The sequence below is a fragment of the Cinclus cinclus genome, chromosome 20 (genome assembly GCF_963662255.1).
Source record: "Cinclus cinclus chromosome 20, bCinCin1.1, whole genome shotgun sequence".
Taxonomy (NCBI): domain Eukaryota; kingdom Metazoa; phylum Chordata; class Aves; order Passeriformes; family Cinclidae; genus Cinclus; species Cinclus cinclus.
In genome coordinates, this window is record NC_085065.1 from 786,340 (window position 1) to 858,428 (window position 72,089).

The 72,089-nt window shown below is 46.5% G+C and overlaps 1 protein-coding gene and 1 pseudogene across 1 annotated transcript; one reads left to right on the forward strand and one right to left on the reverse strand.

The window, feature by feature from the left end:
• The first annotated feature begins 30,867 nt into the window (after positions 1-30,867).
• Positions 30,868-35,841, forward strand: LOC134052203 (olfactory receptor 14J1-like). Its single transcript, XM_062506544.1, has 3 exons — positions 30,868-31,150; positions 33,997-34,616; positions 35,164-35,841. The coding sequence occupies exons 1-3, from the start codon at positions 30,868-30,870 to the stop codon at positions 35,497-35,499; spliced, it is 1,239 nt and encodes a 412-aa protein (XP_062362528.1). The 3' UTR covers positions 35,500-35,841.
• A 13,745-nt stretch (positions 35,842-49,586) lies between these two features.
• LOC134052204 (olfactory receptor 14A16-like) lies at positions 49,587-52,455 on the reverse strand (annotated as a pseudogene).
• Between the last annotated feature and the right edge of the window lie 19,634 nt (positions 52,456-72,089).

Below are 72,089 nucleotides of genomic sequence, written 5' to 3' on the forward strand. Positions count from 1 at the left end.
AAAAGGGATTCTTAGATTGTTAGCCTCCATTGGGTCACAATGGTACCTTGCTTCTCTTAACCTCTGTGGTGTCACAATGCATCCCATGCCATTTTAGGCCACTTGATGTCACAATGAATCATTTGATTCTTGGCCTCCATGGTGGCGTAATTGTACCAGGTTTTAATTGGGCCCCATGCTTTCACAATACATCCCTGCCCCTTTTAGGCCCATTAGTGTCAAAAGGGATCATTAGATTGTTAGCCTCCATTGGGTCAAAATTGTTCCTTGTTTCTCTTAACCTCTGTGGTGTCACAATGCATCCCATGCCCTTTTGGGCCACTTGATGTCACAATGAATCATTTGATTCTTGGCCTCCATGGTGTCATAATGGTTCCTTGTTTCTATTGGGCCCCATGCTGTCACAATTCATCCCTGGCCCTTTTACGCCCCCTGGTGTCAAATGGGATCCTGGGATTATTAGCATCCATTGGGTCACAATGGATCCTTGCTTCTCTTAACCCCTGTGCTGTCACAATGCATCCCATGCCCTTTTAGGCCACTTGATGTCACAATGAATCATTTGATTCTTGGCCTCCACGGTGGCATAATAGATCCTTGCTTCTATTGGTCCCCGTGCAGTAACAATCCATCCCTGGCCCTTTTTATACCCCCTGGTGCCACAATGGATCATTAGATTGTTAGCCTGCATTGGGTCACAATGGTTCCTTGCTTCTCTTAACCCCTGTGGTGTCACAATGCATCCCATGCCCTTTTAGGCCACTTGATGTCACAATGAATCATTTGATTCTTGGCCTCCATGGTGGCGTAATTGTACCAGGTTTTAATTGGGCCCCATCCTTTCACAATACATCCCTGCCCCTTTTAGGCCCATTGGTGTCAAAAGGGAGCATTAGATTGTTAGCCTGCATTGGGTCACAATGGATCCTTGCTTCTCTTAACCCCTGTGCTGTCACAATGCAACCCATGCCTTTTTAGGCCACTTGATGTCACAATGAATCATTTGATTCTTGGCCTCCATGGTGGCATAATAGATCCTTGCTTCTATTGGTCCCCGTGCTGTAACAATCCATCCCTGGCCCTTTTTATACCCCCTGGTGCCACAAGGGATCATTAGATTGTTAGCCTGCATTGGGTCACAATGGTTCCTTGCTTGTCTTAACCCCTGTGGTGTCACAATGCATCCCATGCCCTTTTAGGCCACTTGATGTCACAATGAATCATTTGATTCTTGGCCTCCATGGTGGCATAATTGTACCAGGTTTTAATTGGGCCCCATGCTTTCACAATACATCCCTGCCCCTTTTAGGCCCATTGGTGTCAAAAGGGATCATTAGATTGTTAGCCTGCATTGGGTCACAATGGATCCTTGCTTCTCTTAACCTCTGTGGTGTCACAATGCATGCCATGGCCTTTTAGGCCACATGATGTCACAATGAATTATTTGATTCTTGGCCTCCATGGTGGTATAATAGATCCTTGATTCTATTGGTCCCCATGCTGTCACAAGTCATCCCTGGCCCTTTTACGCCCCCTGGTGTCAAATGGGATCCTGGGATTATTAGCATCCATTGGGTCACAATGGATCCTTGCTTCTCTTAACCCCTGTGCTGTCACAATGCATCCCATGCCCTTTTAGGCCACTTGATGTCACAATGAATCCTTTGATTTTTGGCCTCCATGGTGCCATAATTGTACCAGGTTTTAATTGGGCCCCATGCTTTCACAATTAATCCCTGCCCCTTTTAGGCCCATTGGTTTCAAAAGGGATCATTAGATTGTTAGCCTGCATTGGGTCACAATGGTTCCTTGCTTCTCTTAACCTCTATGGTGTCACAATGCATCCCATGCCCTTTTAGGCCACATGATGTCACAATGAATCATTTGATTCTTGGCCTCCATGGTGTCATAATGGTTCCTTGTTTCTATTGGGCCCCATGCTGTCACAATTCATGCCTGGCCCTTTTACGCCCCCTGGTGTGAAATGGGATCATTAGATTGTTAGCCTCCATTGGGTCACAATGGATCCTTGCTTCCCTTAACCCCTGTGGTGTCACAATGCATCCCATGCCCTTTTAGGCCACTTGATGTCACAATGAATCATTTGATTCTTGGCCTCCACGGTGGCATAATAGATCCTTGCTTCTATTGGTCCCCGTGCTGTAACAATCCATCCCTGGCCCTTTTTATAGACCCTGGTGCCACAAGGGATCATTAGATTGTTAGCCTGCATTGGGTCACAATGGTTCCTTGCTTCCCTTAACCCCTGTGCTGTCACAATGCATTCTAAGACCTTTTAGGCCACTTGGTCTTACAATGAACCATTTGATTCTTGGCCTTCATGGTGTCATAATGGTTCCTTGCTTCTATAGGTCCCCATGCTGTCAGAGTTCATCCGTGGTCCTTTTGCGCCCCCTGGTGTCAAAATGGATTTTTAGATTGTTAGCCTGCATTGGGTCACAATGGTTCCTTGCTTCCCTTAACCCCTGTGCTGTCACAATGCATCCCATGCCCTTTTAGACCACATGATGTCACAATGAATTATTTGATTCTTGGCCAACATGGTGGCATAATAGATCCTTGCTTCCATTAGTCCCCGTGCTGTAACAATTCATCCCTGGCCCTTTTAGGCCCATTGGTGTCACAAGGGATCATTAGATTGTTAGCCTGCATTGGGTCACAATGGTTCCCTACTTCCCTTAACCCCTGTGGTGTCACAATGCATCCCATGCCCTTTTAGGCCACTTGATGTCACAATGAATCATTTGATTCTTTGCCTCCATGGTGGCATAATTGTACCAGGTTTTACTTGGGCCCCATGCTTTCACAATTCATCCCTGCCCCTTTTAGGCCCATTGGTGCCGCAAGGGATCATAAGATTGTTAGCCTGCATTGGGTCACAATGGTTCCTTGCTTCTCTTAACCCCTGTGCTGTCACAATGCATCCCATGCCCTTTTAGGCCACTTGATGTCACAATGAATCATTTGATTCTTGGCCTCCACGGTGGCATAATAGGTCCTTCCTTTTATTGGTCCCCGTGCTGTAACAATCCATCCCTGGCCCTTTTTATACCCCTGGTGCCACAAGGGATCATTAGATTGTTAGCCTTCATTGGGTCACAATGGTTCCTTGCTACTCTTAACCTCTGTGGTGTCACAATGCATCCCATGCCCTTTTAGGCCACTTGATGTCACAATGAATCATTTGATTCTTGGCCTCCATGGTGGCGTAATTGTACCAGGTTTTAATCGGGCACCATGCTTTCACAATACATCCCTGCCCCTTTTAGGCCCATTGGTGTCAAAAGGGATCATTAAATTGTTAGCCTGCATTGGGTCACAATGGATCCTTGCTTCTCTTAACCTCTGTGCTGTCACAATGAATCCCATGCCCTTTTAGGCCTCATGATGTCACAATGAATCATTTGATTCTTGGCCTCCACGGTGGCATAATAGATCCTTGCTTCTATTGGTCCCCGTGCTGTAACAATTCATCCCTGGGCCTTTTTATACCCCCTGGTGCCACAAGGGATCATTAGATTGTTAGCCTGCATTGGGTCACAATGGTTCCTTGCTTCTCTTAACCTCTGTGGTGTCACAATGCATTCCAAGCCCTTTTAGGCCACTTGGTCTTACAATGAACCATTTGATTCTTGGCCTTCATGGTGTCATAATGGTTCCTAACTTCTATAGGTCCCCATGCTGTCAGAGTTCATCCGTGGTCCTTTTGCGCCCCCTGGTGTCAAAAGGGACTCTTTGATTGTTAGCCTGCATTGGGTCACAATGGTTCCTTGCTTCTCTTAACCTCTGTGCTGTCACAATGCATCCCATGCCCTTTTAGGCCACTTGATGTCACAATGAATCATTTGATTCTTGGCCTCCATGGTGGCATAATTGTACCAGGTTTTATTTGGGCCCCATGCTTTCACAATACATCCCTGCCCCTTTTAGGCCCATTGGTGTCACAAAGGATCATTAGATTGTTAGCCTGCATTGGGTCACAATGGATCCTTGCTTCTCTTAACCCCTGTGCTGTCACAATGCATCCCATGCCCTTTTAGGCCACTTGGTCTTACAATGAATCACTTGATTCTTGGCCTCCACGGTGGCATAATAAATCCTTGCTTCTATTGGTCCCCGTGCTGTAACAATCCATCCCTGGCCCTTTTTATACCCCCTGGTGCCACAAGGGATCATTAGATTGTTAGCCTGCATTGGGTCACAATGGATCCTTGCTTGTCTTAACTTCTGTGGTGTCACAATGCATTCCATGCCCTTTTAGGCCACTTGATGTCACAATGAATCATTTGATTCTTGGCGTTCATGGTGGCATAATAGATCCTTGCTTCTATTGGTCCCCCTGCTGTAACAATCCATCCCAGGCCCTTTTTATACCCCCTGGTGCCACAAGCGATCATTAGATTGTTAGCCTGCATTGGGTCACAATGGTTCCTTGCTTCTCTTAACCTCTGTGGTGTCACAATGCATTCCAAGCCCTTTTAGGCCACTTGGTCTTACAATGAACCATTTGATTCTTGGCCTTCATGTTGTCATAATGGTTCCTTGCTTCTATAGGTCCCCATGCTGTCATAGTTCATTCCTGGTCCTTTTGAGCTCCCTGGTATCAAAAGGGATTCTTAGATTGTTAGCCTGCATTGGGTCACAATGGTTCCTTGCTTCTTTTAGCCCCTGTGGTGTCACAATGCATCCCATGCCCTTTTAGGCCACTTGGTGTTACAATGAATCATTTGAGTCTTGGCCTCTATGGTGTCATAATATTTCCATGTTTTTATTGTGCCCCATGCTTTCACAATTCATCCCTGGCCCTATTACAACCTCTGCTGTCACAATGGATCATTAGATTGTTAGCTTGCCTTGGGTCACAATGGTTCCTTGCTTCTCTTAACCTCTGTGGTGTCACAATGCATCCCATGCCCTTTTAGGCCACTTGGTGTTACAATGAATCATTTGATTCTTGGCATCTATGGTGTCATAATATTTCCATGTTTTATTGTGCCTCATGCTTTCACAATTCATCCCTGGCTCTTTTACAAACCCTGGTGTCACAAGGGATTCTTAGATGGTTAGCCTGCATTGGGTCACAATGGTTCCTTGCTTCTCTTAACCCCTGTGCTGTCACAATGCATCCCCTGTCCTTTTAGGCCACTTGATGTCACAATGAATCATTTGATTCTTGGACTCCATGGTTGCATAATTGTACCAGGTTTTTCTTGGGCCCCATGCTTTCACAATTCCTCCCTGCCCCTTTTAGGCCCATTGATGTCACAAGGGATCATTAGATTGTTAGCCTGCATTGGGTCACAATGGTTCCTTGCTTCTCTTAACCTCTGTGGTGTCACAATGCATCCCATGCTCTTTTAGGCCACTTGATGTCACAATGAATCATTTGATTCTTTGCCTCTACGTTGGCATAATAGATCCTTGCTTCTATTGCTCCCCGTGCTTTCACAATTCATCCCTGGCCCTTTTACAACCCCTGGTGTCACAAGGGATCATTAGATTGTTAGCCTGCATTGGGTCACAATGGTTCCTTGCTTCTCTTTACCCCTGTGCTGTCACAATGCATCCCATGCCCTTTTAGGCCACATGATGTCACAATGAATCATTTGATTCTTGGCCTCCATGGTGGCAGAATAGATCCTTGCTTCTATTGGTCCCCGTGCTGTAACAATCCATCCCTGCCACTTTTACAACCCCTGGTGTCACAAGGGATCATTAGATTGTTAGCCTGCATTGGGTCACAATGGTTCCTTGCTTCTCTTAACCCCTGTGGTGTCACAATGCATCCCATGTCCTTTTAGGCCACTTGGTGTTACAATGAATCATTTATGTCTTGGCCTCTATGGAGTTATAATGTTTCTGTGATAAGAAACAGAAGTCCCTTTTTGTTCACTGTCCGTATAATGTTAAGAACAGTGTAAATCAGTAACCGCAGCTATGCTTAAAGAAATGGTTTACGTAAGTGAAACTAGTTATAAGGAACAAATAGTGTTGCAATCAGTACTTATAAGGTTGCGTAAGAACTTTTTGCAGCCCAAGTCAAGAAGAGGACACTGAGGAAGGCTCGTGAGGGCCTTTATCAATGACCACCAGAAGGTAGAAAACGAACCCCTATCAACTGCCGGAGCATGCGCAATAAGCAGCAAGAGGATGACTCAACAAGAAGAGCGGGTGCTTAAAAAGAGAACTGAAAACCCCAGTCGGTGCGGCAGTTGGTGGAGCGGTGACTCCCCTGTCGCCCAGCGCTGCATTTTGTTTTCTTTCTAATAAATTGCTATTTTAATTGGCTAAAATGGCCCGTTGTGCTCATTGATAACAATTTGGTGCTGTGACTCGGATCGGTGATAGGGGTGATTTTTTACCCGTGAGGGGCGCGCCCCACCATTTTGGTGGCCCTCGGGGTTAGGAGGTCGCCCTACTCCCGACCGACAAACCTAAAATTAAGGAAAGGAAAGCAAAGGGAATTGAGGGCCCAGGGAACCCCTTAAAAGCTTTGTGCACAAGGTCCTGACGAAGACGCAGGACGCGTAAATATACGGGATCCGTTCGGGCGGGGTCGGGATCCCGGAGTACGGTGACTCGATGTGTGTGTGAGAGGGGAACTGGCAGCTGGATTCCCCAAGCGAGTGCGGACCCTTAGTAGTGCGGTTCCCACTGACCCGCGAGGGCTTGGGCCACGAAACAGGGGAAGCGAAAGCGATATTTTGTGTGCGAGTGAAGGTACTCCGGAAGAAATGGGGCAGGGGAAGAGTAAGCCTCCTGCAAAGATTAAACTTCCACCCATACCAAGAGATAGTCCCTTAGGGTTTTTATTAGATAATTGGGAACATTTTCCAAATACGGAAGGAAAAGATAAGGTTAGGATGATACATTATTGTGTGGAGGTGTGGGGTGGAAAGGAAATTTCAAAAAAATGTGTTTTGGCCAATATTTGGGTCCTCTGAGGACTGGGTGAAACAAAAACTAAATATTTGGGTGAATATAAAGAAACCTTTTTGTATAGAGGAGAGTGAGTAAGCAAAGGTGTGGGTAGGCCGCCCAGAAGTATTTATTTTTAAGCTGACTGAGAAATCCAAAAAAAAAAAAAAAAAAAAAAAATTAAGAAAAGAGAAAGGGAAGTCAGGCCGAGGAGACGATTATAGCCCCTCCCCCGTATGTGCCTCCTCCCCAAGCGCAGGAAGCAGCGGGTCCTAATGCACCCCCAGGGGAGGAATCTGATTCAGACCAATCAGACTACACCGGGCCGACAACTCGGAGCGGGGCTCGGAAAGGGTTGTATCCTCTGAGGGAGATGCCAATGGGGGGTCCACAGGCAGGAATAGGATTTATATCAGTACCCCTTAGTTCGGGAGATGTTAGAGACTTTAAAAAGGAGATGGGACACTTATTAGAGGATCCACTGGGAGTGGCTGAGAGAGTGGATCAGTTTTTAGGCCCAAACACGTACACATGGGAAGAGTTACAGCCCATTCTAAACATTTTATTTACCGCAGAGGAAAAGAATATGATTAGGAGGGAGGGAATGCGTATTTGGGACATTACTTACAAAAAAAAAAAAAGGAGAAAAGAAAATAGACCCTGAAAGGATCCAAGCAATTGTGTCACTACCAATACCAAAGAATAAGAGACAAATTCGTCAGATTTTGGGACTCACTGGATACTGTAGGCAGTGGATTGAAAATTACAGTAGCAAAGCCAGATTCCTGTATCAGAAATTAGCACAGGAAGGGCTGATGAAATGGAACCCAGAAGACACGGACAAGTTCCAAGAATTAAAGGAAAATTTGATCCATGCCCCAGTCCTGAGCCTTCCGGATCTAAAAAGACCATTCTCTTTGTTTGTGAATATAGAAGAAGGGGTTGCCTTCAGGGTACTTACACAGGATTGGGCAGGGAAAAAGAAACCAGTAGCATATTTGTCCAAAATTTTGGATCCCGTGAGTAGAGGCTGGCCCACATGTTTGCAAATATTAGCTGGATGTGCATTATTAGTGGAAGAGGCTAGGAAAATTACCTTTAACGGCAACTTAAAAGTATTATCTCCCCATAACATTCAGGGCATAATGCAACAAAAAGCAGAAAAGTGGATATTGAATGCTAGACTTTTGAAATATGAAGGAATATTACTGGAAGCACCAGGATTTACCTTAGAAACTACCAGCCTACAAAATCCAGCTGCTTTCCTATATGGAGAGCCGGACCAGAAGCCCCTGATTCATGATTGTTTAGCAACAATAGAAGAACAGACTAAAATTAGACCTGATTTAGAAGAGGAGGAACTACCAGAAGGGGAAAAATTATTTGTGGAAGGATCCTCTCGGGTAGTGGACAGAGAAAGGAAATCAGGATATACTATAATAGAGGGAGCAGACTTACGGGTAATTGAATCTGAAGCGTTGGATAAATCTTGGTCAGCTCAGGCATGTGAATTATACGCAATACTTCGGGCTTTGATACTTTTGAAGAGAAAAGAAGGGACAATTTATACTGACTCTAAATATGGGTTTGGAGTAGTGCATACCTTTGGAAAACTATGGGAAGAAAGGGGACTAATAAATTCCCAGGGAAAAGGATTAATACATCAGAAACTTATAGTAAAAGTACTACAGGCACTCAGAGGACCAAAGAAAATTGCTGTAGTACATTTGAAGGGACACCAATCAGGGATAGACTTTAAAAGTAGAGGGAATAATGCTGCCAATCAGGAAGCAAAGCAAGTAGCAATAAAAGAGATGACTTTAAAAGAAAAGCCACAGATTAAGGAAACACTCGGGAATGAGATAGTTGAAGTGGAGTTGGTATTTACTAATGAAGAAAAAGAGAAATTAAAAAAAAAAAAATGGGAATAAAGGAAAAAGAGGGGAGATGGGTGATGGAAGATGGGCGAGAAGTATTACCTAAGGCAGTGGCCCAACGAATGCTGTATAGACTACACCAAGGGACACACACACGACCAGGAACACACTGGGGGGCCCAAGGATTAGTTGATCATTTTGCAACCAAATTTATGAGCATTGGAGTACAAAATTTGGCTAAACACATTACCAAAAACTGTCCCACCTGCCTTCGAGTCAATTGTAGCAACCTAAGAAAACTACTTCCAGGGGGACGACCGGTGTCAAAAAGGCCATTTGCAAATTTACAAATAGATTTTACAGAACTACCCAAAGTAGGAAGAACCAGATATCTTCTGGTAATAGTGGACCACTTAACACATTATGTAGAAGCATTCCCAACAACAAGGGAAACTGCCAAAACAGTTGTGAAGAAATAGTGCCCAGATATAGGGTACCTGAAACCATCGACTCAGATAAGGGTCCACATTTTACATCCAAAATAACACAGGAATTAGCTGAAGTGTTAGGAATTAGATGGGAGCAACATACACCTTACCATCCTCAAAGTTCAGGAAGGGTAGAAAGAATGAATGGGGAAATAAAGAAGCAATTAACAAAATTGGTATTGGAAACCAAATTGTCATGGGTGAAATGTATTCCGCTGGCCCTATTAAATATTCGGACTCAGCCACGGGCTGATATCAGATTGTCACCTTTTGAAATGTTATATGGAATGCCATACAATTTAGAAAAGGTACAAAATAATCCTAACATTGATGATCAACATTTAAACAAGTACCTTACTGTATTAATGAAATACAGAAAACAATTGTGGGAGAAAGGAATATGGGTCCAAAGACCACCTTTAGATCTTATGTTACACCAGGTGCAGCCGGGAGATTGGGTCCTGGTCCGGAGCTGGAAAGAGAACCCGTTAACCCCAAAGTGGGAGGGACCGTATTTAGTACTACTCACCACTGATACGGCAGTACGAACAGCAGAGAAAGGATGGACTCATGCTAGTCGAATAAAAGGACCCATAAATCCATCAGAATTCTCCAAAAACAAGGATCCTCAGTGGAATATCAAAGGAACACCTGGCGATTTGAAGTTTACTTTAACAAGGACTTCATCCTAAATGGACGCTGGGGACATTTGGGTAGGGGATAATTGGGTGTTGCAGAAAGAACTGATTGGAACTTCAGAACTACCTGGATATTGTGAATATTTAGAAAAACTTACCCAACAACCCTACTATTGAGAAATAAGATTAATAAATAAAGATAAGTTATATAATGGGGAAGAAAATGTTGATCACAATAATATAAGAATAGCTTGTAGTTGGTTAGATTGTAATTGTTATCCATTTATATGTTTTTGTTGTAAAATCTGTAAAGAGTTGTGGTAGGTTCATTGCCGAAGAGGGCAGGCTCCTAGAAGTGTGTGTCAACACTGTTGGGGGGAACAGTGCGAGCTGACTGCCCTGGCCCTAAGTCAGAAAGTAGCAGCTCGAGAGCTTAAAGTGGGATCCCCACCCTGGTGGCAAATATTTTCTAAAAGTATAAACCCCGAACTTTGTTGTTATCACCCTAACGAGCCTGTGGGACCGTATAACACGGATATTGTGAAGGCGGAGTGCCGAAAACAAGTAAAAGGATTGAGGTGTGACACCCCACCAGTAAAGGACAAAAATTGGCATGCCACAAGAAGAAAGTGGAGGAGGGGAGCAAGCTCTACCCCTGAAGAACATCCTTGCTGCCGTGAAGATGAGTTACCCCGCAACTAGCCGCAATCTAGTTGGTGGGCGAGGCAGAAGGGTGAACAGTGGGGAAAAAGAGCCTCCCAATTTAGTTACCACTAAGGTACTCACCCACGTGCAAACCCCAGGCCAAAAAAAGGGTAACAAGGGAAATAAGACAAAAAGAATTTACAAACAACAAATTAGTTTCGGCCATAAGCAACCCACAACTCTAAAGGTATGTGTAATGGGAATATTTTTAGGATTTATTATAAAACCAATAGCAGCTGACCATGAACCTTTTAAGTGGACCTTAAGTAGATGGGAAAGTCATGATACAAAGCATGAGCTCCAGTCTGTCATCTCCTCTGAAGCCCCAAGTTTTACAGCAGGAGTTTGTAATTTAACTAAAGTACAGCACTGTGGTCCCCTAAATCATACAAGCTTTTATATGTGCCCTGCCTCAAACCCCGGGAGGTCCTATTGTAATTATCCGGGAGAATATTATTGTAGATAATGGGGTTGTGAGACCATTGCATTTGGATAGAAACCGGGAGCTGGGCCTGACAAATTTCTTAAAGTAAGTTGGGGTCCTAAAGGTTGTAAAACCCCATGGTCATGGAATTCTGGCTGGTGTAATTACCCTAGTTGTCGAGGAAATTGTACAATTATATTTTTAAATGCTTCTCAACCAGAAGACGCAGAATGGCTGATAGGCCGGACGTGGGGAATTAGGCACTGAAAAGATGGGCATGATTTTGGAAATTTGATCCAGATAAAAAAGGAACCTATGCCATATGATTTGGAGCCGATAGGGCCAAATCCAGTTATAGGGGGTGAGAGTACAGAAAATCAAACTAAAATCTTAGTTCCAGGGAAAAATGAGACAGAAAATAAGACAGAAGTTGAAATTGAAAACTATCAATCTTTTAGAGGATACAATACGCTGTGGAAAGCATTACAAGCTACCTTCACGGTATTAAACCATACGTACCCGAATTTGACAGAGGGGTGCTGGCTATGTTATATGATGAGACCTCCCCTATATGAGGCCTTGGGCTCCACAGCAAAATCTAAACGAATCAATGGAACAAATCCCAGGGAATGTTTATGAAAAAAAAAAGAAGAGAGGACACCCCCGGATTATCACTGACTCAAGTGATAGGGAAGGGAAGGTGCGTAGGAAATGTACCCCCAGAAAAAGACCATCTCTGTCAAGTAAGAATGTCTATTCATGACATCCAGAAACCTGCTCAATGGCTTATTCCTGCAGCAAATACTAAATAGATCTGCAACAATTTAGGAATTACTCCCTGTTTAAGCATCCAACACTTTAATGAAACATCAGAATACTGTGTTCAGGTTCTTATTATCCCTTGTATATCATATCATACGAGGGACTACGTACCGAAACACCAAATTACCCCTGAACATCACCTAGCAAAAAGGGAACCCTTTACAGCACTTACAGTAGCAGTATTATTAAGTGTTGGGGGAGTTGGGATTGGTACTGGAGCAGCTTCATTAATACAACAACAGCAAGGGATGAGAGCTTTAAGGGTATCAGTAGATGAAGACTTGAACAGAATTGAAAAGGCAATTGATGGCTTAGTAAAATCATTAAGGTCTTTATCTGAAGTAGTGCTGCAGAATCGCAGAGGGTTAGACTTATTATTATTGCAACAAGGAGGATTATGTGTGGCTTTAAGGGAAGAATGTTGCACATATGCAGACCATACCGGCATAGTTATAGACACCATGGCTGAACTTCGAAAGCAGCTGGAACAGAAGAAGGAACGAGAGACTCAGCAAAGTTGGTATGAGTCATGGTTTAATCATTCTCCCTGGTTAACTACCTTGTTGTCTACCATAGCAGGACCCTTGATATTGTTTATTTTGACCCTGACGTTTGGACCATTTATTTTTAATAAGCTCATTAACATAGTTAAGAGAAGATTGGAAGCTGCTGATTTAATGCTAATTAGAGCTAAATATGAACCCCTGTCTGGAATAGAGACAGAAGAGCATTTGGAACTTAGTAAAAAGGAATTAGCTAGATATAGTGAACAAAAAGAATTAAAAAAAAAAGGGGGGGATTGTGATAAGAAACAGAAGTCCCTTTTTGTTCACTGTCCGTATAAGGTTAAGAACAGTGTAAATCAGTAACCGCAGCTATGCTTAAAGAAATGGTTTACGTAAGTGAAACTAGTTATAAGGAACAAATAGTGTTGCAATCAGTACTTATAAGGTTGCGTAAGAACTTTTTGCAGCCCAAGTCAAGAAGAGGACACTGAGGAAGGCTCGTGAGGGCCTTTATCAACGACCACCAGAAGGTAGAAAACGAACCCCTATCAACTGCCGGAGCATGCGCAATAAGCAGCAAGAGGATGACTCAACAAGAAGAGCGGGTGCTTAAAAAGAGAACTGAAAACCCCGGTCGGTGCGGCAGTTGGTGGAGCGGTGACTCCCCTGTCGCCCAGCGCTGCATTTTGTTTTCTTTCTAATAAATTGCTATTTTAATTGGCTAAAATGGCCCGTTGTGCTCATTGATAACAGTTTCCATGTTTTTATTGTTCCCCATGCTGTAACAATCCATCCCTGGCCCTTTTACGCCCCCTGGTGTCACAAGGGATCATTAGATTGTTACCCTCCCTTGGGTCACAATGGTTCCTTGCTTCTCTTAAACCCTGTGCTGTCACAATGCATCCCATGCCCTTTTAGGCCACTTGGTGTTACAATGAATCATTTGATCCTTGGCCTCAATGGTGTCATAATATTTTCATGTTTTTATTGTGCACCATGATTTCACGATTCATCCCTGGCCCTTTTACAACCCCTGGTGTCACAATGGATCATTAGATTGTTACCCTCCCTTGGGTCACAATGGTTCCTTGCTTCTCTTAACCTCTGTGGTGACACAATGCATTCAATGCCCTTTTAGGCCAATTGATGTCACAATGAATCATTTGATTCTTGGCCTCCATGGTGGCATAATCGTTCCTTGTTTCTATTGGGCCCCATGCTGTCACAATTCATCCCTGGCCCTTTTACTCCCCCTGGTGACAAAAGGGATCATTAGATTGTTAGTCTGCATTGGGTCACAATGGATCCTTGTTTCTCTTAACCCCTGTGGTGCCACAATGCATCCCATGCCCTTTTAGGCCACTTGGTGTTACATTGAATCATTTGATTTTTGGCCTCTATGGTGTCATGATATTTCCATGTTTTTATTGTGCCCCATGCTGTCACAATTCATCCCTGGCCCTTTTACAACCCCTGGTGTCACAAGGGATCATTAGATTGTTAGCCTGCATTGGGTCACAATGGATCCTTGCTTGTCTTAACTTCTGTGGTGTCACAATGCATTCCATGCCCTTTTCGGCCACTTGATGTCACAATGAATCATTTGATTCTTGGCCTCCATGGTGTTATAATAGTTCATTATATCGATTGGCCCCCATGCTGTCACAATTCATTCCTGGCCCTTTTACGCACCCTGGTGTCTAAAGGGATTCTTAGATTGTTAGCCTGCATTGGGTCACAATGGATTCTTGCTTCTCTTAACCCCTGTGCTGTCACAATGCATCCCATGCCCTTTTAGGCCACTTGATGTCACAATGAACCATTTGATTCTTGGCCTCCATGGTGGCATAATAGATCCTTGATTCTATTGTTCCCCGTGCTGTAACAATCCATCACTGGGCCTTTTACGACCCCTGGTGTCACAAGGGGTCATTAGATTGTTAGCCTGCATTGGGTCACAATGGTTCCTTGCTTCTTTTAGCCCCTGTGGTGTCACAATGCATCCCATGCCCTTTTAGGCCACTTGGTGTTACAATGAATCATTTGAGTCTTGGCCTCTATGGTGTCATAATATTTCCATGTTTTTATTGTGCCCCATGCTTTCACAATTCATCCCTGGCCCTACTACAACCTCTGGTGTCACAATGGATCATTAGATTGTTAGCCTGCATTGGGTCACAATGGTTCCTTGCTTCTCTTAACCCTTGTGGTGTCACAATGCATCCCATGCCCTTTTAGGCCACTTGATGTCACAATGAATCATTTGATTCTTGGCCTCCATGGTGGCATAATAGTTCCTTGCTTCTATTGGTCCCCATGCTGTAACAATCCATCCCTGGCCATTTTAGGCCCCCTGGTGCCACAAGGGATCATTAGATTGTTAGGCTGCATTGGGCCACAATATTTCCTTGTTTCTCTTAAACACTGTGGAGTCACAATGCATCCCATGCCCTTTTAGGCCACTTGGTGTTACAATGAATCATTTGAGTCTTGGCCTCCATGGTGTCATAATATTTCCATGTTTTTATTGTGCCCCATGCTTTCACAATTCTTCCCTGGCCCTATTACAACACCTGGTGTCACAGTGGATCATTAGATTGTTAGCCTGCATTGGGTCACAATGGTTCCTTGCTTCTCTTAACCCCTGTGGTGTCACAATGCATTCCATGCCCTTTTGGGCCACATGATGTCACAATGAATTATTTGATTCTTGGCCTCCACGGTGGCATAATAGATACTTGCTTCTATTGGTCCCTGTGTTGTAACAATTCATCCCTGGCCCTTTTAGGCCCATTGGTGTCACAAGGGATCATTAGATTGTTAGCCCGCCTTGGGACACAATGGTTCCTTGCTTCTCTTACCCTCTGTGGTGTCACAATGAATCCCATGCCCTTTTAGGCCACTTGATGTCACAATGAATCATTTGATTCTTGGCCTCCATGATGTCATAATGGTTCTTTGTTTCTATTGGGCCCCATGCTGTCACAATTCATCCCTGGCCCTTTTACGCCCCCTGGTGTCAAAAGGGATCCTGGGATTACTAGCCTCCATTGGGTCACAATGGATCCTTGCTTCTCTTAATCCCTGTGGTGTCACAATGCATCCCATGCCCTTTTAGGCCACTAGATGTCACAATGAATCATTTGATTCTTGGCCTCCATGGTGGCATAATAGATCTTTGCTTCTATTGGTCCCCGTGCTGTAACAATCCATCCCTGGCCCTTTTTATACCCCCTGGTGCCACAAGGGATCATTAGATTGTTAGCCTGCATTGGGTCACAATGGTTCCTTGCTTCTCTTAACCTCTGTGGTGTCACAATGCATCCCATTCCCTTTTAGGCCACTTGGTGTTACAATGAATCATTTGAGTCTTGGCCTCTATGGTGTCATAATATTTCCATGTTTTTATTGTGCCCCATGCTTTCACAATTCATCCCTGGCCCTTATACAACACCTTGTGTGACAATGGATCACTAGATTATTAGCCTGCTTTGGGTCACAATGGTTCCTTGCTTCTCTTAACCCCTGTGGTGTCACAATGCATTCCAAGCCCTTCTAGGCCACTTGGTCTTACAATGAACCATTTGATTCTTGGCCTTCATGGTGTCATAACGGTTCCTTCCTTCTATGGGTCCCCATGCTGTCAGAGTTGATCCGTGGTCCTTTTGCGCCCCCTGGTGTCAAAAGGGATTCTTAGATTGTTAGCCTGCATTGGGTCACAATGGTTCCTTGCTTCTCTTAACCCCTGTGGTGTCACAATGCATCCCATGCCCTTTTAGGCCACTTGATGTCACAATGAATCATTTGATTCTTGGACTCCACGGTGTCATAATACTTCCTTGCTTCTATTGGGCCCCATGGGGTCACAAATCATCCCTGGCCCTTTAGGCCACTGGATGTCACAATGAATCATTTCATTCTAGGCCTCCATGGTGTCATAATATTTCCTAGCTTCTATAGGGCCCTATGGTGTCACAATTGATCCCTGGCCCTTTTAGGCCCATTGGTGTCACAATGGATCATTAGATTGTTAGCCTCCATTGGGTCACAATGGTTGCTTGCTTCTCTTAACCCCTGTTGTGTCACAATGCATCCCATGCCCTTTTAGGCCACTTGAGGTCACAATGAATCATTTCATTCTAGGCCTCCATGGTGTCATAATAATTCCTTGTTCTATTGGGCCCCATGGGGTCACAAATCATCCCAGGCCCTTTTAGGCCACTTGATGTCACAATGAATCATTTGATTCTAGGCCTCCATGGTGTCATAATAGTTCCTTGATTCTATTGATCCCCATGCTGTTACTTTTTCATCCCTGGCCCTTCTCCGCCCCCTGGTGACACAATGGATCATTAGATTGTTAGCCTCCATTGGGTCACAATGGTTCCTTGCTTCTCTTAGACCCTTTTGTTTCACTATGTATCCCATGCCCTTTTAGGCCACTTGATGTCGCAATGAATCATTTGATTGTTGACCTCCATGGTGTCATAATCGCTCGTTGCTTCTATTGAGCCCCATGGTGTCACATGTCATTGTTTCTTTTGTTTGGCCACATGATGTCATAATGGCCCCTTGATTCTTTTAGAGCCCATGGTATCACACTGGATCCTTGATTCTCTTAAGGTCCATTGTGTCACAACTTATCCTTGCTTCTATGAAGAGCCAGGAGGTCACTATTGCCCCTTGCTTTTGTTAGGCCCTTTGGTGTCATAATGGATTATTTGTTCTCTTATCCTCCATGGTGTCACAATGTTTCCTTGCTTCTCTTTGCCCCTGTGGTGTCACAATGGATCCCTGTCTCTTTTAGGCCACTTGGTGTCACAATGGATCATTTGATTGTTAGTCTCCATTGGGTTACAATCCTTCCTTGGTTCCGTTGGTCCCTATGGTGTCACAATGCATCATTATTTGTATTAGTCCCCATGGTGTCCCAATGCATCATTTTTTGTGTTTAGCCCCATGGCTTCATAATAATTCCCTGGTTCTGTTACCCCCTGTGCTTTCACTATGCATCCCTGGCTCTTTTTGGCCGCATGGTTTTACAATGGATCATTTGTTCTGTTAGTCTCCATGGTGTCACAATGGTCCCTTGCTTTTGTTAGGCCCACTGGCTTCATAATTGATCATTTGTTCTGTTAGTTTCCATGGCGTCATAATAGTTCCTTGGTTCTGTACCTCTTATGGCGTCACTATGCATCCCTGGCACTTTTAGGCCCCATGGTGTCACAGTGGATGATTTGTTCTGTTAGCCTCCTTGGTGTCACATTGGTTCCTTGCTTCTCTTCGCCCCTGTGGTGTCACAATATATCCCTGGCCCTTTTAGGCCACTTGGTGTCACAATGGATCATTTTTCTGTTAGCCGTCATTGTGTCATAATATTTCCTTGGTTTTTTTGGTGTTGCCATGGTTCCATGATGTTGGCCAGTGTCACAATTTGTCTTTGGTTCCATGGGACCCTTGGTGTCAGAAAGTCCCTTTGATTCTTGGGCCTCGGTCTGTCACAATGACACCTTTGTCTGTAATAGGCCCTGCAGCGTCACAGCAGACGCTTGGTTCTATGCACTGTCGCAGTGCGGAATGCTGTCCTTGTTTCCACAGTGTCACAATGGCCTCTTGGTTCCACAAGGCCCTGCAGTGTCACAGTGGCCTCTGTGGTTCCATGAGGCCCCAGGCTGTCTCCATGGACTCCCTGCTTCCATTTATCCTCACAGTGTTACAATGGCCCCTTGGCTCTATGGTGCCATGTAGTACACATTGTCACTATTGTCCTCTAAATTCCATGGGACCCTGCAGTGTCACAATGGCCCCTTGCTGCCCCAGGGCCCTGCAGTGTCAAAATCATCACAGAATCACCCAGGCTCAGAAAGAACATTGAGAGCATCAAGTCCAACCTGAGACCCAACACCACCGTGCCACCCAGACCGTGGCACTCAGTGCCACAGCCAGTCTTTCCTGAAACACCTCCAGGTACGGGGACTCACCCACCTCCCTGGGCAGCCCATTCCAATGCTCAATCAACATTTTTGAGAAGAATATTTCCTCATGTCCAGCCTAATTGTCTCCTGGCGCAGCTTAAGATTGTGTCCTCTTGTCCTGTCACTGCTCCCTCGGAGAACAGCTCGACCCCAACCTGGCTGCACCCTCCCGACAGGGAGTTGTAGAGAGTGATGAGGTGTCCCCTGAGCCTCCTCTTCTACACGATAAACCTCAGCTCCCTAAGCTGCACCTCACAACACTTGTGTTCCAGACCCCTCACCAGCTCTGTTCCCTTCTCTAAACACGCTCCAGTCTCTCCATGTCCTTCCTCAGTTGGGAGGCCCAGAACTGGACACGGCACTCGAGGTGCTGCCTGATCAGTGCTGGGTACATGGGAAGAATCACTGCCCTGGTCCTGCTGGCCACACCGTTCCTGACACATAAGAGTTCCTGGGGTTGGATGAGGGAAATGGTGGGGAGGGGGTGGGTGCAAAGACTGATTGACTGTCACCCACTAAGGGTTTGATTATCACATCTATAGAGACTGCATTAGAAGGTGCTGGAGTTCAATATCAATTGGACATTGCTGATATCATTCTATAAACAGAAAAATTATCAGGAAAAATTAGTTCACTCTGCATTGTTTTCAACAAAGTATATTAACTTTTAATTCACTTCTGAAATCTGTGTTATTAACCACAGAAGAATTGAAAACTTAAATTATTTCCAAGAGGGTTTCTTCTTTGGGTGTTTTCAACAATTGTTTACTAGTCTATGTCACTGAATTTTCCAACCAAAGACCTCAGGAAATAAGAGGCCTCTGCAGTAGTAAAACTCATCAGCAACCTCCAAGTGCCTGAGGAGCCATCCTCATCAGAGCAGGAATGACTAGAAATGGGCACAGCTTTGTGGCTGCCCCAGCTTTGGGATGGGCCCTGGGCCTGGAGCAGGAGCAGCTCTGGAGGGCCCCAAGGCCGGGGCTGTTGTGCTGGCCTGGGCAGATGGGATGGCAGGAGGGGCTGCAGAGCTCTCAGGAGCTCAGGGAGAGGGCAGCAGGGCACACAGGGAGCCTCCTTTGGCCTTGGCCAAGCACCTTCCCCCATGGCTGGGGCTCAGTCCTCTCTGAGCTCCAGCTGCTGCTGTGCCCTTGCCAGGGGTTGAGGCCGTGGGGCTGCTGAGCCCAGGTTTACCCTGGGCTGAGTTGGGCCGTGGGCCAGCTCCATCCTCCTGCGGGGCTCAGGGCCTGTTCCTGGCCATGGCCAGCCCTGCCTGGCCTCTCTGCTGGCCCAGAGCCCGGCAGAGCCCAGGGCAGGGCTGTCAGTGCAGGCCCACAGGTGCCAGGGGCTCTGCAGGAGCTGGCAGAGGCTGCCCAGCAGAGAGGCCATGGGGCACAGAGCCCCAGGGCTGCTCTGGGCACCACAGCAGAGGGGCTGTTCCCACCCGCAGTGCTCCTGTCCTGGGCTGGGCTGCACAGGGGCTGGGCCACCATGGCTGGAGCAGCAAGCCAAGAACAGAGGTCAGGGTGGCAAATCCCCCATCAGAACCTTGTGGAAGAGGTAGTTTTGAGTGTCTCTACAACTCGGGAATCCAACAGGGAGGAGAAGCCACAGAGATCCTGAAAACTGAGGGAGATTTAAACCCTTTTGCCTAGGCCCTTTCCAGGCTCCTTCTAGGGGACGTGTAGTTCTACAGACATGTCCTAAGTAGGAAATTGCTTTCTCTTGGTACCAAGCCTGGCCCTCATGATGTGTTAAAAATCGATCCTTGGTTCCCAGTGATTCCATTGCATCACAGTGGTCTCCTTGGTTCCGTCAGGCTCAGGTTTGTCAGAACAGAGCCTTGGATCCATGTGTTTCCAGTGCACCACAATGGTCTCTTGGATTCTGTGAGGCCCTACCGGGTCACAGTGGAGCCTTTTGTGCCATGCGTTTCCATTGCGTCACAATGATCTCCAGCATTCCATGAGGCCACACTGTAAAACAGTGAGCACTTGAATCCAGGAGTTTCCATTCCATCACAGTGATCTCTTTCATTCCATGAGGCCCTGCTGTGTCACTAGGGAGCCTTTGTTCCACATTTTTCCATTATGTCACAACAGTCTCCAGCACTCTGTGAGGCCGCAATGTGAAACTGTGGACATTTGCTTACACGTGATTCCACGATGTCACACTGTTCTCCTGGCTTCCATAAGTCCCCGCAGTGTTTACAACTGACACTTGGTTCCCCAGGATTCCATGGTGTCACTGTACTCTCCTGCAATTCATGAGGCTGTGATGCGTCACAATGGACACTTGCTTCCTCTAAGGCTGGAGATGTCCCAGTGGCACTGGGTTTCCATGAGGCCGCGCTTTGTCACAATGGAGCCTTGATTCTATCAGAATCTACTGTGCCACAATGGTCTCCTGGGTGCCATGAGGATGTTCTTTGTCACAGTGGAACCTTGCTTGCACAAGCCTTGGCAATGTCGCAGTGCCACATGAGTTCCATGAGGCCCTGCTGTGTCACAATGGACACTTGCTTCCATGAGATTCCATTGTGTCACAGTGCTCTCCCAGATGCTATGAGGCCTTGTTCTGCCACAGTGGTGTTTTGTACCTACTAGACCTGAGAATATTTCTGTGGTCCTTGTGTTCCACATGGCTTCTCTCTGTCAGAATTGACCCTTGGTTCCATTGCGTCACAATGCTCCCTGTTTCCATGACCTGCCCTGTGTCTCAATGGACACTGGATTACACAAGAGCTGGCAATGTACCAATGGCACCTGTGTCCCATTTGGCCCCACTTTGTCAAAATAAAGCCTTGGTTCCATGAGATTCCACTGTGTCACAATGTTCTCCTTAGTTTTCTGAGAACCTGATGTGTTCCCAATTGACCCTTGGTTCCTTTAGATTCAATGGCATCACAGTCGTCTCTTTGGTTTCATAAAGCCCACGTTTGTCACAACTGTTTCAGGATATTCCATTGCAACACAGTGGTCTCCACTGCTCTATAAAGCTTCACCGTGATACAGTGGACACTTGGTTCCATGAAATTCCATGGGGTAACAATGTTCCATTGTGTTCCATGAGCCCCAGCTCTGTCACAATGGACACTTGCTTGCACCAGCCTTGGAAACATCCCATTGGCACCTGGGTTCCACCAGGCTCTGCTGTCTTGAATATTTACCTGTTGTTCCAGGACACTCCATTGCCTCACAATGGTCTCCTTGGTGCCATGAGGCCCCTCTGTGTCACAATGCAGCCTTGCTTTCTTGACATTCAATTGTGTCACAATGGTCTCCTGCGAAGTTCCATTAGGCCCAGTGGTGTCACAATGGACACTTGGTTCCAGAGCAGTGGCAATGTCCCAGTGGCACCTGTGTTCCATGACACCCTGCTGTGTTACACCTGACAGTTTGTTCCATGACAATCCATGGAGTCACAATGGTCACTTAGGTTCCATGAGGCCCCTCTGCTTGACAATTGACACTTGGCTCCATCAGATTCCATTGCCCCACAATGTTCTCCTGGGTTCCAAGAGGCCCCGCTGTGTCACAGTGGTCCCTTGCCTCCACGAGCCATGGCATGGGCCCACTTGCCCCTGGGTTCCATGAGGCCGTGTTGTGCTCACAATGGACACTTGCTTCCACGAGATCCCATTGTGTCACAATGGTCCCATGTTTCCATGAGGGCCACCTGATATGTTAAAAATCAATCCTTTGTTCCCAGTGATTCCATGGCCTCACAGTGGTCTCATTTGTTCAGTCAGGCCCACGTTTGTCACAATGGAGCCTTGATTCCATGTGTTTTCAGTGTATCACAATGATCCCTTGGATTCCATGAGGCCCTACTGTGTCACAGTGGATCCTTTTGCATCATGAGTTTCAATTGCCTCACAATGATCTCCAGCATTCCATGAGGCTACTCTGCAAAACAGTGGGCACTTAAATCCATGAGCTTCCATTCCATCATAGTGATCTCTTTCATTTCATGAGGCCTTGCTCTGTTGCTAGAGACCCCTTGTTCCACATTTTTCCATTGTGTCACAACAGTCTGCAGTGCTCTATGAGGCCACAATGTTAAACAGTGGACATTTGTTTCCATGAGATTCCGTGGTGTCACAGTGGTCTCCTGTGAAGTTCCATTAGGCCCAGTGGTGTCACAATGGACACTTGGTTCCATGAACAGTGGCAATGTCCCAGTGGCACGTGTGTTCCATGACACCCTGCTGTGTTACAACTGACAGTTCATTCCCATGGGAATCCATGGAGTCACAATGGTCACTTGGGTTCCATGAGGCCCTGCTCTTTTGACAGTTGACACTTGGCACCATCAGATTCCATTGCCCCACAGTGTTCTGGGTTCCAAGAAGCCTCGCTGTGTCACAATGACCCCTTGCTTCCACGAGCCATGGCAGTCCCACCTTCCCCTGGGTTCCATGAGGCCATGCCATGTTCACAGTGGATACTTGCTTCCATGAGATTCCATTGTGTCACTGTGGCCTCCCAGGTCCCATGAGGCCCTGCTGTGCAATAATTGAGCCCAGTTCCTACTAGGCCTGGCAATGTCCCAATGGCACTTGTGGGCCATGACACCCATCCTGGTCCAAGTAGATCCTTGGGCTGATGTGGGTGAGGGTCTGTAGTGACACAGAGTTCCCAGGCAGGTGCGAAGGAGAGACGCTTTATTGTAAAACCAGGCCTTTTTAGGCTGTTAGGCCATTATCAGTTACACTGTTTTAAAGCATAACAAACATTTTGGCTTACCTTCAGTGGTGACCTGTCCATCTAGAATTAAAGCTCCCTCAGTAATCATCTCACCTTTTGCTGATTCTTTTGCCTCTCTGTCCACCAGCTCATTTCCTTTCTCCAATTCTGAGTTCACCTTCTGCTGTGCCTTAATGTGCATAATTGCTACCTGATCAGGTAGTCAAACTGCTTCCAGTAGCAGAAATATTTCCTGTGCATGTTTGATGTTTTTCCTTTTCTAATAATACAACCCCCTTCTCTTTTTAGATGGCTCCATGTGCCTGTACAACCTCAAATGCATATCTTCAGTCTGTATAAATGTTTATTTTCTTTCCTTTCATGATTTCTAGGGCATGGGTTATAGCGATCATCTCATCTTTTTGTGCAGAGGTATCTATTGGCAACGGTCCAGATTCTATTATCTCTTTGCAGGTGGTAACTGCATACCCAGCATATCACTTTCCACTGACAGCATAGCTGCTCCCATCAGTGAACCAGGTTTCTGCGTCATCCAAAGGGGTGTTCTTCAGATCTGGGCAGCTGGAGGAGGAGGCTTCGATAGTCTCCAGCAGTCATGGTGTACCAGCTCCCCTTGATTTCCACTAAGGAAAGAAGCTGGGTTGATAATGTTAGTCACAGTTATCTCTACATCGTCTTGTTCTACCATGATGGCTTGGTATTTCAGGAACATCTGTGGGGAAAGCCAGTGCCCTCCCTTAACTTCCAGGACTACACACACTGTGTGAGACACCAATGCAGTCATTTTCTGGCCCAAAGTGAGTTTGTGTGCCGCTTGAATACTCAGCACCACTGCTGCAATGGCTCTGAGGACCCCGGCCATCCCTTGGCTGTTGTCTCTAGTCGCTTGGTGAAGTGAGCAACTGCTCTCCAATACAGACCCAGGTCCTGGGCCAGTATCCCCAGGGCAATTCCCTGCTTCTCATGCAAAAACAGAAAGAATGGCTTACTCACATCTGGGAGTCCAAGAGCTGGAGCTGACATGAGAGCATTCTTCATCTGGTGAAAGGCCAGGGTGGCCTCTTTGTCCACTGGAGTTCTCTGTTCCTATTTATAATGAGTGCATACAGAGGTTTTACAAGCAGCCCATACCTGTGTATCCACAGCCTACACCACCCTGTCATTCCTAACAATGTCCACAGGTCCTTTACTGTCTGAGGTTTCAGGGTTTGGCAGATTGCTTCCTTGTGATCTTGCCCCAGAGTCTGTTGTCCCACACTAATTTCATAATCCAGGCAAATTACCTTTTGCTTCACTACCTGGTCCTTTTTCTTTGATACCCTGTATTCCTGAAGTCCTAGAAAATTTAGGAGGCTTACCGTCCAGACTACACATGCCTCTTTCGTCCGGGTGGCTATAAGGATATCGTCCACGTACTGCAGTAGCTTTCCTTCTTCTTGGGGAGCCTCCCAGGATTCCAGATCTTTGGCAAGTTGTTCTCCAAACAAAGTAGGTGAGTTCTTAAATCCATGAGGCAACAGTGTCCATGCCAGCTGGGATTTGTGCCCACTTTTAAGGTTTTCCCAATCATGTAAAAATTTTTTGGCTGTCCTCATGGAGAGGGAAGCAAAAGAAGGCATCTTTCAAGTCCAAAATAGTAAACCAAGTTAGCTCTTGTGTTAGGCATGTTAGCAAAGTGTATTTATTTGCTACCAGGGGATAGAGATCTTCAGTTATTTTGTTCACAGCTTTTAGATCCTGCACTATCTGAGATGACCCAACAGGTTTTCAGACCGGTAATATGGGAGTGTTGAACTCAGATTGACCTTCTTTTAACAACCTTAATTGCAAAAACTTTTCAATTATCAGACTAATTCCTTCCCTGTCTTCCTTTCTCAAGGGACAATGTTTAATTCTAACTGGTTATTTCCTTCCTTAATTACTATAGGAGATGTGTTTTCCACTCTTCCTGGTACATAAGATGCCCACACTCCAGGAAACACTTGATTTATTATTTCTTTACTAATTTCTCCCTCCATGTGAATGGCTGTTAACATTAAGCTTAACACCTCTATGTACTGTTCATCATTTACTTCCAGAATAACCTCCCCATTTTTAAATTTAATGGTTACTTGTAATTGTTCTAACAAGTGTCTCCCCAAAAGGTATTTCAGGAAACTGGGCAGATATAGAAATTTATGAATGCCCTATTGCTTTCCAAGCCTATACTTCAATGGTTTGCAAAAATATGCTTTTTCAGGTTGGCCAGTTGCTCCTATTACTGTAACATAATCCTTTCCTACAGGTGCTAAAGTCTTATTCAGTCCCTAATATGTTGCCCCAGTGTCAACCAGAAATTCCACTTCTTTCCCTTTTCCCCCCAGCTTCAATTTTATAACCACTGGATCTCCTGGGGTAACATCTACTGCTCCTCCACGTTCTTGTTCACATGTGCAATTACTTTTCCCTTTTCCCAATCTCCCTTTTCCTGAATGCCACCCCATCATTGTTCTGGGCATTGATTTTTCCAGTGACCATATTTCTTACAGATCGCACACTGGTCTTTGCCCAGCCAGGATAGGCCTTGTCTAGGTGGTCCCTGTCTGAGCCTTTCTTTATCCCCCTTGCTTATGACAGTTACGAACTTCCTCATTCCTTGTTTATATCCTTCTTTCCACTTACTAAAGACTCTTGACACCTTGTCCAACAGAGTCTTTAAGTTCCTTACCACTGCCCCTCGTATCTTTTGAACTTTATGTCTTATGACACTTGTAGATTGTTTTAGGAATAAATTAATTACTTGCTGTATTACAACTTTATGCTTGATCTTTCCTCTCTTAGTGTTATTCTCCTTCTCTAAGGCCAATACCAGAGGGCCAGATGGAGCCCTGAACCCATAGTCCCTCTGCCATTCCAGGTGATTTCAAAGGGAGAAAAACATATCGTCATATGACACCTCTGTCCACTTCCCTTCCCTCCTAAGAGATAGCATGAGCTGTAATAATGTGTTATAATCCAAAGTTCCAACTGGTGGCTACTTCACTCCCTTGTCGTATTTATATAATGGCAACTACTCCTTGCAAAACCTAGTAAGGTCTCTCTTGTTTTCTGTGTCCTCATGTCCAGCAACGTCTTTCCAATGTGCAATAATACAGCCTAGCAGACTGGATTTAAGAATCTCTTTACTTTGTCCAGTTCCCATTATCTCCTTCTTATCCTGTCCAGTTTCCATCCAAATCTTTCTTCGCAACTGCTCACTGTTTTCCCAGTCTTCTTCCCACATGCATGCACAAGTTGCAGGTATTGAACGTGATTTTCCACACACAAACTTTAGAATCTTAGGTTCAAAATTATCTTGATTAGGATGCCTTGATTTACACTGAGGGCATAGAGCTTGCTATTTCTCAGAAGAACAATACCAACATATATCTAAATCCTACACTGTAACAATAATCACGCAGTGTGCCAATCTCTAGAAGCCCAAAAGCCGCTTAATGCCTGCCAAAACACTTCTCTCTTGAATGTCCAGATCCTAATGTACAGGCTCTTCCAATGCAAAGCTACCCATCTTCCTGCTGAAGCTCTATAAATTCCTTCCAGATAAACCTGATCGTTTCCCCTTTCTATCCAATAATTCACTGGATTTATGAATTCCCAAGGATCCAGCCCAAACCACTAAGGGATTCCTTCTGTTCACTTACGTCTAGCCATGGTTAAAACAGACACCAGCCACTCCACATCCAACCACAACACTCCTCTGTCCAGGCTTGCACTTGCCCCACACTGACTTTGGTCGCTTCACTTTCCTTCAGCCACCTCAGTCACCTGAGGTCGAAAACGCGGATAGAGCTGCACACTCTGTACCAGAGATACATCTCACCCACTCATTCACTCACTGACACACTCAACAACTCAACGTGTCCAGACTGAGCAGTGACACAAAACAGCAGCAAAAACAAGGGTTCATTCGACTCACCCCCAGAGTCACTAGTGGGCTGCTCTATGAGCTCACTGAGACCCCTCTGTCGGCTGCGCTATCGGCTGGTGATAAGCTCCTCTCCCTCTATCTCTGGCCCCTGGCATGTTGCTTGCAAGCACTGTGACGCACTGTGCTGTGAGTCAGACATTTCTGTACAACTTTATCAGCCACCCTGTTATTGATATTTAATACATACCTTCCATCTGCAAAGCCAGCAGGTCGTTGTCCATCTCTGTGGTGAGCAAATTGAGGTTCAGGGTCCCTCCAGGGAAGATCCTGGGGTTGCGCCAGAGAATCCACTCCTTGGATGCTCCTGTAGCCAGACAGAGATCTCCTGGCTGGCTCGTCAACATGAATAGTGGAGAAACCCTGTATAAACCACAAAAGAAGTTATAAGAATAGGTATGTATTTATTCAGTGCTGAGGTGCATGGGGGATAGCTCCTCCAAAAACATGCACGCCCCTGGTGACCTGCACCTCTGTTTTCATTCTCTTGAAACTAGGATTGCACAATACACCTAATACATATTGATTTCCTAACCCCACTTGTCCCCGCTTCGTATTAAAATTAGCTCCACGTCTCTTTGAGACTGCACACTGCTCCTTGCTGGTTGCTCTGGTGGTCATCTGAGGGTCTTTGGGATGAAGCAAGTAGTCTCCCTCTCAGTTTAACTTTTTGCCTTGACTCCATGTGCATGCACATTTTAGTCCTTTGGCCATTTTCCAATTTTGATACCAGTTTTCCTGGTTCAGGTGTCTGAAGAATCCCCCTTATCCTGTGGTGCCTTTGTCCTTCCATCCTGTTTGCACATTCTAGCTCTTTATCTCATTTTGTAACCTTGCTTTTCTCCTTTTCTTGTATGCACAGTAAATGTTTAAGCATTCCATATGGGTTTGTGGGCCCCCTTTTAGACAAAGCATTTCTTGATTCTTAATTTCTCTGTCTCACTATGGCATAATAGAGGGGATTGTGTGACATCAGAGGGTGGTGGTGTGACGTCACAGGGCAGCTGTGTGATATCACAGGGCGGGCTGTGATGTCACAGCATGGTGGTGTGAGATCATAGAGCCAGCTGTGATGTCACAGGGTGACATGTGCCACCTCAAGGTAAGTTGTGACATTACAAAGCAGGCTATGACATCACAGGGAAGACTCTGACACTGTAGAGGGGGGTAGAATTACATCAGAGAATGGGCCATGATATCAGGGAGTTGGCTGGGACATCAGAGTACAGCTGTGTGACATAACAAAGCAGGCTGTCACACCAACTGTGATTCTCAGGGTGGCCAGTGACATCACAGAGCAGGCTGTGACATCCCATAGAAGGCTGTGACATCACAGAGCAGTATGTGATGTCACAGCTAGGCTGTGTGAGGTCACTGGGTTGCTCACTCTTTCCCAGCACGCCTTCACAGTTTCGCCACAGAAGTCCAATGCTGTTCATGCCCAGCAAGGTCCCCTGTCCCCATGGTATCCCCCCGTCCACCTGGAGCCACAGCCTCCACCAATGATGTTCCACAAATCAACCCCCAGAACCTGACACAGGGACAAGGGGCCAGGGCTGTGGGACCAGGACATCAAAGATGTGGATTATCCAGGTCACTGTGGCCTGGTTTGGGTTCCCCAGGGCAGGAAAGATGTCTGGCAGCTGGAGCAGGATGAGGGAAGGGTCTCCAAAGTGGGGCTGGAGCCCTTTGGCTGTGAGGAGAGGCTGAAGGAGCTGGGCTTGTCCAGCCTGGAGCAGGGAAGGCTGAGGGGCTCCTCATCCCAGCCTGGAAGTGCCACCCAGGAGCTGTTGGAGGACACAGAGCCAGGATCATCATCAGGGGGCCTGGGGGGAGACAAAAGACAATGGGTGGAAAAGAAATAAGGAGATGTTAAACCAGTACAGGAGGAGATAAAATGAGTCAGGCTGGTTTCAGCATTTCCTCAACACCAAAAGAAGCTTGACCCCCTTGTCCATAGACCAGCTTTGCATGCATGGTATTTTTCGAGCTGTTTTGCCCTCACTCCAGGATGAGCATTCTGATACAACAACTTAATTGTGTTTAAACCTATTAGAAAACTATATTTGTCCAAAATTAATTTTAGTATGGAAATTACTTGTGGAGCGTGGACTCATCAGACACTGCTGGGACGTTGCACATAGCGCAGGGGGAAGAGTGTGATTCTTATTGTATTGTATCTTGTTCAATTCTGGTCTGCTGGTAATGAAGAGAAACCTTTCTGTGCCTCTGAGTCTCAGCAGTTCCTGATCCCCAAAGGACACAAACCTGATGAGCTGTGGTGCCCACTGCAGTGGTGGCACTTGCACCACCCTCCATACCCACAGCAGACCTCCCTTGTCCCACAAAGTCCCTGGCAATGCAGGGATGAAGGAAACAAGACAGGCTGTGGGGATCAGGGGCAGGGCACAGCCAGGGATTTGGGGTGGTTGTGAGCCCAGGGCAGGAGCCGGCCCTTGGCCTTGGTGAACCTCATCCAATTGTCCTGGGCCCATGGTTCCAGCCTGGCCAGATCCTGTGCAGAGCTTGCTGCCCTGCAGCACAGCCACACTCCCAGCCAGCTTGGGCTCACCTGGACACTGACTGAGGGTGCCCTCCATACCCTCGTCCAGATCAGCACGAAAGAGATTGAACTGCCCTGGCCCCAGTCCTGAGTCTTGGGGACACCCCTGGATGTGGCTCTATTGCTCAGCACTCCTTGGGCTGCCCTTCTGTTTTCCATGGAGCTGGGCCTGCCTTTGGTTTTGTTTGCTGACAATAAATGAACATCCCTCTGTGCCTGGGGCAGCTCCTTCTCCAAGGAAAGCAGGTGAGACTTGGTGCCAAGGAGCTGAAAGCTGCAGGCACAGCCTGGACTGGAGGAAGCTCAGATTTGCACAGGGCTGCTCTGATTGCCAGGGGTTGAATGAGGGAAATGGTGGGGTGGGGGTAGGGACAGAGTGTGATTGATTGTCATCCATAAAGGTTCTTGATCTTCAGAGTGCATGAGGAGGCGCTGGGGACCAGTATCAACTGGATACTGCTGAATATCAGCGTATAAATAGGAAAAGAATAACTGAGGGAAAAGGATCTGTCTTTTTGTTTTTAATTGAAATATCTTTTGAATTGAGTGAAAGCGTAGACAAGTCCTGCCTTATGCTTAGGTTTCTGGCAGTAGCTCTGTTTCAGGATACCTGAATTCCAAATTGCTCTTGCTAACAAGTTCTGGAGAATGGCAGATTACATCTAGTATAAAAGAACTTATTTACTTCAAATGGACTCAAGATTAACAGATAAGAGACTTTAAATGGACTACTTACTGCACTGGATAAACAAAAGAAGTACAGGCAGATACAAACACAGTGCACAATAAAGTGACCTATATTACAGCTAGTGAAGAAATAGCAGAGATCAGGAGTCAATGTAACTTACCACTGAATTGATGAGGAGTACACATGGAGCCCTTTCACTCAGCTCCCAGAAAAGGAACCACAAAGATTCATCCAGACTTGGGAGTGAAGCCCTTTCTGTTTCCAGGGACTATGCAGAAGAGTTTCGCTTGGTGAAATTCTGTGTAGCTTTTATAGTCTGTACAGTGAAGTGTGTGTCACTCAGAAATTCAAGGATTATCTCCCTTCAGTTCGCTCTCAAGGCAAGATGTTCATGGTCAGCTGGGAATTCCACCTCCCTGGCACCAGAGATAACTCAGGACAGGACAGATGACCAGCCTGGGTTATCTCAGGAATTCCTGAGAGGGGGAAGATGCCCTGAGTTATGGCCCAGATGATGGACAGAACAGATGAGCTCTGCTGTGCCACAGGGGAAGTCCTGCTGCAGGAACCTCATGGAACCAAGGGTGCGTTATGACATTGTGATGCCTCCTGGAACCAAGAGAGAGACCATGGTGACACCAATGAACCTCATGGAACCAAAAGTCCATTGTGACAGATCAAGACCTCATGGAACCAAAAAGAACATTTTGACACTGTGGGGCCCCATGGACGCAAATCTCCATCGTGACAGTCTGGAACCTCATGGAACCAAGGGGCCTTTTGGAAACTGCAAAGCCTCAGGGAACCAAGGGAGTCCAAAGGTCTCAAATATTCCTTACAGGGTTCTGCCTTTGGGTAGGGGAACCTCCTTGGTGGCATCTTGAGCTGCCACACACCTGAGGAATGTGTCTGTTTTCAATGGGGCAATTTAAGAATTCTAAATTACTTCAAAAAAAGAAAAGGAAAAAACAGTCTCTGCCTGTGTGCAGCCAGTTCTCCAAGCAAAGCAGGTGCCAGGTGAGTGAGGACAGACAGGATGAGGTTGGGGAATGTTGAACAAGGTCTTCAGACTGGGAGAGACCTCAAGACACAGCTTCTCTGAGAAGGTGTATAAAATTCACCTGAGCAGGTAATAAAATACACCCTTTAAAATAGTAATGTGTATTTCATACAAGTTCTTTGATTTATTTCTTCATAACTGGATTTGAAAACCTTCCTGATGAACTGCAGCAGACAAGAGGGAAATCAAGGCAGAGCCATGGTTTGTCAGGATTTCTTTGATCCTAATGAGCCCCGTGGTGCATTTGGTGCTGAGCCTTTGAACCTCAGGGCCTGAGAGGAGTTTACACAAAGTTTTCCAGGAGTCCAAGTCAGAAGAAAAAACCAACATACCTCAAAGCATTAATGGGTCCCACTGAGGTCCATCCCCAACACAGGATCCTCTTAGACTTCGTAGAGGAGAGAACTGGAGGCCATGATTGCACAAAAACCTCTCACAGAATCTGAGAGGAAAGGAAAAAAGAAAGGACCTTAAAAAACTGAAGCACCATGAAGCATTAACGAGCTCCACTGAGTGTTGTTACCTACAAAGGCTCTCAAGAGACTAATTAAAGCAGATAATGGGAGGCCATGCTTGCACAAAGCTCTCAGAGACTCCATGGAAAAAGCAAAACCCAAAGTCCATGGAAAAACCTGCAGTCCCTGGGAGCATGAAGGAGCCCCCTAGGGCCATTCCTGACCAAGGCTCCCCAGGGACTCGATCCCTGAGGCCACTGGGATGTGGGGGGAATGCTGAGGGCAGGACAAGGGGTGACAGTGCCCAGCCTTGCTGGGGCTGTGCCAGGAGGCCCCAGTGACTCATGACAAAGTGTCTCCTCATAGCCCTTGGTGGCACAGACTCTGCTGTGCCCCAGGGCACCAAGATTTGGCTTCCCTTTGTCCCCTTCTGTCATCTCTGCCTCCAATTTCCTTCTCTGACTGGAACCTGGGCACACTTTCTCAGTTGTCCCCCTCAGTGGGACCCAATAAAAGTAAAATAAACTTTGGACTTCAGTTCTGACTTGGAGTTCTTGAGAGGTTTCTTCAGGTGCCTCTCAGGGAATGATGTTCTGGGACTCAGCATCAAATCCCAGAGAGGGTCATAAAGTTGTTGAGCTGCATCTGTTCTGCTGAGCTGGGCTGGGATCCTGCAAGAGAGGACAATCCTGACAACCAGGAAGATCTTTAAAAACACATTTCTCTTTATGAGCAGCTCTTCTCCTAGCCCAGTAGGGCTGGGGATCTGCCTGCAGCCACCCTGGGCACAACACAGAGGCACAGAGAGCTTCAATCAGTCAGGGCTAGGAAGATGCTCAGAAGTGACTGGGGCAGAATCACTCCCAGCCCTTGACACAGGAAGCATCTGGCTGCAGGACAATGCAGCTGCAGCTCTTGCAGTGATCTCCTAAAGCTGGAACATCCCAATGCCTACAGACTCAGTGAGTACAACTGGGAGTATTTCTGGTGCAGGGGAGGTGAAATGCTCATGAAGCTCTGACATGCTGAGGGTTTCTGATATGTTATAGAATATTTCCAAGACAAGGTTTTTGGTAAAAATGAAGAAATTTCCTAAGACTTTGTATTCGGTTTCCTAGTATAGGAGAATGGCAGGGAGGGAGGGGATAAATATTAAAGGTATTATAAATTTGTACCAGTGCCTGAGGCATGCAAACTGTTATTTTTAGTGATGAATATGTTCACAGGAATTTCCTAATGTGCTTTCAGCCACTCTGCCCATGGACAGCACCATCATCTCCTTTGCTGGACCCATCAGGCTCAGTCTGACCTGTCCTTTCCCCTACGTGCAACCAGAACCTGCCCCCAGCCAGTGCCCTGAAAAAAGGCAGGGTTCTGTAGGGCCAAGGAGAGTGCACAGAGATTTCGGATGTGTGAGTGCTGGCAGGGAGACATCAGGCACAGGAAAACACCTGCAGGAGGAAAACCTCCAGAAAGCAAAGATAAGATCAGGCACTGATAGAAAATAAAACCCAGAAATGTTATGGCAGGGAAAGTTTAGAGATCTCCATAGGACCACCACCCCACCCATGCAGTGCAGCCCCTCCCTCTGAACAAGCCCCCTCCCTCCTGTCCCCCAGCCAAGCCTCTGCCCTCAGGGCTGGGGGTTCAAGGTGTGACGTCCCTCCTGTGCAGGCAGCTCTGCAACCCCAGGCCCAGTTCCCTCTCCTCTCAGCATTTTGCCCCAGAGAACATGCTCTGTTCTCCCTTCCAACAGCAGAAATGCTGAGGGTTTCTGACATCTAAAAGAAGTCAGCAAGAAAAATGAACAGTAGCTGTAAAAATAATGTAGAACATTTTGTCAGGTTTTACCATTCCCATTCCTAGACAGCAGGAGTGAAGATGCTGAGGGGCTCCTGTTAATAGGAAGGGATTTCCATGGAAAAAGTTGAACAGCAGGACAGGTCCCTGTTCCCTCCCACCTGTGCAGAGTAGATCTGAATTGTAACGAGGCCTTGGGATGACGTCCTTCCCATTACTGCAGCTGTGGTCTCCACAAGGCACACCTCCCACCCAAGGGCTAATGGAGGGTTTCCTGTAATAGAAAGTTTTCTGTGTGAGAGTGAGAATGTCTGTAAGAAATGGTGTTTGATTTTGTGTCATAGAAGTCCCACCTAGCTTGTCTCTTACTTTTTCTCCGCTAAAAGAATTTCATGCCAAGAAACAGCAAAAGTCCAACAGCAGCTCCATCAGGCACTTCCTCCTGCTGGCATTGGCAGACACGCAGCAGCTGCAGCTCCTGTCCTTCTGCCTCTTCCTGGGCATCTCCCTGGCTGCCCTCCTGGCCAACAGCCTCATCATCAGCGCTGTAGCCTGCGGCCACCACCTGCACACCCCCATGTTCTTCTTCCTGCTCAACCTGGCCCTCAGCGACCTGGGCTCCATCTGCACCACTGTCCCCAAAGCCATGCACAATTCCCTCTGGGACACCAGCAACATCTCCTACTTGGCATGTGCTGCACAGGTGTGTCTTTTTATCTTCTTCATAGGTGCAGAGTTTTCCCTCCTGACCATCATGTGCTACGACCGCTACGTGTCCATCTGCAAACCCCTGCACTACGGGACCCTCCTGGGCAGCAGAGCTTGTGCCCACATGGCAGCAGCTGCCTGGCCCAGTGGCTTTCTCAATGCTCTGATGCACACAGCCAATACATTTTCCCTGCCCCTGTGCCAGGGCAATGCCCTGGGCCAGTTCTTCTGTGAAATCCCCCAGATCCTCCAACTCTCCTGCTCGCACTCCTACCTCAGGGAACTTGGGCTTCTTGCTATTACTGCTGCCCGATCCCAAAGAGTAAAACACAAATCAACAAAGTTGTTTTGTGCGGTGCTTTATTCAGGGCCCGGGGACCTGAGGACTAGCGTCCAAAGTCAAAGTCCCAACCTGTTACTGAATCTTACACAGTTTTATACCCTTTTACAAATCTTGCTTCACCATGGCTACATGCTATGGTCCACATACTTTACATCAAAGGCAGCATTCATTTTCGAGATAACATTTCTAAAGGTTATAACTCTTGCACGCCTGCCTAAGTTAAGACAATAAGATACCTTTCTAACGGTTATAAATCCTACATGCTTGTCTAAACTAAAACTATAGATTAATCCCGCATCTGTTTATTGTACTTCATCAGTAAATTCCCTACTGTTCCTATAAATAATCAGTTGGTCCTTCTTCGCCCCACTGGCCCTTAACTCATTATTCTGTAGTTCAGCACATTCCCTGGCTTAGTTCCCAGGGCCTACCTTGTACTAGCTACAAACTGCAGCCTTAGCATTACTACCACTAGCTATTAAATCTATATGTATATGCTAACATTACTGTCTCTTTGGCTTCTGTGTGCTTTCTGTTCATTGTTTTCTCTTATGTGCAGATCTTCAGGGCTGTGCTGAGGATCCCCTCTGAGCAGGGACGGCACAAAGCCTTTTCCACCTGCCTCCCTCACCTGGTCGTAGTCTCTCTGTTCCTCAGCACTGGGATATTTGCATACCTGAAGCCCCCCTCCATCTCCTCCCCATCCCTGGATCTGTCCCTGTCAGTTCTGTACTCAGTGGTGCCTCCAGCCCTGAACCCCCTCATCTACAGCCTGAGGAACCAGGAGCTCAAGGATGCCCTGAGGAAAATCATCCCGAATGCTTTTCAGAAGCAATAAATTCTCATTCTCCTTTATAGCTCCTACGATGTTACTCATCAATGCCCACTCTGTGTCCTGCTTTTTTTTTTTTTCTGCTAGCGCAGGTAATACCTTGTTGAGTATTTGTTAACAGGAAAATCTTTGTCTGTACCACTTGTAACTAAGTATTCGCCCTTCTAGTGTGAATTTCAGACTATATCAACCCAGAGCTCTACTACATATGCAGTTACACAAAATAAAGAACTCTCTATTGCCATGTTTGCCGTGACATCTTTACTTCCCGACTACTCTGGAGCTGCAGGGTCAGTGCCTCAAGGCAGAGGTGGGGAGAAAATGGAACCCCAGTGCTCCTCAGTGCCAGGGACCCCAAAGATTTCTGCTCCACAACCTCCCCATTATGCAGCATGGACAGGGGCACAGCCTGCAGGAGAGATGGCCGAGGGCTGGGCAGGGCTGGCAGGGCCAGAGGCACCCAGGCCTTTGTCCCCTGGGCTCGGGCAGGGCCTCTGCAGGCCCCACAGAAGGAACTTTCCTTGTAGGGGATGCACTTTACTTCTGCCTCGGCCCTCCCTGAGGAGGCTGGCAGGGCTTGCAGGCTGATGCCATTTGTCCTTGCTGCCCCTGCCATTCCACTGCCCCAGGAACAGCCCCGAGCCACCCGTGAGAGACAGGCCCTGCTGTCCCAGGCCTGGGCTCAGCCTTGGCCTTTCTGCTTCCTCCAGCCAGCGCAGGCCTTGCTCAACATTGCAGTTCCCTGCTCACAGCCTTTGGCTCCTGCAATCCTGCCCTCAAGGATCTGCTCTCCCCAGGCCCTGGGGAGCCTTGGGCACTCCCGGCCCTCACTCATGGGGGCCACTGATGCTCCAAGGAACTTGGAGTTTTGCTTCTGACTCCTTGAGCAGCTTCTTTAACCTTCTCTTGTTATAAAATGGGTTGTTGCTCAAGACCACATAAAGAGGATGGTTATTGCTTAAGCTAGCATAGTGACTTAAAAAAGCTTTGTATAAATGTTGCACAATAGTTTCCTGCAAGACAAATATGCTTTTCCAAATATGGAAAAACATAGTTATAATACCCCATTGCTCATGTCGGGAAGACTAAAACCTTCAGCCTCAATGACCACCAGAGGCCTAAAACGACCACCTAGCAACAGGAGACGCAGGCGCACTGCAAAGGATAACCAGACGGAGGGTGGGAAAAAAGAGTTTGTAAAACAGGGACTTAAACTGTATATAAGCTATACATTGGTGTGTACGTTTTGTGAGCCGTTGGTGGAGCGCAGACTCCCCGGCCACCCAGCGTTGTTTTGCTTACCTGTGCTTGCTCAATAAATTCAGAATTGATTCTACCCATATTAGCTCTGGGCTGAGTCTATTTACCGATAACAATTTGGTGCTGTGACTCGGATCGAGAGCTCTTGGGGGAAACCCCCGCCCAAGGGAGGCGCCCCATCTCTGGATGGTCTTTGGTCAGAAGCTTTCCTCCTTGACTCCTTGACCTCTGAACCTAAAGTAAGACTGGTAAGCAAAGGAATACTGCAGTACCTCGTAATTTTCGTGCACGAAGATCTGGACGAAGACTCGGGACGTGAGTATTAATAAGGTGATCTGTCCGGTCAGGGTGGGATCCTGGAATGTGCTTGAGTGAGACGTCCGTTCCTAGGCAGAGTGAATGTGGACCCTCTGGTAGTGCGGTTCTCATTACCCACGAGAGTGTCAGCCATGAACGAGGGGAAGCAGAAGGTGTGTGAATCAAGGCACTCTGGAAGATGGGACAGAGGAAAAGCAAGCCCTCTGAGCCCATGGGAATGTTGAGGGCAGAATTGCCTGACATACCACTGGATAGCCCACTGGGGTTAATGATCAAAACATGGAATAATTGGCCATCCCAGTAAGGGAAAAGTAAAGAGAAAATGCTATATTACTGTATGCAAGTATGGGGGGGAAAACAGATCAGGGGTGACAACTTGTTTTGGCCAGTATTTGGAAACTCTGAGGATTGGATATGCCAGGCTCTGAATACTTATGTCAACTCCAAGGAACATTTTAGTCTAGAAGAAAGCAAGTAGGCTCAACTCTGGGTAGGGTCAGATACCAGGGTCAGAGTATTCGCTTTGCGGGGAACAGACATAAAGAAGAAACCAAAGCCAGTGGAGGAACTCCCAGTGCCCTCACCCCCATATGTACCACTGGGACCCCCTCCGGCACCACAACCTCCTGTTAGAGCTAGTGCCCCTGTGGAAGAAGACCAGGGAAGTAGTAAGGATTCAGGTCAGTGTCGGAGGATTACATGGAGTATATCTAAACAAAGTCTGGAAGGGGCTGATGGAGGACGATTGTACCCTTTAAGAGAAATTTCTGTGGGCGGGGCCCAAGTGGGGACAGGGTTTGTATCAGTACCCCTGAGTTCAACAGATGTGAGGGAATTTAAAAGAGAGATGGGAAACCTCCTGGAGGATCCTATTGGGGTATCTGAATGGTTTGATCAATTTTTGGGACGAAATATCTATACTTGGGATGAATTACAGGCAATATTAGGGATCCTATTCACTGTGGAAGAAAGAGAGATGATTAGGAGGGAAGGTATGAGGCTTTGGGATGCCCAGCATCAACAGGGACCCCAAGCAGATATAAAATGGCCCACTCAAAGGCCAAATTGGAATAATCAAAATGACCAACACAGGACTCATATGGGGGATTTGAGGACTATCATAGTCAATGGAATTTGGAATGCGGTACCAAGAGGGCAAAACATAAACAAGGCTTTTAGTGAACATCAAAAGAAAGATGAGACTGCCATAGAATGGTTGGAAAGATTAAGAAAGAACCTCCAGCTGTATTCAGGATTAGATCCTAATGATCCTGTGCGATCCGCCCTGTTGAAAACTTAATTTGTGGCCAGGTCATGGGTGAATATTAGAAAGAAACTGGAGAAGATAGAAGGGTGGCAAGATCAGGACCTAGGAGTCCTCTTAAGGGAAGCACAGAAAGTGTATATCAGGCAGGATGAGGAGAACCACAAGAAACAAGCTCAAATTCTTGTAAGTGTGGTGAAGGAATGCCAGCAGGGACAGAGGGGGAGTCTGGCCCCCAGAGGGTGATTTCCAGGAGGAGGCCCGTCACGAACCCCCAGGCCATGTGAGGAAGGAAAGAGAGTCCTGGAATGTTTTTACTGTGGGAAAAAAGGGCATATTAAATGAGAATGCAGGCAGTGCTTGCAAGATGAGAAAGTATTTCAGGAAGACTAGGGGTGTCGGGGGCTCTATCTACTGGGGGCACGAAAGAACACAGAGCTCTTGATAAAATTGAAACTAGGTCCCCAACAACAGAAGATGGAATTCTTACTGGATTCTGAGGTATAGTGATCTAACATCCAAAAAGTACCCCAAGGATGTGAACCATCCTTGGAGACGATCCAAGTTATAGGAGCGAAAGGGGAACCTTTTGCTGTACCAATCATTAAAAATGTTGAAATTGAAGCTCCAAAGAAAATTGGAATTGGGTCCTTTGTATTGCTCCCAGAAGCTGAGTATAACCTCCTAGGAAGGGATTTAATGATAGAATTTGGAATAACGTTGAAAGTAAAGAGCCAGTAAGTAGTAGTAAATTATACCAATTGACTGATAAAGATGAGGAGCAAATAAACCTGGAAGTCTGGTACACTCCGAATTTGGTAGGGAAATTGGACATAAAACCATTTAAAGTAAAGATCTGGAACCCCAATACCCCGATCCGAGTAAAGCAATACCCAATCTCACAAGATGGCAGGAGGAGCTTGCAACCAGAAATTAAGTGGTTGTTGCAACACGGACTGATAGAACCCTGCATGTCACCACATAACACTCTTTACCAGTCAAAAAGTCAGACAGAACCTACCAATTAGTTCAAGATCTTAGAGAAGTCAATAAAAGGACATTAACTAGATTTCCTGTAGTTGTAAACCTGTATACCCTATTCATCCAATTATCCCCTTCTGCCCAGTGGTATAGTGTGATAGATTTAAAAAATGCCTTTTGGGCTTGTCCACTAGATGAAGAGAGCAGGAATTACTTTGCATTCAAGTGGGAAGACCCCGATACCCTCCAAAAACAACAACTAAGATGGACAGTGCTCCCACAAGGGTACACATAGTGTTCAAATTTATTCAGACGAGCATTAGAATAAATTTTGGAGTCATATGAAAGAAATCCTGAGGTGACCTTAATTCAATATGTAGATGATTTACTTTTGGCAGGGGGAATGAAGAAGCGGTCAGAAAAGAGAATATTAAACTATTGAACTTTTTAAGCTTAAAAGGCTTAAAAGTATCAAAGTCCAAATTACAGTTTACAGAAGAGGAGGTCAAATATTAGGACACAGGTTGAACAAGGGAGGAAAATATTTGGACCTTGAGCGGGTTCAGGGAATTCTGGTCCTGCCTGCACCAAAGACTAGAAGACAACTGAGACAGCTATTAGGATTATTGGGATATTGTAGGCAGTGGATAGAAAATTATAGTAGTGAAGTCAAATTTTTGTATGAAAAATTAACAGGGTCCACTTTAATAAAATGGAGCTGGAGGATGATAATAAGTTGGAGGGGTTGAAACACGATTTGGTCAATACCCCTACCTTGAGTCTCCCCAACCTAAAGAGACCTTTCCATCTATTTGTGAAAGTTGAAAATAGACTGGTTACGAGGTGCTAACCCAAGAATGGGCAGGGAAAATAAAACCTGTAGGATGCTTTTCAAAACTGTTGGACCCTGTTAGTCAGGGTTGGCCCTCGTGCTTGCAGGCCATAGTTGCTACTGCACTGATGGTGGAAGAAGCAAATAAGATAATCATGGGAAGAAAGTTGAAAGCCTATACCCCACATGACATCAGGGGAGTGTTGCAACAGAAGGCTCATAAGTGGATTACGGATGCCTGCCTACTAAAATACGGAGGGGTATTAATCCACTCCCCCCAGTTAGAATTGGAAATAACTAGCACTCAAAATCCAGCCCAATTCCTATATGGGGAACCACTGGAGGAATTGATGCATGACTGCATACAGTGCATAGAATTACAAACAAAAATCCGCCTGGATTTAGAAGAAGAACTTGAAAAAGGGGGGAAATTATTTGTAGATGAGTCATCCCGGGTAGTAGAAGGGAAAAGGAGATCAGGATATGCTACAGTGGATGGGCACACTATGACTACGCTTGAGAAGGGCCCACTGGACGGAACTTGGTCTGTCCAGGAATGCGAACTCTATGCAGTTTTCAGAGCTCTACAACTTCTTAAAGGAAAAGTGGGAACAATATATTCAGACTCAAAGTGTGCTTATGGCATGGTACATACCTTTGGGAAAATTTGGGAAGAAAGGGGACTAATCAATTTGCAGGTGAAGAACTTAATCCACGACGGATTAGTAAGGGCAGTTCTATGGGCACTAAGGGAACCAAAGGGGATAGCTGTAGTGCATGTTAATGCTCACCAAAAGGGGGTACTACCCCTGATTAGAGGTAACAATTTGGCTGATAGTGAAGCAAAACAAGCAGCTTTGTTAATTCTTTCTGATATGAGAACTGAATTAACCTCTTTAAATGAGAGCTCAAGGTTCACCAAGGGTGAACAAGAGAAACTTAGTAAAATGGAGTTAGAACAAAAAAATGACAGATGGTACCTACTGGATGGAAGGCAGATATTACCAAAAGGTATAGCATGGAAAATACTTCAAAAATATCACAAAGACACTCATTGGGGCACTCAGGCTTTGGTTAATCACTTTGGGACTAAATTTGTGTGTATAGGACTATATGATTTGGCAAAAAGGATAGTAAATGGGTGTCTCACTTGTAAAAAGGTAAGGTAAACAGTTCTCAGGTAAGACAAAGACCTCTCAGGGGAAGAGGAATTGCAAAAAGACCACTTGAAAAGGTATAAATAGATTTCACTGAACTCCCCAAAGTGGGGAGGTATAAATACCTACTAGTGATTGTAGACCATTTAACTCATTTTTGGAAGCCTTCCCTACTTCTAAGGCAACTCCCAAGGCAGTAATTAAAATATTACTCGAAAATTTAATCCCAGGGTATGGTAAAATACAGATAATAGATTCAGACAGAGGTCAGCATTTTATATCCCAAAAAATTTACAAACAATTCAACTCCTAGAAATAAAATGGGAATATCATACACCATGGCACTCACAGAGCTCTGGACTGGTTTAAAAAAAAAACAATGGAGACATTAAGAAACATCTAACTAAATTAATTTTGAAAACAAAGTTAAATTGGGTGAAGTGCCTACCTATGGCACTACTAAATGTGAGGACACAGCCACGAAAAGACACCGGAATATCTCCCTTCAAAATACTTTATGGAATGCCATATACCATAGAAGTGGTGCCAGAACACCCTATGGAAGAGGACAGGGTGAGTAAGGAATTGCAGGGCTATATAACTGCACTTGCAAACAGGCAGCAAGAATTGAGGAAAAAGGCATTAGTGGTACAGAGACCCCCCACCCTGGACTTAAGAATTCACAACACACACCCAGGGGATTATGTCCTTATTAAATCATGGAAGGAATCCTCTTTAACTCCATGCTGGGAAAGTCCGTTTCTCGTTTTACTTACCACAGATACAGCAATTCACACAGCAGAGAAGGGATGGACCCATGCCAGTAAAACCAAACCTCATCACCCTTCATGGACAGCAGATCTCGACCCCAACAGTCTCAAAATCACCTTCCAAAAACAACATAACGGTGACCAACAACGCACAGCAGCTGCCCCCGAAGCTGACCCTGAGGACTGAATATGGAAAAAGGGTATTACTGAGAAGGGCTAAATTACTTGATCCCCTGCTGAAGCATTTACTAGACCTCGGTTGGGACGGGGATTGGGGGCGCCTACAGTGGGGTGGAGGAGGCACTCACAGACAACTTCCTAGGGACATATCCTTGCCGATTTGTCGCCCTTGTTCTAAATGCACAAATTTTTGTAAGTATTGTATTTTAATTTGCTGTCCTATTTGTGGAAACTTGCTGTGGAGGGCTGCACCGCCCTCCACATGAATTTGGGATTTTTGGGATATAAGCTGTCTTTCATGCCTTCATAACATTAACGGGGTCAACTGGTTGGATGCATTGTGGTGGGTTGTAGCCTTAACACCTAAGGACTTATTAGAAAATGGCTTACCAACATTGAGACGCTGGTACGAAAGTTATCCTGACCCTGGACACCCATGACCCCAACAAAATGGACCTGTCTCTAGCATCTGTAGGTCACTAGAATTGGTAGAAAATTTCGAACAGCGCACTGACTTAGAACTGCAGTACAAGCTAATTTTAGGAACTGGACTAGGAGAAGCGGCTAAAAAGGCACAGCTAAACAGCTGGGAGTGTGGAGAAATAGTTAAAATTCCCTTTCAGTGCGAGGTTCCCCATTGGGAGTGGGAGCGGACATTAAAAGAGTGGCAACAGAAGCACCATCACCACAAGCTAAGGAAGGCCCAACTGAAAGTGCTTGCTGCTGAGAAGAACTGATATCCCTCTGCCTCATGCAACGAGGTAGGCGTGGAAAGGCAGAGGCACTTTCGAAAGGGGTTCAGTTAACTTGCTTGCAATTATGAAACTTCTTGCCACAAATGAATCAGCTCCCTTCTGGGCTGCCGCTCTAATCATGGCTATTTGTAGGTAGCCTAAGTGCCAGCCCGCATCAGCCATTTAGGTGGCAGTTATATCAATGGAAAACCAAAAAACTGATCCAACAATGAGACACCACAGGGAGCCCCTCCTTCACATGTTAGTTGTGTGATCTGGCACCAATTAGACCATGTTTGAATCTAAAAGGATTTTATATGTGCCCAGCCTCAAATCCAGGGGAAGTTTATTGCAACTATCCAGGGCACTATTATTGTGCCTACTGGGGATGTGAAACCATAGCACCTGATTGGATTCTCTCAGGGAAGGATGCTTATATAAGTGTAGGATGGGGACCTTTCAGATGTACACCTCCACTATGGGGCTCTTCAGGAGGGAACACTGCCCCCAGAAATTGCTCCTCGGTCTATATAAACATCATGAAAGAAGAAGATTCAGGGTGGTTCTTAGGTAAAATATGGGGACTTTGATACTGGGAGCCTGGAACCAACAGCGGAGGGCTTTTTCTAATAAAAAAAGACCGCCATACCTCCACAATCACAAGTTATAGGTCCAAATAGAGCCTTGCAGGAACCAAAGCCATCAGGCCGAAACATAAGTTTAGGCGAGAACCAAAACTCCACGGATGAAGTAGAACAGGAGCCTGAACCTGATAGTTCTCTATGGAAGGTAATCCAGGCTAGTTACTTTGCACTAAATGAGTCTCAACCAAATTCGACTTATTCATGTTGGCTATGCTATGATACCAGGCCCTCTCTTTATGAAGCAGTAGAAATAAATGAGTCCTACACCCACAGTAACACCACAAACCCACCGCAATGCTCATGGGGTGACTGCAAAAAGGGAATAACAATGCAACATTTAATGGGAATCGGGGTCTGTATAGGGAAAAGGGTTCCAAAGAACAAATAACAGTTATGTGGGATAAAGATTGATGATCCTTTTAGTGGAACAAACTCACCGAGGTGGATTATTCCTGCCAATAGGTCTTGATGGCTATGCTCAAAAATGGGAGTTACCCCCTGTTTGTCAGCAAAAGTATTTAATACAACAGCAGAGTACTGTATCCAAATTCTGGTAGTACCTTGAGTTATATATCATGCTGATAGGGACATTTATAATTACTGGGAACATGAGGCACACTGAGTTGTAAGGAGAGAACCTTTAAGTGCCTTAACCATAGCTACTCTTATGGGAATTGGAGCTGTCAGAGATGGGACTGGAATAGCCTCCTTGCTGCAACAACAATGGGGTTTACAGGACCTTAGAGCAGATGTGGACGAAGATTTGGCCTGAATTAAAAATCTATAACAGCATTAGAAAAGTCCTTAACATCACTGTTGGAAGTGGCCACACAAAATTGGAGGGGGCTGGACCTTTTGTTCTTGCAACAGGGAGGATTATGTGCGGCTCTGCAAGAAGAGTGCTGTTTTTACACTGACCATAATGGAATGGTAAGGGATGCAATGAGCAAATTAAGGGAAGAACTGGAGAAGCAAAAAAGGGAAAGAGAAGCCCAACAAGGGTGGTATGAATCCTGGTTTAATCATTCCCCTTGGATAACATTGGTGCTATCCACCATAGTGGGGCCACTCGTAGTTTTAATCCTTACTTTAACTTTTGGCCCGTGTATACTTAATAAATTTATAGCATTGGTGAAGAGTTGGTTGGAAGCAGCCCATGTTATGCTTCTCTGAAAACAATATGATCAGCTAGGAGAAAGGGATGATATAGAAAAAACTCTAGTCCTTGCCTTAGCAAGAAGAATCATGTCTCATCCTGATCAACAACATGATAAAAATTGAAAGGGGGGACTATTATAAAATGGGTTGCTGCTCAAGACAACATAAAGGGGATTGTTATTACTTAAGCTAGCAAAATGACTTAAAAAAGCTTTGTTTAAATGTTGCACAACAGTTTCCTGCAAGACAAATATGCTTTTCCAAATATGGAAAAACATAGTGATAATACCCCATTGTACATGTTGGGCAACCAAAGGGTGACTTCAGGAAGACTAAAACCTTCAGCCTCAACGACCACCAGAGGCCTAAAACGACCACCTAGCAACAGGACACCCAGATGCACTGCAAAGGATGACCGGATGGAGGGTGGAAAAAAAGAGTTTGTAAAACAGGAACTTAAACTGTATATAAGCTATACATTGGTGTGTACGTTTTGTGAGCCGTTGGTGGAGTGCAGATTCCCTGGCTGCCCAGCGCTGTTTTGCTTACCTGTGCTTGCTCAATAAACTCAGAATTGATTCTACCCGTATTGGCTCTGGGTTGAGTCTATTTACAGATAACACTCCTCACGCCCAACCTCACCATGTCTGGCATTGCCCATCTGGGACTGACATCCTGAAACAACAACAAAAAAAATCCCGATAAATTTATTATCGTAAATAAAGTAAATAATTAAATTATAAATAATTTCCTATATAAAAGGAAATTGTATTAATTTTAATACATTAAAAATAATTAAATTTCAAAAATAAATTTATTTTTCTATTTAAAAAATGAAATAATATTTTTATTACCTATTTTTAAATTTATATTAAAAATCTATATATTTTTAGCAAACAGAGAAATTACTGGTCATTGGCTCTAAGTAACACAATTCCCTTAATTATTGGCTCTTGATTTCTCCCTCTTTATGCTAATTAGACTTTATTAAAGTCCTTTTGAAATGCTTTTTATCATTTTGTCATTCAGGGTCAAATGAGCCACGCTGGGGTCCATGGAGACATTTCTGGTGCACATTTGGGGCAGATTTGGGTCTGGGGAGGGAATTTAGAGAGAACTTGAGGGTCTGGAGAACACTCCAGAGAGACGGGTGGGCAATGGGCAGGGCACTGAGAGATTCTGACGGACACCTCGGCGTCCAGGGGAGCTCCTGGGGGTCCAGGGGAAAAACTTGGAGGTCAGGGAGGGGAATGTGGAGCCCTTCGGGGTCTGGGAGGGCACTTGGGGGGCTCTAACGGAGCTCTCTTGAGCGCGGGGCATGATGGGAGTTGTAGGCGCGGGTATAATATTGCTCAATGGAGCTGCGGAGCATCACGGGAGTTGAAGGCGCAGCAGCAATGTCACTCTGTGGGTCGCGGGGCATGACGGGAATTGAAGTCCCGGCTGGAATAGCACTATACCAGGAACTGCGGAGCATCATGGGAGCTATAATTCCGGAAGTGTCTCGGACGGGGCATTTGGGGTCCGGGAAGTCACGGGGGGGACACTTTTGAGTCTGAACCGTGACTTGCGGTGCTCAGGGGGGAACGTATACGGTTCGGGAGCATTTGGGGGGAGCTTGGGGAGGTTTAACCGGGCCCTTTAGGGCGCGGGGCATGACACCAATTTTAAGTGTGAAGCTGTGTTCTGAGGTGCTGTGGGGCCGCGGGAGATGACAGGAGATGTGATTGTAACGGGAATCTGTGGGGCTGGGAGCATTCAGGGAATCCGGAGTAGTTTTTGGGGGCTTTTGAGAGGATGGTGAGGGGCACCTATGGATCCTGGAGGGTCTGAGGGACGGTTATGGGACATGGGGGGGGGGGGGGGGGGGGGGGGGCGCAGATAGCGGAGTTCTGTGGAGCGCTGGGCATGATGGACGTTGTAGTCCCAGGTCCAATGGGGCTCTATCGAGCCGCGGTGTATGATGGGAGTTCTAGACAGAAAGAAAAGGTGGTGCCGTCACCAGGCTCCGCCCCCGAGGCCGTGATCCCCGGTGCTGATTGGCTGCGGGCAAGGATGGGCGGAGGCGGGAGTAGCCCATTCAGTCCCTCTAGTCCCTCCCGGTACAGTCCAGTTAATCCCCAGTACAGCCCAGTAAAACCCCAGTGGCCCTCCAGGCCCTCCCAATACACTGAAGTTCATTCCTATTCTCTTCCAGTTCTCCCCAGTGTCATCCATAGTACGCCCCACTGACCCCTGTCATCCCCACACTGTTCAGCATGTCCCCAGTTTGTCCCAGTATACCCCCCCAATCACTCAAAGTATTAAAAATTTGCTCCAGTATTGCCCAGTATAAGTCCCAATATGTCCCAGTGTGTCTCTGTGTACCCCCACAGTTCATCCCAGTCCACCCAGATTCCCCCTCAGTGGACAAGGACACTTCAAAAGGGCCTGCAGCGCTACTGTGTGGTGTGGCGTCTTTCAAACAGACAATCCCTCCACCTCCATGTACCAGAAAAAAAAAAAAAAAAAAAGGCGAAAAACAAGCAGAGAAGTGTGACGGGTCCCCGCACAAGGAAACAAGTGGCCAGCCCAATGATATCCAACAGCTTCAACCCCCTGCCACAAGACACAGTTTGGGAATTGACTTGGCAGCAGTAGTAGACATGATTATGTTAGACTCCTGGTAGTAAAAATTCCAACAGGAGTGACTGAACCTATTTATCATGAAGCCAGTGCTTTAGGCGCTTTACTATTGAGGCAATCTTCGACTCTATGGTAGGACTCATTGTGTTGCCCGGGGTCATCGATGCTGATTATACTGGTGAAATACAAATTATGGCATATGCAATACAACCACCGATTACAATTAAAAAAGGGACACGAGTTGCACAGCTGCTGGTGTATCATAAAGAAGCTTTAGAAAATTTTATTTTTCGCAGGTGCCTGCCACGACAGGATCAAGGATTTGGTTCCAGGGGTAGAGCTCTGGTAAACCTAGTTCAACAGATGACTCACTGTCCGGTAATTGACGTAAAAGTAACTTGGCAGACTTGGAACCAGATAATACCAAAAGTAATGATGGACACCAGAGCAGATGTCACCATCTTTAATCGAAAAAGGTAGCCCCACAATGTGTCACCTTTATGTTGCTTGGGCCTTACAACCAATATGTCAAAATTTCTCTCAAACTATTATTTATCACTACATGGATGATATTTTGTTTTGTCAACCGCAACCCATGACAGATATGGACCTTACCCAGGTTATTAAGTTACTTGCCCACAAAAATCTCATAGTTGCTCCAGAAAAAGTTCAACTAACAGCTCCATGGAAATATCTTGTGTGGAAAATTAGCACTGGCACAGTACAACCTTTAAAAACTGAGATTACTACCTGCATCCGAAAATTGTCTGATGTCCAAAAGCTCGCCGGAGATCTGCAATGGCTCCAACCCTTAACGGGGTTAACCAACAAAGACCTAGCACCTATTACAGTGCTTTTAAGAAGCACAGATCCACAGCCCGAATATCCTGGATGCCTCAACATGAACAACACCTCAAAAGCATCGTGTACAAACTGGCCTCAGCCTATGCCGATCAATGACATCCAAATCATCCAATTGCATTGTATTGTGCCGGTCTCACAACTGCCCCATTTGCTCTCCTAGTTCAGCTACCCTCTTTGAAAAAAGAAGGCGGGGGAGAGATGGGAGATCAAGAAGATCAATCAGTGAACTCAGAGAACCAAATTCAAAAAGGTCAAAGAAATTTAAAGATTTTGGAGTGGCTGTTTCCCCCACAAAGGGCACCATGAAGTATGTGGCAGCGCACTGAAGTTATTGCCAAATTAATTTGTAAAGGAAGAAAACGATGCCTTGAGGTATCAGGCAATGAACCTAGCAACATTGTGTTATCAATGAAAACTGATATGATAGAATGGGTCCTAGCCAACTCTACAGAGCTCCAAGGGGCACTGGTTGGATTCACTGGACAGTTCTGAGCAGAGAGTTTGAAACATCCAATATTGCACTTTTTTGATACACTGCAACGGCATCCCAAATCGTGGGTCCAACATCGACCGTTGAGCAATGCAGTGACAGTGTTCACAGACGCCAGCCGGAGATGAAAATCACCGTTTGTGTCTGGAAGCAAAAGATACAATGGCATCATCATAAAATTATTGGCTCTCAAGATGTTTTCCTGCATACCTTGGAACTGAAAGCTGTCCTGTGGGCACTGGGACAATGGAGACATCAGAACTTAAATATAGCGTCAGATTCCCTATATGTGGTAGGAATCACTCAAAGAATAGAAGACGCAGTGTTACTGCTGCCCAAACGCGAGATCTTGGGGCAACTATTTTTATAGCTACAAAAGACTATTAATGAATGATCCACCTCCTGCTGCATTCTTCACATTAGAAGCCATCAAACAACCTTGGGACTCGGGGAAGGAAATGATAGAGCAGGTCAGTTAGTCTCAATTGTGCACAAAGGCCCCACTGATTTTTTTGCTGCAGCAAAACAAAGTCATAGCATGTTCCATCAGTGGGCAAAAATGTTAAAAAGACAGTTTCAACTGTAGTGGGCAGATGCCAGGGGATAGTAAAATAATGTGATCAGTGCAGTCATCATATAGGATCATTGGGGCTAGGAGTTAATCTCAGAGGTCTCCAAGCCTATGAGCTATGGCAAATGGATGTTACACATGTTGCTGAGTTTGGCAAGCAAAAATATGTGCATGTGACAGTTTCTCACATGATTTGGGCCACGTGCCACACAGGGGAATGTGCAACGCACGTTATACGACATTTATTAGCCTGCTTTGCGGTTTTGAGAACGCCCATATAAATAAAAACAGATAATGGTCCCACCTATAAGGGCGAAAGAGTAGCAAAATTTTTGCAGAAATGGGGAATCGAGCATTTACTGAGAGTCCCTCATAATTTCACTGGCCAAGCAATAGTGGAATGGGCAAACAGGACCCTCAAAGAACAATTAGCCAAACAAAAATCGTGAGAAGAATTGCAACCCCAGAATAGATTGCATAAGGTGTTATTTATGCTAAATTTTTTGAGTCTCATAGGCAAGGCTGAAATGCCCCCAGCATTAATACATTATGGAAAATGGGATAAATTACAACTATCAGAGGTTTTAGTGTGTTATAAAAATCCTGCAACCGGTTCCCGGGAGGGCCCTGTACCACTTTCATTCACGGGAAGAGGGTATTCTTGTGTCTCCACAGGTGAAGGACCCCAGTGGATTCTGAGCAAATGGACTTGCGCTGCCAAGCAGACCGATATGATCGACAATGAAGAATGATAAATTTATTGATTAAACAGTATATAGATGTCCTAGTTTGAAAGACAGGTGTTTCCTAAGGAAAGCAGAGGCCTCCCTTTGAACTGAAAAATGTGATCCTTCCTTCCTTCCGATTATTATGATTCTGAAATTAAGGGAGCTCTCAGGCAAAGATATGGGGGTAGGAATAACAGTTCTTTACTAGTATATCTAACAAAACAAACAAGAACAACAACAGCTATGAAATTACCCATAAACAGAACAGTAACTCAGTCCCAGTCCTTTCTGGCTGCAGGCACCTTTTCCCTGAGCTGCAGTTCCTGGTGCTGGGGGCGGGCAGGTCCAGCAGAGCTGCAGGAGGGCTGGGGGCGATGGCAGCGCTGTCCCAGGGGGAGAGAGAGATGGAGAGAGAGCCCTCCGCTCACGGTGTCGGTCCCAGTGCTCAGCAGAGTGCTGGATTGTGGCAGGTTAAGGTGAGAGTCCAACAGCAGTGAGGATGGCTCCCAGCACTGGGATGGTAGAGATGGGGCAGAGGCGGCGATCGTCCTTCTCATCCGAACTCCGCAGGGGAAATGGGCTGAGCCAGAGCCTTCTGTCTCCTCTTCTGGCTGTTTGAATCTTGCAGGGTTTCCCTCTTCTCTCTCCCCTCCCCCTTGCCACCAGGGCCCAGTTAACAGGTATCTTAGCATGACAATGGGGAAAATTCCACAGAGGGAAAAGGGAAAGAACCAACCCCCAACACTGAGAAACATGGGGAGCACAGCCAGGTGAGGGAGACAGGTGGAAAAGGCTTTGTGCTGTCCCTGCTCAGAAGGGATCCTCAGCACAGCCCTGAATATCTGCACATAGGAGAAAAGAATGAACACAAAACATCCAAAACCTTAAACAGATACCAACAACAATAAGCCCAAGTTCCCTGAGGTAGGAGTGCGAGCAGGAGTGTTTGAGGATCTGGGGGATTTCATAAAAGAAATGGCCCAGGGCATTGCCCTGGCACAGGGGCAGGGAAAATGTATTGGCTGTGTGCATCAGAGCATTGAGAAAGCCACTGGGCCAGGCAGCTGCTGCCATGTGGGCACAAGCTCTGCTGCCCAGGAGGGTCCCGTAGTGCAGGGGTTTGCAGATGGACACGTAGCGGTCGTAGCACATGATGGTCAGGAGGGAAAACTCTGCACCTATGAAGAAGATAAAAAGACACACCTGTGCAGCACATGCCAAGTAGGAGATGTTGCTGGTGTCCCAGAGGGAATTGTGCATGGCTTTGGGGACAGTGGTGCAGATGGAGCCCAGGTCGGTGAGGGCCAGGCTGAGCAGGAAGAAGAACATGGGGGTGTGCAGGTGGTGGCCGCAGGCTACGGCACTGATGATGAGGCTGTTGGCCAGGAGGGCAGCCAGGGAGATGCCCAGGAAGAGGCAGAAGGACAGGAGCTGCAGCTGCTGCGTGTCTGCCAATGCCAGCAGGAGGAAGTGCCTGATGGAGCTGCTGTTGGACATTTGCTGTTTCTTGGCAAAGGGAGCTGTAAGGAAAGTAATCGTGGATTAGTTTGGTTTGGAGAGGATTTTAAATATCCCAGCTGAGCTTGTTGGGAATGCCCAGTTTTCCCCTCATTGCCTGCCCAGGGCTCTGCTGCCTGGAGCAGTCCCTGCCAGCTGCTGCTTCCCTGTGCCCAGGGCTGGGCCCTGCCAGTGCTGCCAGAGCCCAGCCCAGCCCTGGGGGCTCAGCTCTGCCCTGCAGATCTGTCCCAGCACAGGGCACTGCCAGGGCCAGCTCTGCCTCTGCAGGCTCTGATGGCAACTTCAGATCAACCCTGAAAAGGCTGGAAAAGTGACACTGATGCTGCCTGTAAGGGGCCCTGTGCTGATTTCTTTCTCTGCTGGTTTATTCAGTCTTGAGAGTTTTTTTTTTTTTTTATTTTCTCAACCTGAACCGAGGTACGAATATCAATGGTCAATTTTCCATCTAGGCAACCCAGAGCAGTAGATTATAAAATCAGGATTTTCCCGTTTATGAGGCTTCTGACTTGCTGTGCTCCCTGTGTAATGTAGTTGGAAATATTCTGGAGTTAAATGGGAGCTCTCTCTTCTTCTTCCTTCTCTTCAAGCCTCCAGGCCTTGTGCAGCTGCTTGGAGTCAGTTTGGAGTCTCGTTAGGGAAGGGGATTTCAAAGTGTACCTCATGATTTTTGGTTTTACTCAAGGGCATATTATTTTTATTTTTCAGTTCATTACAGAGGAGATAGAAAAATGATAGATCATTCTCCAGGTGATTTTGATGCTGAATGTCACCTTAAGAAGTCTGGGCATGTAGAAGAATGATCTCCTTCAGGGCTGACCCTGTTTGGACAACCTGCTCCTCACCCCCAACCTCACCATGTGTGAAATTGCCCATCTGGGACTGACATCCTGAAACATAAAAATATTCCTATAAATTTATTATTGTAAATAAAAAATAATAAATATCTAAATTTGTTTTTCCCTTTAAAAGGAAATTGTATTAATTAGAATTTAATAAATTAAAAATAAGTAAACTTTAAAAAGAATTAATATTTTTATTGCCTAATTTTTTGGTATATATATTAAAAATCTATACACTTTTAGAGAAAATTACTGAGAAATTACTGGTTATTAGCTCCAAGTAACACAATTCCCTTAATTATTGGCTCTTGATTTCTCCCTCTTTATGCTAATTAGTCTTTTTTTCAGTCCTTTTCTAATTTTTTTTTATCATTTTCTCATTCAGAGTAAAAAAGACCACTTTTGGAACCATGGAGACTTTTTGGGGCACATTCGGGGATGATTTGGGTCTGGGGAGGGAATTTAGAGAGAACTTGGAAGTTCTGGAGGACACTTCAGGGAGATGGGTGGGCACTGAGAAGGGCACTAAGAGATTCTGACGGACACCTCGGCATCCGAGGGATCTCTTGGAGATCCAGGGGGAAAACTTGGAGGTCAGGGAGGGGAATGTGGAGCCCTTCGGGGTCCGGGCGGGCACTTGGGGGGCTCTAACGGAGCTCTCTTGAGCGCGGGGCATGATGGGAGTTGTAGGCGCGGGTATAATACTGCTCAATGGAGCCGCGGAGCATCACGGGAGTTGAAAGCTCAGCAGCAATGTCACTCTGTGGGGCGCGGTGCATGACGGGAGATGTAGTCACGGCTGGAATAGCACTATACCAGGAACTGCGGAGCATCATGGGAGCTGTAATTCCGGAAGTGTCTCGGACGGGGCATTTGGGGTCCGGGAAGTCACCTGGGGGACACTTTTGAGTCCGAGCTGTGACTTGAGGTGCTCAGGGGGGAACGTGTACGGTTCGGAGCACCTGAGGGAAGCTTGGGGAGCTCTAAACGGGTTCCTTAGGCCGCGGGGCACGGCAGGACTTTTTGGTGCCGAACAGTGTTTATGAGGGGCTTTGAGGCCGCGGCAGATGAGATGAATTCCCAGAGGTGGCTGTAACGGGAATGTATGGAGTTGGGAGCGTTCAGGGGATCCAAGGACCCTTTTGGGGAGGACCTGAGTGGGTGCTGAGGGGGCACTTAGGGATCGTGGAATGTCTGTGGGACACTTACGGGACATATGGGGGGTGGATACGGGGGGGGTGGGGCTGTGGAGCGCGGGGCATGATGGACGTTGCAGTCCCAGGTCCAATGGGGCTCAATCGGGCCGCGGTGCGTGATGGGAGTTATAGGCAGAAAGAAAAGGTGGTTCCGTCACCAGGCACCGCCCCCAGTCCCCGATCCCCGGTGCTGATTGGTTGCGGGCAACGACGGGCGGAGGCGGGAGCAGCCCATTGAACCCCTCCAGTATCTCCCAGTACAACTAAGTTCATTCCTATTCCTTTCCAGTTCTCCCCAGTGTTGTTCATAGCACACCACACTATCCCACAGTCATCACCACGCTGTTCCCAGTTTGTCTCAGTATCCCCCAATATCACTTACACTATCCCCAGTTTGTCCCAGGATTACCCAGTATCACTCCCATTATGTCCCAGTGTGTCTCTGTGTACCCCCACAGTCCATCCCAGTCCACCCGGATTCCATCCCAGCATTGACCGTGTTCCCAATATGTCCCTGTCCTCCTCAGTGTCAATCCCAGTCCACCCAGATTCCCCCTCAGCATTCTCAGTGTTCCCCAGTATGTCCCAGTCCTACCCACTGTTTCCAAGGAAAATTGAACTTCTCATGGTTGCCGTGGCATCCAAAGCCAGCAGTGGGGTCAGTGCAGTGTCCATGGCCACAGCCCCTGGCAGTGCCCAATGCAGGTTGGGATGATGATCCACCCTCACAGCTGGTCCAGGGCAGCTCTGCAGTGGTTTTGGTGGCACCTTGGGCTGGCACACACCTGAGGAGTGTGCCTGTTTGCAGTGGGGAATACTAGGAGTTTTGGATTGCTTTTAAAAAAAAAAAGGGAAAACCCCTTTTTGCCAGACCTCCTGGCAAAGTATCCTCCTGGATCATTATCAGTCACTGAATGCTGCAATCACCTCTGCTCTCTAGAGAACTGTAATAAAATACACCATTTAAAATAGGAATGTGCATTTATTAGAAGTTCTTTGAAATATTTCTCCCTAAGTGGAGTTGAAACTTTCCTCAAGGACTGCACCAGACCAGAGGGAAATCAAGGCAGAACTGTGGTTTGTTAGGAAACCTCTCACGAAATCCAAGCCAGAATCGAAGTCCAAAGTTTCCTTTACATTTAATGGGTCCCACTGAGGGACACAACGGAGAAAGTGTGCCCAGGTTGCAGTCAGAGCAGGAAATTGGAGGCAGAGATGACAGAAGGGGACAAAGGGAAGCCAAGTCTTGGTGCCCTGGGGCACAGCAGGGTCTGTGCCACCAAGGGCTGTGAGGAGACACTTTGTCATGAGTCACTGGGGCCTCCTGGCACAGCCCCAGCAAGGCTGGGCACTGTCACCCCTTGTCCTGCCCTCAACATCCCCCCCACATCCCAGTGGCCTCAAGGATCTGCTGGGACCAGTCCCTGGGGAGCCTTGGTCAGGAATGGCCCTGGGGGGCTCCTTCATGTTCCCAGGGACTGCAGGTTTTTCCATGGACTTTGGGTTTTGCTTTTTCCTTGGAGTCTCTGAGAGCATTGTGCATTATGGCCTCCAATTATCTGCTTTAATTAGTCTCTTGAGAGCCTTTGTCAGTAACAACACTCAGTGGGGCTAATTGGATCTTCAAGGTACTTCAGGTTTTTGAGCTACTTTCCTTTGTCCTTTCTTCTCTGAGTCTGGGAGGTTTTTGTGCAATCATGGCCTCCAGTTCTCTCCTCTACGAAGTCTAAGAGGATCCTGTGTTGGGGATGGACCTCAGTGGGACCCATTAATGCTTTGAGGTATGTTGGTTTTTTCTTCTGACTTGGACTCCTGGAAAACTTTGTGTAAACTCCTCTCAGGCCCTGAGGTTCAAAGGCTCAGCACCAAATGCACCACGGGGCTCATTAGGATCAAAGAAATCCTGACAAACCATGGCTCTGCCTTGATTTCCCTCTGGTCTGGTGCAGTTCTTCAGGAAGGTTTTCAAATCCACTTATGGAGAAATATTTCAAAGAGCTTGTAAGAAATACGTATTCATAATTTAAAGTGTCTGTTATTGCTGTTCTCTTTAGAGTAGAGGTGATTGCAGCATTCTGTAGTTTGTATGGATCTAGGGTCTCTCTTCAGGAGGCCTATCCTGATCAGAGAAGCTGTGCCTTGAGATCTGACCCACTGTGGAAAACCTTGCTCCACATTCCCCAGTGATTTTGAGAATCAGGACTTGACACTGAAATTGTACAGAGTGTTTTATTTCCAGCTGGGACACCTGGAGAGGATATCTCCTCCAAACCATGCATACCTGGTCAACACAAGTTCCAGGTATAAATAAACATTGATCCCACAAGCCCACACCTCCCTGCCCACCCATCTCCACTTTCCCTTCCTTTGTATTATAATTAGCTGCCACACTTCCTGGTGGTCGTTTCTGGTGGTTTTTGGGATGAAGGCCATATGTCTTCCTCAATGATCACTGTTTAACCTGTGCTTCTGAGCAGGCACAGTGGAGTTTTGGCTTTGCCTCAAGTCAGCTTGTCCTGCTCAAAACCACCTGCCTGGTCCTGGCTGATTTCTGGAGCCACAGGTTTCTGCTTTTTTGGGTTTGTACAAGAGCTAGGTCTTGCTTTGCTGAGTTTTCACAATATATCTTATCTTAATTTTTTTTTTTCTTCCTGGCAACTAAGTTCCTGTGTGGTTTGTTCCATACTGTTTCTGCCATGTGTTCCATTTCCCCTCCACCTGCTTAAGAATCTTATGGGCTTCTAAAATTCTGAATTTTCAAAACCATATATACCATGTATTTCAAAACCATACCCTATCTCACTAGACCACACTTGGAGCCTCTAGACCACACTGGAAGCAGGTTTGGGCACATCAATCCTTACTGGTTTATACTGGCTGCTGCTGCCAATGGCCTCAGGGGTGGCTCCCAGTGCTTACTGGTTTATACTGCTGCCCTCCCAGTCCATGCCTGAGAACAACGGCAGGCACTGGCAGCTGGGCAGGACCCCGAGGCCCAGCTAGCCTTCACTGAAGCCCTGCTAAAGCCTCTGCTTCTCCAACTTCTCAGTCTGGAACATCCACTCGCCAGGAGTTCCAGCAAAGGTGAGACCATGGCTAAAGGCAGGGGAGGGATTCCCTGTAAAAATTCCCAGAACTTTATGGGGAAATCCAAAATCCCCACATTTTCCAGCCCTTTCCTCACCTAAAGTGGGAGATGGTGGGCTCTGTTGGGTTTTATGCATAGACCTGCTGTCCCTAAATCCCCATTGACTTTAATGGGTAGACCTGAACTTCTGCACACCTGGGTATTCACATATTGGTGTGTCCCCCACTGCCCCCCCTGAGATTTTGGGGTGCCCTCTTTGCCACCCCCAGAGCTGGAGCTGGTGTAAAACTCTGTCTTCACCAACCCCACAGACCAAAACACCTCAGTGTACCTGTACTGCATCCCCTCCCGAGGTAAATGTGTGCCTCCCTCCCACCCCTGGGGCCCTCGCCCCGAGTTTTGGGCTTTCCTCTGAATGTTGGGGTCCCTTTTGGCAGTTCCCTGCTGCCGAGAGTCATCTGTCCACAATGACTGGGCTGTCATCTTTCCCTGGCCCGTCAGGGTAAGTTGGGACAGTTGGGTGCCCCAAAAATTCCCTGGATATCCCCAGAAATTATCAGGGTACACCTGGGTACTGCCCAAAATTCCTTGGATTCCCCCCAACAATCACCTGGGTACACCTGAGTACTGCTCAAGAAATCACCTGGATACACCTGGGTACCCCCAAAAATATCCTGGATCATCTCAAAAATTACATGGATACACCTGGTTACCCCTTGGACAACTAGATCAACCAAAAAACCTGGTGACCCCCAAAATTGGTGTCCCAAAAATCTCATGGCTTTGACTGGATAGACTTGCTGCCCCTGAATCCCCATTGACTTTAATGGACAGATGTGCTGTCCCTAAAACCTGACTTCAACAGGGTAGACCTGGAGTCCTGTTTATCCTCATTTATCTCTACTAATCCTTCCCAGTGGTCCCACTTTTGCCCCAGTGTTCCCAGTAATTCCAGTGCCCCACCTTAGCTGCTCCCAGTGTTCCCAGTTTAACTAGTAACCCTTCCCAATCAAACCCTATTAAGGTGTAGACCTGGTGTCCCTCAGTCCCCATTGACTTCAGTGGGTAGGCCTGATTCTCCAAAGTTTTTAGTTCTAAAAATCCCATTTTGGGGATGAAAATGGAGATTTTTGGTCTTACCTGGAGGCACAACTCCAGAAAAGGCCACAGATGTGGGGTCAGGCATTTGGGATTGGCTCCCAGGAACTCATCCAGTATTTCCAGTGTCAGCACCACGATTCTGGAGCAGAAACTCCTGGAATTCACCCCAAGATTTCCCCCAAATTTTCCCAATTTTCCCAGTGTTTGCACCAAATGTAAACAAAATCCCCACTGACTTGAATGGATAGACTTGGTATCCCTAAATCTTCATTGATATCAGTAGGGAAAGTGTGATGTCCCTAAATCCATTTTGACTTTAATAGGGTAGACCTGGTATCCCTACATCCCTGTTGAATTCAGTGGAGTACTCCTGATGTCTGAAAAATTCCTATTGGGAGATTAATATTGCAAGAGACAGGGCAACTGAGAGATGTTGCAGAAATATGGTTTATTGCTTTATTGCATCAGTCTCATTGAATGGTGAGATATTAAAGGTGTTACATCCAACACCATAATATCTGAAGCCATCTCTTCTCTAGTTACAATGCCATATGTCAGTTTTTTAGCCAATCAAATACTTCTATGAACTTTGCTAGTGTCTTTTTACACCAGTCATTGATTGATTTGCTTCTCATGGCTTTGCTGCAGTGTGTCATTTTAACCAATCATATAACACATCTAAAACTTACATTTATACATCTAAAGCTTTTAGCTTTATAATAGGTTCTGTTGCTAAACTTTATAATCTCTTACTATCTTAACATACTGCTTTGCTTACATAATACGTATTTCTGTTTGCTTAAAACATATTTCTACTTAAACTACAAACTTATATTCTTGTTTTATGTCTATTTTATTTTAATGCTCTAATTCTCCAAGTCTTTGCCAAGGTCTTAGGTCAAACCTTGGATCCATCTCTATCTCTGAGCCTGTATGCACAAGGCCCTGAGAGCTCTCCATGCCTGCATTTCCCACACCACCTGTCATCTCTGCCTCCAATTTCCTGCTCTGATTGGAACCTGGGGACACTTTCTCTGTTGTGTCCCTCAGTGGGACTCAGGAACGATATCAGAAACTTTGGAGTTTGATTATGACTGAATTCCTTAGAGGTTTCCTATCAAACCACTGTTCTGCCTTGATTTCCCTCTGGTCTAGTGCAGTTCATTCAGATGGTTTTGAACTTCAGTTATGGAGAAATATGTCAAAGAGCTTCTTAGAAACCTCCATCCCTATTTTCAAGCATGTATTTTATTAGTGTTCTCTTTAGATCTGAGGTGACTGTAGCATTCTGTGATTGATATTTGTGAGAAATGGATTTGTAAAGGATTCTCAAAACTTGACTGAAAGCTTTCACAGTCTTGTACATGTGCAAAAAGACCAGATATTTTTGAGAATTAGAACTGTGAAAGATACACTGTGGCAAGACCATGTATGGTAAAATAAAAGGTGATTGGTGCTAGAACTATTAGTACCATTGTGTGGCAAAAGCTAGTAGGCTGAAAAATATTTATAAGGTAATGTAACCAGGAAATAAATGGTCTTCAGATAGAATGGCATTGAGTTTTACATATCTTATGTTTCACACTTCACGAGACTGATAATGTCATAAAATATTCTAAAAGAATGCCTCTCAGTTGCCCTGCCTCCTCTGTATAGCTGGCATTTTCCAACAGTGCTGAGTCCCTGGACATCAGTCCCTTGAGAAGGAGATGAAAGAAAACTTCTCAAGAACTCAAAGTCATATTCAAACTCAAAATTTTCCTGAAGTTTTAATAGGTCCCTGTCCTGGTTTGAAAGACAGGTGTTTGCTAAGGAAATCAGAAGCTTCCCTTAGGACTGAAAAAATGTGATCCTTCCTACAGATTATTATGATTTTGAAATTAAGGGAGCTCTCAGGCAAAGATATGGGGGTAGGAATAACAGTTCTTTACTAGTATATCTAACAATTCAAACAAGACCAACAACAGCTATGAAATTAGCCACAAACAGAACAGTAACTCAGTCCCAGTGTTTTTTGGCTGCAGGCACCTTTTCCCTGAGCTGCAGTTCCCGGTGCTGGGGGCGGGCAGGTCCCGCAGAGCTGCAGGAGGGCTGGGGGCGATGGCAGCGCTGTCCCAGGGGGAGAGAGAGATGGAGAGAGCCCTCCGCTCACGGTGTCGGTCCCAGTGCTCAGCAGAGTGCTGGATGGTGGCAGATTACAGCGAGAAGGCAGCAGGGCAGGGTCCGATAGCAGTGAGGATGGCTCCGAACGCTGGGATGGGGCAGAGGGGCAGGGGCGGCGATCGTCCTTCTCGTCCGAACTCCACAGGGGAAATGGGCTGAGGCCCAGCCTTCCGCTTCCTCTTCTGGCTGTTTGAATCTCGCGGGGTTTCCCTCTTCTCTCTCCCCCCCTCCCCTTGTCACCAGGCCCAGTCAACAGGTATCTTAGCATGACAATGGGGAAAATTCCACAGAGGGAAAAGGGAAAGAACCAACCCACAACATACCCCTGAGAGAATTGAGTCAGACAATGGGACTCATTTCAAGAACAGCCTCATAAACACCTGGGCCAGAGAACACGGCATCGAGTAGGTGTACCACATTCCTTATCACGCACCAGCGGCTGGGAAAGTGGAACGGTGCAATGGATTGCTTAAAACCACCTTGAAGGCACTGGGTGGGGGGACTTTCAAGAACTGGGAGATTAATCTACCAAAGGCCACATGGTTAGTGAATACCCGAGGTTCCACTGATTGAGCAGGCCCTGCCCAGTCTGAGCCCTTGAGAACACCAGACGGGGACAAGGTTCCAGTGGTGCACATGAGAGGTATGTTAGGAAAAACTGTTTGGGTGAACTCTGCCTCCAGCAAAGACAATCCAATTCGTGGGGTGGTTTTCGCTCAAGGGCCAGATTGTACCTGGTGGGTGATGCAAAGGGATTGAAAGACCCGATGCATACCCCAAGGAGACCTTGTTTTAGGGTGAACTACCTATGATACTGTGCCTGTATCTGTAACTGTATGGATGTCTATAATTTGAAGATTTTAATTTGATTTGGCATGATGGTAGGGGAAAATTCGGGGTGGATAATGTTGGGTGTTGGTTCTTTCCCTTTTCCCTCTGTGGAATTTTCCCCATTGTCATGCTAAGATACCTGTTGACTGGGCCTGGTGACAAGGGGAGGGGGGGAGAGAGAAGAGGGAAACCCCGCGAGATTCAAACAGCCAGAAGAGGAAGCGGAAGGCTGGGCCTCAGCCCATTTCCCCTGTGGAGTTCGGACGAGAAGGACGATCGCCGCCTCTGCCCCTCTGCCCCATCCCAGCGTTCGGAGCCATCCTCACTGCTATCGGACCCTGCCCTGCTGCCTTCTCGCTGTAATCTGCCACCATTCAGCACTCTGCTGAGCACTGGGACCGACACCGTGAGCGGAGGGCTCTCTCCATCTCTCTCTCCCCCTGGGACAGCGCTGCCATCACCCCCAGCCCTCCTGCGGCTCTGTGGGACCTGCCCGCCCCCAGCACCGGGAACTGCAGCTCAGGGAAAAGGTGCCTGCAGCCAAAAAACACTGGGACTGAGTTACTGTTCTGTTTGTGGCTAATTTCATAGCTGTTGTTGGTCTTGTTTGAATTGTTAGATATACTAGTAAAGAACTGTTATTCCTACCCCCATATCTTTGCCTGAGAGCTCCCTTAATTTCAAAATCATAATAATCTGTAGGAAGGAAGGATCGTTTCCTTAGCAAACACCTGTCTTTCAAACCAGGACATGTATAAATCAAACTGAAGGAAGGAAAACAGCCAGTCAGAATTAAACAGTCCCCCTTGAAAAAGGAAGATAGAGAAGGAATTGGCCCAATAATTGAGAACTTTCTGCCATTAGGACTGTTAAAAGAGCGGCAATCTGATTTCAACCCTTCCATTCTACCTGTTCAAAAACCTGATGGCTCATATCGAGTAGTACAACATCTATGAGCTATCAATAAGATAACTGAGCATTTTTACCCTGTAGTGGCGAACCCATATACTCTATTAACATGTTTGACACCCGAGCTAACCTGGCTTACTGTTTTAGATTTGAAAGATGCCTTATTTTGCCTCCCTCTCCACAAAGCCAACCAGAAAATTTTTGCCTTTGAATGGCAAAGCCCTAAGAGTGGGCAAAAACACAGCTGACTTGTACATGGTTGCCTCAAGGTTTTAAGAACTCGCCCACCTTGTTTGGAGAGCAACTTGCATAGGACTTGGAGGCCTGGGAAACCCCAGGAAGGATGTTGCAGTACATAGATGGGCTCCCAATAGCCACCCAGACAGAAGAAGCATATGTGACCTGGACAGCAAGCCTCCTGAATTTTCTGGTACTCCAGGGGTACAGGGTATCAAAGAAGAAGGCTCAGGTAGTGAAACAGAAAGTGATCTACCTGGGATATGAGATCACTGCTGGACAACGGACCTTGGGGCAAAGTCGTAAAGCAGTGATATGCCAAACTCCAAAACCTGAGACAATCAAGGAACTGCAAACCTTTTTAGGAATGACAGGGTGGTGCAGATTGTGGACCTGTAATTATGGACTACTTGTGAAACCACTGTATGTTTTCATAGCCACTGGGAACAGGGACCTTCAGTGGACAAAAGAGGCCACACGAGCCAACTAAAGAAGGCTTTTATGTCGGCCCGAGCTCTGGGAATGCCAGATGTAAATAAACCATTCTTCATATTTTCCCATGAAGATAAAGGAATGCCCTGAGGATACCAGCCCAAGATCTGGGCCCATATCAAAGGCCAGTTTCTTACTTTTCTAAGTAGCTAGACACAATGACCAAGAGCTGGCCGGGATGCCTCCAAGCTTTAGCAGCAATTGTGCTAAGCATCCAGGAAGCACACAAATCCACCCTGGGCCAGAAAGTGACTGTGCTAGTGTCTCACACAGTGTCTGCAGTGCTGGAAGTGAAAGGTGGCCACTGGCTCTCCCCACAGAGATTCCTGAAATAACAAGCCATTATAGCAGAACAAGATGATGTAGAAATAGTGGTCACTAACACTGTCAATACAGCTTCTTTCCTTAGTGGAAACCAAGGGGAGCCGGTACATCACTACTGCCTGGAAACTATCAAAGACACCTACTCCAGACACCCTGACCTCAAGGACACTGTTTGGATGATGCAGAAACCTGATTCACTGATGGAAGCAGCTACGTCATCAGTGGAAAGCGACATGCTGGGTATGCAGTTACCACCTGCAAAGAGGTAACAGAATCTGGACCTTTAACAGCAGGCACCTCTGCACAAAGGGTGGCGATAATTGCTCTAACCCATGCTTTGGAAATAGCAAAAGGAAAGAAAATCAACATTCATACAGACTCAAGATATGCATTTGGAGTGGTACATGTACACAGAGCCATTTGGAAAGAAGAAGGACTGTTGAATTCGCAAAGCAAAAACATCAAACATGCACAGGAAATAATGCAATTACTAGAAGCAGTTCAGCTACCTGAGCAGGTAGCAATCATGCACAATAAGGCACACCAGAAGGTGAACTCAGAATTGGAGGAAGGAAACGAGCTGCTGGACAGAGAGGCAAAGGAAGCAGCAAAAGGTGCAGTAGCAACTGAGGGAGCCTTGATTACAGACAGACAGATTTCCTTAGAAGGTAAGCCAGTATATAACAAAGAGGATAGGAAACTAAAAGTCAAAGAGGAAAATATAACCCAGTGGGATGGGCTGTTACTAAAAAAGGAAAAGGGAAGCTGGTCATCCCTTCCAATTTATTGTGGTCACTGGTAAAGGAAGAACACCAGAAAACACACTGGGGAGTAGAGGCCTTGTATAGGTACTTAATTGAAAGAATTGTTGCTAGGAAATTATATGCCACTGTCACTCAAGTGACTCGGCAGTGTGATCTTTGCCTCCAGACTAAATGCAAAAATATCTCCAAACCAAAACTTGGCAAAACTGGAAAAGGCCAGGGGCCTGGGCAACAATGGCAAATTGATTGTTTGGAATTTCCAAGAAAAGGGAGGTATCTGTAGTTGCTGGTGTTAACCGATACCTCTTCAGGATGGCCAGAGGCTTTCCCTACCAGGATTGCTAAAGCTCGAGAGGTGACCAAGGTACTGTTACAAGAGATAATACCACACTTCGGAGTTCTAGCCACCATGGCCTCAGATAGAGGATCACGTTTTATCTCAAAAATAGTGCAGCACACCAGCCATCGTTTGGGCATAAATTGGAAACCCCACACTCCATATCACCCTCAGTCAAGTGGCCAAGTGGAGAAAATGAATCATTTAATCAAACAACAAATTGTGAGACTAGGGCAGGAAGCTGATTTGCCCTGCACCCAAGCTCTCCCACTGGCACTGCTGCAAATTCGGACTAAACCTAGAACCAAAGAAAAGCTAAGCCCTTTTGAAATGCTTTATGGGAAACCATATGGGGTCCAGAAGGGAATGTCTGCCCAGGCTGGGTGAAAAAATACTGACTGCATATATGGTGGCTTTAAGTAAACAACTCAGAGAAATAGAAAAAACGTGTGGCTGGAACTCAAAGTGCAGGGCTTGATGATGGACCAGATATGCAGCTTGGAGATGTGTATGTTAAGTCTCCTGCAGAAAACACCTTGAAACCACAGTGAGAAGGACCATACCGAGTGCTTCTCACCACCTTTACCACGGTTAAGGTCAAGGAACAGAGTGCTTGGATACACCACACTCGAGTGAAGAAAGCTCCCGAAGCTCCCTGGAAAGTAACACCGGGCGATGACGAACTAAAGCCAAAATTCACCTGAGCAAAATGAGTCCATTTCAATCTGAAAATATTAAGAATTTAATTAAGAAAACTGTTCTGCTTGTAATTATAGTTCAAGAGTTAGAAAGTACTTCTAGCCAGAACGATATTGGATGGCCTTGGTCCAAAGCCTTTAACTGAGCCACTGGTTACATAGGAGACTGGCAAGTAGTTAAAGATCTAAACATATCAGCTGTGGTCATACATGGGAACCAGATATACAAAAAGCATGATTGGAAATATATAGAGTTGGGGTTGTGGGAAGGATGGACACCCAGGAACTACAGGAGAGGTCATCAGAATAGGGTGCTGAATGATTAATGGCACTACCCATGAGGAAGTACACAAAATCTGTGTTCCAACAGCTACTGTAGAGGAAATATGCAGTTGTTCAAAAGAATTAGACTGTTGGCATAATTTTACTCTAACACAGACTGTTACAGTGATTTGTCTTTGGGGACTTGAATACTATGGGACTCTCATTTAAAATAAATGCCATCCCTACAACAATTGAGTCCATTACAATGGCTAAATTGGCTGTAGGCTCTCAAGCCCAGACCATACCACCCAAGCTAGAACCTAAAATCTATGAAGTCAGTCCCTATGTAATTAGAAATATGGGCCAACAGCAATTATTGTTTAATCCAGAGTGGTCTCTCAAATATGTTGAATTGCTAATGCAAATTAACATCTCAGAAGTTCAGCTAGTCTGCCCAGAGACTTTAGGGGCATGTGGGACAATAGCACCCAGTAGCTTTGGGTGATCCCTTTGATCCCTGCTCCCTCCTGGCCATGGCCAGAGCTGCCTGGGATGGCCCCGGCATGGGGGTCTCCTCAGGTCCCTGAAGATGCGGGATCTGACAGTGGCTCTGTTCCTCTCTCTTGCAGCCCTTGAAGACAAGGCAGAGGACATCAGCTGTGCCATTGTAAGTCTGGCTCTCAAAACAGTCTTTCTCCTGTGGGCAGTAGAGAGAGCTTCAGGCTCCATCTTGCAGAAGCTGCAAAATCAGTTTCACAGAGCACACAAGAAATGGCTTTTTCTGTGGGGCCGTGGACAGCTGTGCTGCTGAAGCTTTGAGGAGAGCTGAGTGGAGAGGCTCTCTGTCAGCTGGGGCACCCTGAGCCAGCGGGATTTTTCTTTCCTTTAAGATTGCTTTTCCCTTCTTTCTTGTTTTACTTTAGGATACAAATATAGGATGTGTTCTAAAACCCAGACTCCCAGGAGCTTTCTTTTGGTGCCAGTGTCCGTAGAGGACAGGGGAAGGGAAAACAGGTCCTTGTGCTCAGCAAGCTGCCCAGGCATGCAGTGGGGCAGATGGTCAGAAGCCCCTTGGCCTTTGGTGGTTCTGCTGAAGCCTTAACGCTGCTGACCAAGCAGCTGGGCATGGGCCAGAGCTGCGGGGATCCCTGTGAGACCGATGGCTGGAGATGGCCACAAGCCTCTCCTAGCCAGGCAGCACCATCTGTGTCCTCCTGCCCATGTGTTGCTGGCTGGATTGTTGAGGGCTCCAAGGTGCCTCTCAATGCAGATCCTCCAGAGCTGCACTGGGGCTGCACCGCTGCTGGGCAGGTTGGCAGGGCTGGGGAAGGCCCTGAGGGGATGGGACGGTGAGAAGCTGCAAAGGGATGAGATGCTGCTGAGGCCCTGACAGGACAAGGCTGTGGAAAGGCAGGAAGGACATGTGGATGGGTGTGGAGGAATTTTGGGCCAGTGAGGCCGCAGAGAGCTTGCTTTGCAGTGTTGGGATAAATTGGGCTGTTTTAGTGCTAGCAAAAGCATGCTGACCTTGAACTGAGAATAAGAGATAAACAGGTGGCAAGAGTGACAAAGCAAGCCAGGATGTGCTAATCACAAGAGCAAGAAACTAGAACATAAACATAAAATGCTGTAACCAATTAATATCATAGTCGCAGCGCATGAACAGTTACTTGTAGCCAATAAATATTAGTATTAGGTGCATGAGCGCATGCACGTATGTCAGAATTTTATGAGAGACGACAGCTTGTATAATAAAGTGGAGCATTCACCATAACTCTATGAGTGTTACATGTCTGACTCTGGTCACTCCTCGCAACATTTGGCACCCGAACAGGGACCTTCGATTCGACCCACCGTGGGAGGTAAGCGAGCGGGCAAGCTCCGAGAAGCAGTGCTCGGAGGGCAAAAGACCACTGTATGCAGGCATACGCAGTGGCTCCGTGCCTGGGCTGACCTGATAGAGGAGAGCTCACCGTCCCGATTGATTAATTACATTCTTCCCTCACCGAATTCCTCCGTAACAAGTGGCGTTTGAACAGGGACACAGCGCGGTGGGACACGGTTTTCGCTATAGACGCATAGGTGTTGATGCAAACTGGCTAATCTTGCCACGGCGTGTGGTGAGGCAAAGCAGAAAAAGGAGCGAGGGACCGTCCCTAGAGGAGGTAGGAAGAATAGAGCGCTCTCTTCCCAGTCCTGATTAAAGGCAAGCATGGAAAGTAGTGAATGTGCTGCCGCGGTGAAGCTACTGCATAGTATACTCGCTAAGCAAGGGGAATCAGTAGCGGAGAAGACCCTCACCAAATTGGTGAAGTGGGTGTGAGAACACGCGTTTCTCGCTAGCCTACCGCTTGTATTTCAAGCAGAGGCTTGGCATGCTCTCGATGATCACATGTGGGACATGATGATCACGAGCAAGGATAGAGAAATTAAAGACTTCTGTACTACCTGGCGCACAGTGATTAACACCTTAAATGACATGAAAGCCGAGGTAAAGATAGTTGTTGCCGCTGTTGAGGCTCCTGCCCCACCGGGGGGAGCGGCGAAACCCCCATTGCCGGTTAACGGCCTCGGACTTTTAAATGCCTTTTTGGAACAACATGGGCAGCTGCCAGTTAAAGATCTATCGGCCCATCAATGCCCGTCTGTATCTGATAAACGAATGACGGCGGGAGATGTTTCCGCGGTACCATCTGTCCCACCACTCGCGGAGCCGCCCCCGGAGGGCCAAGGGGCAGCGGCTCTCGAAGTAGCGCAAGGCGCTGCATCCACAACATCTGCCCCGCCGCTCCTGGAGCTACCCTCGGTCCCGCTTGCTGTCTACGGCTTCCTCCTTAAATGAGGTTACAGAAAACAACTCCAGAATAGTTATTGATAGCTGTGCTGCAGAGCTGGGGGGTCTGAGCTACCGATCACCACCCCCCCCCCCCCAACCCCCCCCCCCGCCGCCGTGCCGCTGCCCAAGGGCGATGACGATGCGGACTGGGAGGGCCCCTTAGAACCAGGTCCTAAAGAGACTAGGTCCTAAAGAGACTAGCCTAGCACAGCTCGCCAAGCAAATGGCGAAATTAATGCAAAAAATGGATGAACGCACCCAGTTGACCGCCGCAAAATTAGCAGATAAGGTGCAAGAGTAACAAGGGGAACTAAAACGAAAGCGAGAACAAAAGCCAGACTAGGAGATAGCTATGCAATCCACTGTGAGCCCCGCCGTTCGCGGAGCTGCCCCCGGCAAGCCGAGCAGCGGTGGCTCCCGCAGCAGCGCTGAGCACCACATCCGCAACATCTACCCCACGGCTCCCGGAGCCGTCCGAGCTCTGCCGCCTCAGTGCCCGCCGCCTCTGTGTTGGGCCCGGCCTGCCCCCGGCCCCGCCATCATCCGCAGTTTCCTCCTCAAGTTCACAAAAGGGAACGTGTACCGACAAGAAAAAAAAAATAAAAAAAAAAAAGGAAAAAGGCAGAGAAGGGAAAAGCGGGCAGAGAAGCGTGACGGGCAAAGGGCAGCTTCAAATCTCACACAAATTAGTATAAGAACAGTTAAAAGCGGGCCATATTAAGCCGTCTACCAGCCCCTGGAACACACCAATATTTGTAATTCCAAAGAAATCTGGAAAGTGGCGGCTCCTGCATGATCTACGAAAACTTAATGACCAAATGTGGGCCATGGGGGCTCTCCAACCAGGAATGCCTCTGGCGACTATGCTACCAGAAGGTTGGCACATCGTAGTTATTGACCCTAAAGACTGTTTTTTCACCATTCCATTATAACCTCAAGACACAAGGGCAACATCATAAAATTTCTGGCTCTCGAGATGATTCCCTGCAGACCCTGGAACTGAAAGCTGTCCTGTGGGCACTGGGACAATGGAGACATCAGAACTGATAGCGTCAGATTCCCTATATGTAGTAGGAATCACTCAAAGAATAGAAGATGCAGTGTTACTGCTGCCCAAACACGAAATCTTGGAGCGACTATTTTTACAGCTACAAAAGACCATTAATGAACGATCCACCCCTTGCTGCATTCTTCACATTAGAAGCCATCAAACAACCTTGGAACTTGGGGAAAGGAATGATAGAGCAGATCAGCTAGTTTCAATTGTGTACAAAGGCCCCATTGATTCTTTTGCCTCAGCAAAACAAAGTCATAGCATGTTCCATCAGTGGGCAAAAATGTTAAAAAGACAGTTTCAACTGTCGTGGGCAGATGCCAGGGGATAGTAAAATCATGTGATCAGTGCAGTCATACGAGATCACTGGGGCTAGAAATTAATAGAACTGCAACCCCAGAATAGATTGCATAAGGTGTTATTTAAAATGGGATAAATTACAATGATCAGAGGTTTTAGTGCATTATAAAAATCCTGCAACCGATTCCTGGGAGGGCCCTGTACCATTTTTATTCACTGGAAGAAGGTATTCTTGTGTCTCCACAGGTGAAGGACCTCAGTGGATTCTGAGCAAATGGACTCAAGCTGCCAAGCGGACCGATATGATCGACAACGAAGAGTGATAAATTCATTAATTAAGCACTATTATAGATGACTTGTGTTTTGAGGGAGCATTGTGCACCACTTGTTATAGTTAGAACCCTGTGTTGTTTAGTTCAGATAGTGTAGTTGTGTTACGATAACCTGTATATACTCCACAGGATCACGGGGGTGAGGAAGCATTTAAATTGGCATATACAATTTGGGCAATTAAAAGAACAATATGGAAAGCCCAAAAGGTAAAACAGGAAAAGGTGCTATGGGCATCTTGTTCCCTCTGCTCACAAGCACTGTCGCTTTGAGCTGGGCAGACCCGCATTTAGCAAATCAATTAAATAAAAGAACCAATGTTTGGCTTGATGGATGAAAATGTAATTAATTTAACCAGTACCATTTTAGATGAATTATCCCAAAATGTTAGTAATGTAAATCATGCAGTTCTAAAAAATTGGGCAGCAATAAAATTTTGTTAGCACATAATCATGGTTGTGAAGAATTTGAAGGCATGTGGTGCATGAACTTACCGATCATTCTGAGTCAATTCATAAAAAAGTACAAAAACTAAGAGATCAATTAAACAGATGATGCTTTGGGAGACTGGGTTTCAAAACTTGGTATTATGGGTTGGATCAAATTGTTGATTAAGCCAAGGTTTGGATGCTTAAAACTATAGTTATAATTTTGCTGCTTGCTAGCTACGCTATATCATATGTAAAAGAATATGCTTTTTAGAACAATTAATAATGCCTGGCTTGTGCAAAAAGAAAAAGGGGGAATTGTGGAGGAATTTTTGGGGCAGTGAGGCCACAGAGAGCTTGCTTTGCAGTTAGGATAAATTGGGCTATTTTAGTGCTAGCAAAGGCATGCTGACCTTGGACTGAGAATAAGAGATAAACAGGTGGCAAGAATGACAAAGCAAGCCAGGATATGCTAATCACAAGAGAAAGAAACTAGAACATAAACATAAAATGCTGTAACCAATTAATATCGTAGTCACGGCACATGAACAGTTACTTGTAGCCAATAAAATAGTTGTATTAGGCGCATGAGAGCATGCACATATGTCAGAACTTTATGAAAGACAACAGCTTGTATAATAAAGTGGAGCATTCACCATAACTCTATGAGTATTATGTGTCTGACTCTGGTCGCTTGTCGCAACAGATGGGAGGGAGTGGATGGCAGGAGCTTCCAAGGGGACAGGAGGCCCCTGAGGGTCCGGGCTGGTGAGAAGCCCTGAGGAACTGGGTGTCAGAGGCCACAGGCAGCCCCCAGGCAGCCGCCTTGTTCCTGCCGCCTGGCTGCTCTGGCGCTTCCCCAGAGAGTCTGCCACGCCTGTGGCAGAAGCCCTCGAGGCTGGGCCTCAGCAGGAGGGTGGGGACGGCCCCGAGGGGCCCAGGCTGGGCTGGCTGGGGACAAGGAGGCCAAGGGGGCACTGCCAGGGCACAGTCACTGGGGGCCGCCAGGGCAGTGGGCGCAGGCAGGGCTGGCGGCCAGACCGGGCCCCGGCGGCTGCCCAGGCCACGGAGCTGAAACCGAGGCCCCCCTGACACAGAGCTCTGGGCCCTCAGAGCTTCTGCCTCCATGGGGAGGGCGGCCATGTCTCCTTGAGCAGGGCTGCTGAGTCGCTGCTGCCCCAGTGGCTCCGGGCCCACACAAACAGCACGGGAGCATGCACAGGAACAGCAGCACTCTGAATGCCGGCACCTGCTCAACGAGGCATCCGCAGCGGCTGCGATGCCAAAAGGGGGCAGGCTGTGGGCACCGTTGCATGTGCTTTGGCAAAAGGCTTCAGCGGAATTGGCCACAATGGTTTGCTCTTGACTTGCCAGCCTCACAGCAACCCTCGGCAGCTGCAGCTGCAGCCTGTGGCCCCGACTGACTCCAATGGCCGTTCTGAGGGCAGATTCACCTTCCACAGGCAGGTATCCCAAGGCAGAAGCATCAGTGCCATCGTGAGAGGGACAGGAGCCCAAAAAGTTCTAAAATCTGCATGGAGACACCCAAAATCTGCCAAAATTCCAAGGATTTCTGGGAAAAACATCTGCAAAAATCCAAGGAAAATTCAGTCTAAAACCAAAAAAATCCCTAAAAAGTTGCACTAAGAAACACAAAAATTCCCTAAAAATGGCACTAAAAATAGCCAAAAGAGTCTGAAAATCTGCACTGAGACATCCGAAATCTGCCAAAATTCCACAGATTTCTGGGAGAAATATTGGGAAGGAATTCCTAATGAAACCTGCCCCTAAATGACATAAAAATTCCAAAAAATCCAAAAAAATGTCTTAACAATGGTCACTGGGCATACAAAATTGTCACTACAACAATCCAAAATTATCCCAAACTCAGGAAATTCCAGGGATTTCACAGGGAAAGACCAGAGAAAAGCTGGGAGACGCCGGGAAAAAACATCCGGGGAAAATCTGACTTAAAATAGTTCTAATTCCACCCCAAAATCTGAATAAAAATGGCCATAAAGTTCTATGATTTGCACTAAAACAAGCAAAAATGGCTGCAAAACCCAGTGATATTCTTGTGAGGGGACTTGTGAGGAAAAAATCCCAGGAAAATGAGTGGGAAAAATCCCAAGGGAAATCTGACTTATAATGGTTCAAACCCCCAAAAATCACACTAAAAATGGCTCAGAAAGTCTTAGAACCTGCACTAAAACACCCAAAATCTGCCAAAATTCTGAGGATTTCTGGGAACGATATTGGAAAGAACTCCTGAAGAATCCACTCTAAGCTATCCAAAAATCCCGTCCCAAAA

What these genes read in the sequence shown, in the direction of transcription:
- LOC134052203 (XM_062506544.1), top strand. Translation starts at nt 30,868, where the DNA reads ATGGAACCAAGGGTGCGTTATGACATTGTGATGCCTCCTGGAACCAAG. An exon ending in TTACAGGGTTCTGCCTTTGG is followed by an intron (nt 31,151 to 33,996) that starts GTAGGGGAACCT and finishes CTCCGCTAAAAG; the next exon opens with AATTTCATGCCAAGAAACAG. An exon ending in GGGAACTTGGGCTTCTTGCT is followed by an intron (nt 34,617 to 35,163) that starts ATTACTGCTGCC and finishes GTATATGCTAAC; the next exon opens with ATTACTGTCTCTTTGGCTTC.